The sequence below is a fragment of the Poecilia reticulata genome, chromosome 20 (assembly GCF_904066995.2).
Source record: "Poecilia reticulata chromosome 20, P_reticulata-male-v2, whole genome shotgun sequence".
NCBI lineage: Eukaryota > Metazoa > Chordata > Actinopteri > Cyprinodontiformes > Poeciliidae > Poecilia > Poecilia reticulata.
In genome coordinates, this window is record NC_088849.1 from 9,558,512 (window position 1) to 9,627,999 (window position 69,488).

General features: G+C 39.9%; 1 protein-coding gene and 3 long non-coding RNA genes across 5 annotated transcripts; 1 reads left to right on the forward strand and 3 right to left on the reverse strand.

Moving 5' to 3' along the window:
- Positions 1–33,517: 33,517 nt before the first annotated feature.
- LOC145549492 (B-cell receptor CD22-like) lies at positions 33,518–40,175 on the reverse strand. The gene is made up of 7 exons (XM_081602012.1): positions 40,172–40,175; positions 39,740–40,042; positions 39,417–39,665; positions 37,365–37,667; positions 37,033–37,290; positions 33,992–34,095; positions 33,518–33,772 (listed from the first exon to the last, which is right to left on the reverse strand). Exons 1-7 carry the CDS (start codon positions 40,173–40,175, stop codon positions 33,518–33,520), a joined length of 1,476 nt encoding a protein of 491 aa, XP_081458138.1.
- Positions 40,176–41,564: 1,389 nt separating this feature from the next.
- LOC145549334 (uncharacterized) lies at positions 41,565–51,701 on the reverse strand. The gene is made up of 5 exons (XR_014085263.1): positions 51,624–51,701; positions 49,651–49,741; positions 49,074–49,454; positions 43,819–44,160; positions 41,565–41,838 (listed from the first exon to the last, which is right to left on the reverse strand). It is a non-coding gene; the product is annotated as an uncharacterized LOC145549334 (long non-coding RNA).
- Positions 51,702–53,175: 1,474 nt separating this feature from the next.
- On the reverse strand, positions 53,176–57,162 carry LOC103461200 (uncharacterized). 2 transcript variants are annotated; one of them, XR_014085262.1, is made up of 6 exons: positions 57,148–57,162; positions 56,340–57,073; positions 54,152–54,453; positions 53,821–54,077; positions 53,373–53,460; positions 53,176–53,252 (listed from the first exon to the last, which is right to left on the reverse strand). It is a non-coding gene; the product is annotated as an uncharacterized LOC103461200 (long non-coding RNA). The 2 variants fall into 2 exon arrangements; XR_014085261.1 differs by having other exon boundaries at positions 53,176–53,255.
- An 8,346-nt stretch (positions 57,163–65,508) lies between these two features.
- Positions 65,509–66,979, forward strand: LOC145549335 (uncharacterized). The gene is made up of 2 exons (XR_014085264.1): positions 65,509–66,445; positions 66,516–66,979. It is a non-coding gene; the product is annotated as an uncharacterized LOC145549335 (long non-coding RNA).
- The last annotated feature ends 2,509 nt before the right edge of the window (positions 66,980–69,488 follow it).

A 69,488-nucleotide genomic window follows, 5' to 3' on the forward strand; every position in this document is an offset into this window, starting at 1 on the left:
AAAAACAGGCATTACCATTGATGTCAAGACAGATGATTTTTGATCTCTCACTACCAAGCTCATTTGTGGCCTCACAGTAAAACACTCCCGGCTCAATAGCACTGAAGCTGTAAACCTGCCCTGAAGAGACGTTAAAGGATCCACGTTTGCTGTTCTTGAACCAGGTGAATCTGGGTGGAGGTTTGGCTCTGCTGGAGCAGCTCAGCTCCACCCAGCTACCTGTTGACACCAAACCTGATGGACTGATGGATGTTGATGTTTTTCTAGGAGCATCTGAGGAAAATGAGACACATGAACTTTATTGATCAGAAACAGCTGAACCATGACCTGCTGATAGAATCACTTACATGAAACACTGAGAGTCACTTTTGTCTCTAATGTCCTGTCTCCTCCAATTACAGGATATCTGGCAGAACATGTGATGTTGTATCCATCATGTGTGTCTGACAGATTGATGATGTCCTGGATTTTAGTTGTAAAGGTTCCATCTGTGTTTTTCTCTGGTTTTACAACAGAGACTTGTTGGAGATTCCAGGTGAGTTCAGAAGGCTTCACCTCTGGACACAGAGGTGAAGCTGAGCAGGTTACAGTGACAGAGTCATGCTCCTTCAGGTCAGGCGGAACATTAATGCTGGGAGTCAGAGAAGCATCTGAAATTTCACATTAGACACACATTTAACTGATGTTCTATGTGTGTGTCACATATTTATATATGTAAGAAAACATGATTGTTGAGTGTTTAATCCCTCGGGTCTGTCGTGTATCAAGATTCCGATTACACATAGGTGTAAATCCCGTGGCGCGCGAGAGTGGGGGGGGATTGCGGACCCCCCAATCTCGGAAAAGTTTAGAACTGTCCCAGCAAAAGAAATAATGAAAGAAATCCTTGTATTGAAACAATATCAATATAAAAAAGGCAATAGAAACAAAGAACGAAGACAATCTGCCATTCATCTAAGAAAAGCATAAGAATTAATTTTTAGGTCCCCCCCACCATTATTAGAACAATGGTTCAGTCCAAAGTCAAGGAGGAGCAACAGCTGCGCTGCTGAATGACACAAGCTGCGTTAGAGCGGCTGGAGAGAGGAGCTAGCTGTTAGCTGTGGCTCAGCATCACTCACAAAAAACCCTCCAGTAAGTAAATACTGGACTTATAAAGCAAAAGACATGTCACAGATTTTATTTACTTTCACTGCTCAATAGAAAGAAACGAATTAACAATAAAAATTAGTCCACAGTTCGTTATTTTATTACTTATGTTGAATCATGATAAACTGCCACCTTATGCCTTGGAAATCAAAACTAACTAAACTGCTACATTTCTTTCATAGACTTAGCTCCTTTTTCTGTCTAAGTTAGCCAATATTTAAATTATATTTACCTCTCTAACTCTTACTTTAATAAGAATAGTTTGAAACTGGAGCAGCTGAGTTACCAATAGCCGGCAGCTCAGTATGGGAGACGAAAACAGAGGGGCTACTGCAGCCGACAGTAAATAAAAATAAAGTAGGCTATGCCTTTATTTCTTAAAATATCCATCCATCAGATTTGCACAGCCATTAAATGTTGGTCCACATTTTAAAGGATACTGACTGGTTCTCAGACCGCAGAAATTAAGAAAACAGCACATTTCAAATTGGTCTTTTAATGCATGTGGCCTTCCTAAGACACAGCTGTAATCAATCTGTATATATATATATATATATATATATATATATATATATATATATATATATATATATATATATATATATATATATATATATATATATATATATATATATATATAATCCACACACAGGCCAAAAAATTAGCATATTGTGATAAAGTTAATTATTTTCCATAATGTAATGATAAAAATTAAACTGTCTGATATTTTAGATTTTTTCCACACCATCTGAAATATATCAGGTCTTTTATTGTTTTAATACTGTTGATTTTGGCGTACAGCTCATGAAAACCCAAAATACCTGTCTCAAAAAATTAGCATATCATTAGCCCTCTGGTGCATAGCGTCACTACAGTGGACAGCTGTTTAAAAGTAATTGTTTCCTAAATGCAGTGGTTTCTATGGTGGAATTGCATATCAGTCCTTAGAATGCTCTCTACTGCTCCCCTCCATTGAGGTTAATTCAGTGGCAAGTTGTTGTAACTACAAGTTAATGTCATTGGAGTCCAAGATGGCTGGCAGACAGACACACTCGATGACCACTCCTGGAATATCTTCTCAATCCTTCTATTCTAGGAGAATCCTCGAGGTAAAAAAAATATGCTGACATGCAGAAGTATCTAAGTAACAATATTATTAACTTAGTTTGGAACATTTTATTTCACATAAGTAGGAAATTGTGATTAACCATGTGTCCAACACAGTGGACATCATGCATCGCTGACTATATTTTTAACATAAGTCATGTAGTTGATTTACCTTTCATTATAACTGTTTTGTTTGTAATTTAATTCATTTTGTGTATATCTATAAGTTAGTTTTAAAAAATCTGCTTTCTTATGCAGATCAGTTGTAGTTTGTCTTAGTAAAATGATCATTTTCTCATACTTTTAGACCACAAGTGCAGCAAAGAACAAGGAACAATATAGAATAGTCAAGGAAATTCCCTCCGACTCCTCTGATGATGAGCATAGTGACAGCAGTGATGAGGAGTGGCTACCAGAGAACACTAGAAATATAGGAGATACGGATGATGAAGGAGATGCAGACAGTCAGAATGCTGAAAGTCAAGATGATGGGGGCCAGGATGATGAAGGACAGGTTGCAGAGGGAGGTCAGCAAGATGAGGGAACTGAGGAAAATGTCCACATAGTACCAACTCAGAGAAATGTTCACAAGGGCCATGCCCAACCCCGCAAATATGTCCGGAAAGTCCAAGACAATAACTTTGATGGAGACCTGCCACCTTTTCTAGGAGAAAGAAGGGTAAATGTTGATGGAAGAGAACCAATTGATTTCTTTAGGTATTTGTTTCCCTTAGATCTCATTGATGAGATAGTGCATAACACCAACATGTATGCGCTACAGAAAGGGAAAGAAAATCTGGCAGTGACCAGCGAAGAAATGCAAATTTTTCTAGGAATCAACATGGTCATGGGGTACATTCGGTATCCTAGGACACGTATGTACTGGTCTAGTGAGGATGGCCTCCGTCTTGGAATAATTGCAGATGCTATGTCTGTAAACAGATATGAGCAAATTCTGAGTTATCTGCACTTTGTGGATAACTATACCTACCAACCAGCAAACACAGACAGGCTCTTCAAAATAGCACCAGTGCTAAGTACACTTCAGAAAACATTCCTGGCGGCAGCAAACCCTGAAGAATTCCAATCAATTGATGAGCAAATCATTCCATTCAAAGGCCAACTGTCAATCAAGCAATACATACCAAAAAAGCCCAAACCCTGGGGAGTGAAAGTGTGGGTCAGGGCAGGGTCCTCGGGTTATATGTACAGATTTGAAGTGTACCAGGGCTCAGCAATTAGGGGTCAGAGCAATGGTTTGGGAATGGCTGGAGATGTAGTGATGCGCCTTTGTGATGACATAAAGCACAAAAACCACAAGGTGTTTTTTGACAACTTCTTCTGCAGCATTCCACTCCTTGAGGCCTTGAAAGACCTAGGCATCTATGGCACAGGTACATGCAGAGCAAACAGAGTGAAAGGAGCGAGTGAGAAACTTAAGAGTGAAAAACAACTGAGAAAAGAAGGTAGAGGAGCCTGCTCTGTTGTCAGCACAAACAGTAACATCACTGTCACACGTTGGCTTGACAGCTCAGTCATCCACATGGCATCGACCTGTGCAGGTCAGTCCCCTGAAGACACGGCCCAAAGATGGCTGAAGAAAGAACAAACCAAGATCAGTGTGCAAAGACCCTACTCGGTGGCCCTTTATAACCAACACATGGGTGGGGTGGATCTTGTTGACCAGTGTGTGGCAATGTATCCCCACAGACGTAGAAACAAGCGGTGGTACATCAGAGTGTTCTTTCATTTTTTGGATGTGACTGTTGTAAATGCCTGGCGACTCCACCTGATGTCTGGTTTGGAAAAGATGAATCTCCTCATCTTCAAAGCTTCTGTGGCCCGTGCACTGATAAATTCTGGCTCCATTCAGCAAAACAGAAGAGGAAGACCCAGTGGAGCCCCACCTCCAGCAAAGTGCAGAACAGTGACGAAAGTACCCAGTGAAGTCAGGTTCAGCGCAGGAAATCACTGGCCTGAGCTCACCCAAGTCAAAAATGCAAACAGATGCCATGATGCTGCATGCACAAGGAAGACCAAATACATATGCATGCAGTGCCATGTGGCACTGTGCCCTGGATGCTTTGCCAATTTTCATGTAGCCTAGGAGTTAGGAAAATTAGTTAGGAAAGAAGTTAGAAGAGAAGTTCTGGAGATGCAGGTATTTGATGAAGATTGTTCTCTTGGTTTGGAATAAACAGAAGGGCTATAGGATGTTAGAGTGTATGAAAGTATGTTCAAGTGCTTTTCAAAGCCCACAATGGAATAAGGGGTCATGGATATATGATCAAACTCAGATTAAATTAGTCTTCAGTTAAGTTCATACAGTTCTATGTTGAGTGCTGAAGCGCATGCAGTCCACTGCAAGTGGACATTTTTGTAACTTCCCGAAAAAATTTTATTTTTGAAAAAATAGTTCATATTTGTTTTATTAATGCCCTAAGAAGAGTAAAAACAGATTTAAAAAAATCTTGACTCAGGGATTCATAATTCATGCATCAGAAGGTTCTCTGAACGAGCAGTTAACCTCATCATCTGAATCAACAAAGTAACTCTAAACACCTGCAAAAGATTCCTGAGGCTTTTAAAAACTCCCAGCCTGGTTCATTACTCAAAACCGCAATCATGGGTAAGACTGCTGACCTGACTGCTGTCCAGAAGGCCATCATTGACACCTTCAACAAGAGGGTAAGACACAGAAATACATTCCTGAACGAATAGCATGTTTGCAGAGTGCTGTATGAAGTGGGAAGTCTGTGGGAAGGAAGCGTGGCAGAAAACGCTGCACAACGAGAAGAGGTGACCGGACCCTGAGGAAGATTGTGGAGAAGGGCCGATTCCAGACCTTGGGGGACATGTGGAAGCAGTGGACTGAGTCTGGAGTAGAAACATTTAGAGCCACCGTGCACAGGCGTGTGCAGGAAAGGGGCTATAGGTGCTGCATTCCCCAGGTCAAGCCACTTTTGAACCAGAAACGGTGGCAGAAGCGCCTGACCTGGGCTACAGAGAAGCAGCACTGGACTGTTGATCAGTGGTCCAAAGTACTTTTTTCGGATGAAAGCAAATTTTGCATGTCATTCAAAACTCAAGGTGCCAAAGTCTGGAGGAAGACTGGGGAGAAGGAAATGCCAAAATGCCAGAAGTCCAGTGTCAAGAACCCACAGTCAGTGATGATCTGGGGAGCCATGTCAGCTGCTGGTGTTGGTCCACTGTGTTTTATCAAGGGCAGGGTCAATGCAGCAGCTATCAGGAGACTTTGGAGCACTTCATGCTTCCATCTGCTGAAAAGCTTTATGGAGATGAAGATTTCATTTTTCAGCACAACTTGGCACCTGCTCACAGTGCCAAAACCACTGACCATGGTATTACTGTGCTCAATTGGCCTGCCAACTCTCCTGACCTGAACCCCATAGAGAATCTGTGGGATATTGTGAAGAGAAAGTATGAGAAGCAACACCCAACACTCTGGATGAGCTTAAGGCCGCTATCGAAGCATCCTGGGCCTCCATAACACCTCCGCAGTGCCACAGGCTTATTGCCTCCATGCCACGCCGCATTGAAGGCTGCAAAAGGATTCCTGACCAGGTATTGAGTGCATAACTGAACATAAGTATTTGAAGGTTGACTTTTCTGGTATTAAAACACTTTTCTTTCATTGGTCGGATGAAATATGCTAATTTTTTGAGACAGGGTTTTTGGGTTTTCATGAGCTGTACGCCAAAGTCATCAGTATTAAAACAATAAAAGACCTGAAATATTTCAGTTGGTGTGCAATGAATCTAAAATATATGACAGTTTAATTTTTATCATTACGTTATGGAAAATAAAGAACTTTATCACAATATGCTAATTTTTTAGAAGGACCTGTATATATATTTATTATGAGTAGACATGAAATTATGTTTTTAAAAAAACAGGCATTACCATTGATGTCAAGACAGATGATTTTTGATCTCTCACTACCAAGCTCATTTGTGGCCTCACAGTAAAACACTTCCGGCTCAATAGCATTGAAGCTGTAAACCTGCCCTGAAGAGACGTTAAAGGATCCACGTTTGCTGTTCTTGAACCAGGTGAATCTGGGTGGAGGTGTGGCTCTGCTGGAGCAGCTCAGCTCCACCCAGCTACCTGTTGACACCAAACCTGATGGACTGATGGATGCTGAGGTGTTTCTAGGAGCATCTGAGGAAAATGAGACACATGAACTTTATTGATCAGAAACAGCTGAACCATGACCTGCTGATAGGATCACTTACATGAAACACTGAGAGTCACTTTTGTCTCTGCTGTCTTGTCTCCTCCAATCACAGGATATCTGGCAGAACATGTGATGTTGTATCCATCATGTGTGTCTGACAGAGTGATGTTCTTCTGGATTTTAGTTGTAAAGGTTCCATCTGTGTTTTTCTCTGGTTTTAGATCAGAAACTTGTTGGAGATTCCAGGTGAGTTCAGAAGGCTTCACCTCTGGACACAGAGGTGAAGCTGAGCAGGTTACAGTGACAAACTGATGCTCCTTCAGGTCAGGCGGAACATTAATGCTGGGAGTCAGAGAAGCATCTGAAATTTCACATTAGACACATATTAGACACACATTAGACACATTAGACACACATTTAACTGATGTTCTATGTGTGTGTCACATAGAACACATATGTACATATAAATATGTACATATTTATATGTATAAATATGTACATATTTATACATATATAAATATGTAAGAAAACATGATTGTTGAGTGTTTAATCCCTCGGGTCTGTCGCGTATCAAGATTCCGATTACACATAGGTGTAAATCCCGGGGCGCGCGAGAGTGGGGGGGGATTGCGGACCCCCCAATCTCGGAAAAGTTTAGAACTGTCCCAGCAAAAGAGATAATGAAAGAAATCCTTGTATTGAAACAATATCAATATAAAAAAGGCAATAGAAACAAAGAACGAAGACAATCTGCCATTCATCTAAGAAAAGCATAAGAATTAATTTTTAGGTCCCCCCCACCATTATTAGAACAATGGTTCAGTCCAAAGTCAAGGAGGAGCAACAGCTGCGCTGCTGAATGACACAAGCTGCGTTAGAGCGGCTGGAGAGAGGAGCTAGCTGTTAGCTGTGGCTCAGCATCACTCACAAAAAACCCTCCAGTAAGTAAATACTGGACTTATAAAGCAAAAGACATGTCACAGATTTTATTTACTTTCACTGCTCAATAGAAAGAAATGCATTAACAATAAAAATTAGTCCGCAGTTCGTTATTTTATTACTTATGTTGAATCATGATAAACTGCCACCTTATGCCTTGAAAATCAAAACTAACTAAACTGCTACATTTCTTTCATAGACTTAGCTCCTTTTTCTGTCTAAGTTAGCCAATATTTAAATTATATTTACCTCTCTAACTCTTACTTTAATAAGAATAGTTTGAAACTGGAGCAGCTGAGTTACCAATAGCCGGCAGCTCAGTATGGGAGACGAAAACAGAGGGGCTACTGCAGCCGACAGTAAATAAAAATAAAGTAGGCTATGCCTTTATTTCTTAAAATATCCATCCATCAGATTTGCACAGCCATTAAATGTTGGTCCACATTTTAAAGGATACTGATTGGTTCTCAGACCGCAGAATTAAGATAACAGCACATTTCAAATTGGTCTTTTAATGCATGTGGCCTTCCTAAGACACAGCTGTAATCAATCTGTATATATATATATATATATATATATATATATATATATATATATATATATATATATATATATATATATATATAATCCACACACAGGTCAAAAAATTAGCATATTGTGATAAAGTTAATTATTTTCCATAATGTAATGATAAAAATTAAACTGTCTGATATTTTAGATTTATTCCACACCATCTGAAATATATCAGGTCTTTTATTGTTTTAATACTGTTGATTTTGGCGTACAGCTCATGAAAACCCAAAATACCTGTCTCAAAAAATTAGCATATCATTAGCCCTCTGGTGCATAGCGTCACTACAGTGGACAGCTGTTTAAAAGTAATTGTTTCCTAAATGCAGTGGTTTCTATGGTGGAATTGCATATCAGTCCTTAGAATGCTCTCTACTGCTCCCCTCCATTGAGGTTAATTCAGTGGCAAGTTGTTGTAACTACAAGTTAATGTCATTGGAGTCCAAGATGGCTGGCAGACAGCCAACTCATGAAAGAACCAGGTCATCAAAACCAAAAGAATCTGCTAAAATGGACACTAGAAGCAAAAGTAGCATTTGAATCTTTGAAAAGTGAAATGCAGAGTGCACCTGCACTAGCAGTTCCAAACTATGACAAACCATTCTACCTATATGTTGCAAACAAAAAGGACATGTATGTCACAGCAGTGTTGATGCAAGAAACATGTACAGGTCGAAAGAAACAACCAATTGCTTATTACAGCACAAAATTGGACAATGTAGCACAAGGCTGGCCACCATGTTACCAGGGGCTAGCAGCAGTCTACCATGCTTATGAAAAAGCTTCAACAATAACAATGGGTTATCCTGTTACAATATTAACTCACCACAAAATCGCAGAGTTAATAAACCTAGGAAAGTTTGTCGTGACACAAGCAAGAATTTTGCAGTATATGTTACTTCTGACATATCCTGACATAACTATTCAAAGATGTATCACCAATAATCCAGCAAATGTGATTCCTCTGGATTGTGACGGAGAACCACATGAGTGTGTAGCGGAAACAATGAAATACACAAGACTCAGACCAGATTTGGAATCCACTCCTTTGCCTGACGCAGAAATCACATACTTCGTTGACGGGTCATGTTTCAGAGATCACCTAGGAAACCACGCAGGTTTTGCAGTGGTACAACAATTAGGTGAAAATTTTGTAACCGTCAAAGCTGAAAGATGTGATCAACCATGTTCTGCACAACTCGCAGAACTTAAAGCATTAACTGAAGCCTGTAAAATGGCTAGGTCTAAAGTCGCAAATGTGTTCACTGACTCAGCCTATGCCCATGGCGTATGCTTTTTATTTGCCGCAATATGGAAACAAAGAGGGTTCAAAAGAGCAGACGGAACCCCAGTGCAACACGAAGCACAATTGAAAGAGTTGATTGCTGCCATGATGCTTCCTTCGAAGCTGGCGGTGATCAAGTGTCAAGCACACCGAAAAGGCAATGACATCGTTGTAAGAGGTAACAACATGGCAGATGAATCGGCAAAAATGGCGTCCAAGAGCCAAATGGCCTTCTTGGCACCGGTAATAGCCTTAGAACCAGCCGTAACACCAGAAGATGTCATTTTGATGCAACAACAAGCGAGTAGCAGTGAACGTGATCTTTGGGCACGGAGAGGTGCTACAATGAGTGAAAATGGCTTATGGAGGTCACACCATGGCCTACTAATAGCACCTGTAGCATTATTAACATTATTGGTCTCAGAAGCCCATGGCTTAGACCACTGTGCCCGAGGAAAAGTCATGGAAAAATTGAAAAAACAAGGTTTCTGGTCTCCATACATGCAAGACATGGTGGACGAAATTCTAAACCAGTGTGAAATATGTGCCGAAAACAATGCTCGGAAAGGCATAAAACCAAGTATTGGACACATTCCAGTTCCTGATGGACCTTTCAAACACCTAGTGATAGACTATGTGGACATGCTTAAACCAGTTCAAGGTAAAAGATACATGCTGGTGATAATCGATCGGTTCAGTCGATGGGTCGAAGCAGTACCATCAAAAACCTTAGGAGCAGACACAGTTATCAAATTTTTGACAAGAGAAGTAATTCCAAGATTTGGAATCCCATCTGAAATTAGTTCAGACAATGGCTCAGCTTTTGTACAGAATGTTGTTAAAGGCATTTTGCAGAAACTACAGATCAAACAACGTTTTGGCGCAGTCTACCACCCTCAGAGCCAGGGAATGGTGGAGCGCATCAATACCACGTTGAAAGCAAAGCTTCGGAAAATTTGTGCATCAACTAAACTAAACTGGGTAGATGCTTTGCCACTAGCACTAATGAGCTATCGCATGCAAATGCACAGAAGCACGCATTTAACACCGCATGAAATGCTGACTGGCAGGCCTATGCCTGTGCCACAATGGAGGTTACCTTTCAAAGGACCTCCCCTTGAACAGTTGCAAACTGAGTTGAAAGACTATGTTGAACAACTAACTACTATCCATAGAGCTATCTATTTGCAGGAAAAATCCAGAAGTCCAGATTCGACGGTGTGGGAACCACCGGTGAAACCTGGCGATTTGGTGTACATCAAGGTGTACAGACGCAGATGGCATGAAGCCCGTTGGGAAGGACCTTATGAAGTCAAGAGAGCAACCCCAACGGCTGTCCAAGTAGAAGGAAGTACCACTTGGCATCATTTGACTCATTGCACTAAAGTTCATAATAAAAACAAAGCGAAACTTGAGTTTTACAAGGAAGATGTGCAGAAAACTCACATCGATGAGACTGATACTGATAACTATCCAACTGTGGATGTTGACAGAAGTGGTGAACCGAGCAGCAGCAACGGCAGAGACGAACTTTCACGACCTGCAGCCGACACCACAAGACAAACCGACCACAACGAACCAGAGTGATAAAGAATGGACTCAAAGTCAGCCTCCAGGGGGGACAAACAGTGACTCAAAGACGACTGTTCATGACACAAGATCCATCTCCAAAGATAAGTACCACACACCTTATAAAAGTCCAGACAAGTACATACCAGTGTTCTTTCCAGTAAGATTCAACTTAGATGTTTCCAGAAAATTGGTTCGTAAAACTAGACATGTGCACGCACAATGGAAATGGACAGCAAGTTTAACAGATGTCAAATTTCAAACTAATTCAGAAACAGAGTATGAAGCCCATGTTAGCTATGCCAACCGAAAACTGTGTGGAAGAGTTCTTAAAAAACAGAGTGAAAGATACATTACGGATCAATGTTTAATCGTTATGTACATTAGAGACGACGGATTTGAAATAGAAGTGAAAGTGGGACAACAGTGGAGTGAAGATAATGAATTCAAACATGACATGATAATGACGAACTTCGATAGGACTTCAATAACAAGTAAAGGTGATTTAAATCGAGTATAAGACACAAGGAAAGAAGGTATTGTTGAAATTATCGATGACAAAGTTAAAATACATATTTCGACTGATGATGTTGGTGACAGCATGTTAGGAAGAGAACTAATACTCTCAAGGATAGTGTTCGGAAATGATCGTCGTGAGATGTGTAGATGGTTTATGAATGTGGTGAATAATGTCTTAATTAAAGACCAAAAAGATACAAAATGTAACTTACGAGTCACAAAAACATCTTGCGGTTGGACTATTGTAGCAAACGTTTTAGCTTTTCGAATAGATAAATCATATGAAATAAAAATTGTCAATGGTGTAAATGACGAGATTAAAGTTATTTGGAAGTTACCAGGAATAGAAACAGCAGTAAGTAGTTGTCTGACGCTCTTTAGCTACACTAATAAACCTGAAACAACTGTCAAATCCATTACAACTACTACGTCAATTACAACGGTTAAGCCAATTGCCACTGTTAGCATAGTCAAACCTGTTACCAGTGCAGCTCATACAACCATGAAACCTGATGGAGAGATTAAAATTGGTGAGGAAATTCCACCAGTAGCACTCAAGGTTGCTACACCCGAATTTTTTATGACAACAGCAGCGAAAGTTCAGTCTATCTTAACAACAAAAGCCTTGCCCACCCAAAGACCTTCAAAACCCAAACCAATTGGAATATTAGTCACTAAACCAACAACCTTAATTGATGTGACGACACCCGTAATGGCTCTTAAAACACCAGGAGATTCAAACAATAACGCAATTACCACGACTAAGCAAATTGTGACACCTAAGACACGGATACTCACTACCGTGACATCTAAAGCTAATAAAGTAATCGACACACATGACTCCATCGACAGCAGTGATGATTTAGATTTTATTCAAACTACACCGGCGCAGGACCAATTGGCTAATGTGTCAATTTCAAATAAATATGGATGTTCTGAAAAAGAAGGTTGTCGCGAATACCATGGCGGTCTAGATACATTCTATAATGAGAGACAGGACACTAAAGTAACTCCTAGAGCTACTCATGTATTAAAGGACATTAAATGGACCTCCTATCGGCCAAGAGGAGATCCACTCTGGCAAAGAGCAATTCAAAACACATGGTACACGTGGACTTGGTATACTGCAAGGGAATTAACAAAAAATGATTGCCTAGTTTGTACTACGGCTCCTGGAGCACCACCAATTGTTATTCCAGAAAAATACACATCTGCAGAATGTGCACTAAGGCAACGAGAAATATGCAAAACAGGTAAATTTATTCCGGAATCTAATGTAGTTGCGTTCTTTAATCTACCAATGTGTGGTATGAACTGTAGATTATTGTATGGTTCACGTGATTCTCACCATTATTTGGAAAAATGGGCAGGTTACAAATTTGAATCTGTTTGTGCAGAATTTAATATTACCACTACGGAGTCTGGTCCTCCAGTAGATTATGAGGTAGATTATGATGCTGGATATGAATGTTTCGCAAATGGCGGATTTGAAAATAAAGGTGGAACACCGGTAGGTAATACCACAGTTCATTGTAATGTCACTTGGGTTTTCTCTTGGTTCACACATGCTAAGATGACACCCACATTTGTCATAAACCCGATCTGGTATCAAAATCCGACCTATAAAGAACAAAAATGTGTCAATTTAACTAGGACTGTTCCCAAACTATTTTTTCTCGGTGATCAAACATATCCGATAGCAGACAGTTACTGGATGTGTGGCGATGACGTTTTAATGAACACATTGCCCTTAAAATGGGTAGGCCTTTGTGCCCTTGTTCGAATGAAAGTACCAGTAACCCTAGTGTATGAAGGTGTTAAAGACTTGGTAGGAATGCACCGTAATAAAACACGGCTTCGAAGAAGCCTGGGGGATTATGGGTTGAATGAAGGAGTATATTTGAATCTTATAGGTCAACCAAGAGGAATTCCAAATGAATTCAAGGCGCAACATGAAACTCGCGCAGGGTTTGAATCTATCTTACCTTGGATCATAATTAACAAAAATGTTGAATGGATTAACTATGTTTACTACAACCAACAAAGAATGATCAACTTTACAGTTGAAGGATTTATGGCCATAGGAGAACAACTCCATGAAACAAGTAGAATGGCAAAACAAAACAGACAAGCATTAGATTGGATCTTAGCCAAAATGGGAGGAGTTTGCCATATGTTCGCTAATGAATGCTGTACATATATCCCTATGAATACTTCGCCAAAAGGCACATTTAGAGCGGTAATGACTAGGTTGATGAAACTGAAATCGGAATTCAAGGAAAATGCAGGAAAGAACACCTGGTCATGGAAAAGTCTGGAGGAAATTCTAGGTGAATGGGGAGCCTTAGCAGCCAAAATAGGAATAACTCTGGCAATAATACTAATTGTTATCTTTCTGCTTGTGTGTTGTGTGATCCCTATTATGAGGAAGTGGATCTTGGGGACTGTATACAGATGGATGACCAAAGACGGTGAACATCAGAAGGACTAAGCACAAGGCCGCCCGGACCAGTGAACCCATGACCAATTCAAAGGACTGCTGAGCTTAAGGACAGTAGATGCTGAACTATATAGCTCAACGGGATATCAAGGTCTAAAAGTTCGAAGGAAATGAAACAGAACTGGGTTGGAATAAAACAGACTCATGGGGAAGATACTGTTAGCATGCACCATTACACATATTTGGTACACGACTTATATACAAATTATATACAATACAACACGGGTGGCCCACACATAGTTAAACACACTAGGAACACGTGTGAATGAACATGAATTGTAAAACATTATGAGTGAGTGTGAGAGTGCGTGAATGAGCACAAACATCAAGCGACCATCACTTTGATTATTATGATTAGTATTTCAATCACATAATCACTCTGAATATATGTGCACTATGGACACTTCTTCATAATTGTCATCAAGATTATGTATCAATGTTGAAGTATTAGCCATCACCATGAATGTCTGATTTGGTCACTGTGGATCCATGATTGTGTTACATTTGTGCCGTATTAGGGAATATTGGCGGTCGCCCATGGCGAGCGGGGACCATAAGGTAATTTTTCCCTGGAAATAACACAATTCAACAAAAAGGCCAACAGGGTTTTTGACCTTATACAAATGGAAGAACAATCATGGAAGCAATGTCCAATTGAGTTAATCAATGTAATGAAATTGTTATATTAGTTACAGTTACTCAAGAGAACAATGTTTACCCCCGCTATTCATTATTCCATTTTTAGTTGACGTCCTTATATATTTCTAAGGTTATATACAGAGTTATGTTCACAGGTAACCATGTAAACTTAGTATAGCAAATAGCAAAAACAACTGCTAAGGTTAATTAGGATTCCACTTAAAAGCGGAATAGGGGGGATTATGTTGGAGCTGAAATACCATCTATGGAGTTGTTTTTGTTAAAGGATTCTCTGCAGGCTCGAGTTCAAACTGACCCAACTCCTTCCTTCCATTTGTGTACAAAGTGCACAGATGGACTCGGAAGGAATGTGGTCTCGAGGGATAGCATTAACAAATTTGGTCTGTTTGGTGGTTCTGAGAAGGAGCAGATGAGTAGGTCTATTGAAATCATGAGGTCTTATGTCCTTATTTGGACTCGTATTGAAGGTCGCCCAACAAACACTGGAGGAAAGCAGCTGAGAGTCTGTTGGCAAAAACAACACCCTTTCTCCATTGGTTGAAACCTTCCAATGGACACTCATGGAGACGTGAGAGTATAAAAACTGTTGAATTTGAGACTTCGGGGAGATTTTTGTTGGAGAGATTTGTTATGGATTTTACGTGTTGAACTGACGAAACTGATTCCGTGGGTGTAATAAATCTCCGGCTCGTCTATGGCCTAGCAGCAAGAACTACGTCTCTGTGTATTATTTCCTTACTTGTATTTTTGAGAATAGTCACCCTTCAATTCCTCAATAGTGTGCAATGAATCTAAAATATATGACAGTTTAATTTTTATCATTACATTATGGAAAATAAAGAACTTTATCACAATATGCTAATTTTTTAGAAGGACCTGTATATATATTTATTATGAGTAGACATGAAATTATGTTTTTAAAAAAACAGGCATTACCATTGATGTCAAGACAGATGATTTTTGATCTCTCACTACCAAGCTCATTTGTGGCCTCACAGTAAAACACTCCCGGCTCAATAGCATTGAAGCTGTAAACCTGCCCTGAAGAGACGTTAAAGGATCCACGTTTGCTGTTCTTGAACCAGGTGAATCTGGGTGGAGGTTTGGCTCTGCTGGAGCAGCTCAGCTCCACCCAGCTACCTGTTGACACCAAACCTGATGGACTGATGGATGCTGAGGTGTTTCTAGGAGCATCTGAGGAAAATGAGACACATGAACTTTATTGATCAGAAACAGCTGAACCATGACCTGCTGATAGAATCACTTACATGAAACACTGAGAGTCACTTTTGTCTCTAATGTCCTGTCTCCTCCAATTACAGGATATCTGGCAGAACATGTGATGTTGTATCCATCATGTGTGTCTGACAGAGTGATGATGTCCTGGATTTTAGTTGTAAAGGTTCCATCTGTGTTTCTCTCTGGTCTTACAAAAAAGAATTGTTGGAGATTCCAGGTGAGTTCAGAAGGCTTCACCTCTGGACACAGAGGTGAAGCTGAGCAGGTTACAGTGACAGAGTCATGCTCCTTCAGGTCAGGCGGAACATTAATGCTGGGAGTCAGAGAAGCATCTGAAATTTCACATTAGACACACATTAGAAACACATTAGACACATTAGACACACATTTAACTGATGTTCTATGTGTGTGTCACATATTTATATATGTAAGAAAACATGATTGTTGAGTGTTTAATCCCTCGGGTCTGTCGTGTATCAAGATTCCGATTACACATAGGTGTAAATCCCGTGGCGCGCGAGAGTGGGGGGGGATTGCGGACCCCCCAATCTCGGAAAAGTTTAGAACTGTCCCAGCAAAAGAAATAATGAAAGAAATCCTTGTATTGAAACAATATCAATATAAAAAAGGCAATAGAAACAAAGAACGAAGACAATCTGCCATTCATCTAAGAAAAGCATAAGAATTAATTTTTAGGTCCCCCCCACCATTATTAGAACAATGGTTCAGTCCAAAGTCAAGGAGGAGCAACAGCTGCGCCGCTGAATGACAAAAGCTGCGTTAGAGCGGCTGGAGAGAGGAGCTAGCTGTTAGCTGTGGCTCAGCATCACTCACAAAAAACCCTCCAGTAAGTAAATACTGGACTTATAAAGCAAAAGACATGTCACAGATTTTATTTACTTTCACTGCTCAATAGAAAGAAACGAATTAACAATAAAAATTAGTCCACAGTTCGTTATTTTATTACTTATGTTGAATCATGATAAACTGCCACCTTATGCCTTGAAAATCAAAACTAACTAAACTGCTACATTTCTTTCATAGACTTAGCTCCTTTTTCTGTCTAAGTTAGCCAATATTTAAATTATATTTACCTCTCTAACTCTTACTTTAATAAGAATAGTTTGAAACTGGAGCAGCTGAGTTACCAATAGCCGGCAGCTCAGTATGGGAGACGAAAACAGAGGGGCTACTGCAGCCGACAGTAAATAAAAATAAAGTAGGCTATGCCTTTATTTTCTTAAAACAGCCATTAAATGTTGGTCCACATTTTAAAGGATACTGACTGGTTCTCAGACCGCAGAATTAAGATAACAGCACATTTCAAATTGGTCTTTTAATGCATGTGGCCTTCCTAAGACACAGCTGTAATCAATCTGTATATATATATATATATATATATATATATATATATATATATATATATATATATATATATATATATATATATATATATATATATATATATATAATCCACACACAGGTCAAAAAATTAGCATATTGTGATAAAGTTAATTATTTTCCATAATGTAATGATAAAAATTAAACTGTCTGATATTTTAGATTTATTCCACACCATCTAAAATATATCAGGTCTTTTATTGTTTTAATACTGTTGATTTTGGCGTACAGCTCATGAAAACCCAAAATACCTGTCTCAAAAAATTAGCATATCATTAGCCCTCTGGTGCATAGCGTCACTACAGTGGACAGCTGTTTAAAAGTAATTGTTTCCTAAATGCAGTGGTTTCTATGGTGGAATTGCATATCAGTCCTTAGAATGCTCTCTACTGCTCCCCTCCATTGAGGTTAATTCAGTGGCAAGTTGTTGTAACTACAAGTTAATGTCATTGGAGTCCAAGATGGCTGGCAGACAGACACACTCGATGACCACTCCTGGAATATCTTCTCAATCCTTCTATTCTAGGAGAATCCTCGAGGTAAAAAAAATATGCTGACATGCAGAAGTATCTAAGTAACAATATTATTAACTTAGTTTGGAACATTTATTTCACATAAGTAGGAAATTGTGATTAACCATGTGTCCAACACAGTGGACATCATGCATCGCTGACTATATTTTTAACATAAGTCATGTAGTTGATTTACCTTTCATTATAACTGTTTTGTTTGTAATTTAATTCATTTTGTGTATATCTATAAGTTAGTTTTAAAAAATCTGCTTTCTTATGCAGATCAGTTGTAGTTTGTCTTAGTAAAATGATCATTTTCTCATACTTTTAGACCACAAGTGCAGCAAAGAACAAGGAACAATATAGAATAGTCAAGGAAATTCCCTCCGACTCCTCTGATGATGAGCATAGTGACAGCAGTGATGAGGAGTGGCTACCAGAGAACACTAGAAATATAGGAGATACGGATGATGAAGGAGATGCAGACAGTCAGAATGCTGAAAGTCAAGATGATGGGGGCCAGGATGATGAAGGACAGGTTGCAGAGGGAGGTCAGCAAGATGAGGGAACTGAGGAAAATGTCCACATAGTACCAACTCAGAGAAATGTTCACAAGGGCCATGCCCAACCCCGCAAATATGTCTGGAAAGTCCAAGACAATAACTTTGATGGAGACCTGCCACCTTTTCTAGGAGAAAGAAGGGTAAATGTTGATGGAAGAGAACCAATTGATTTCTTTAGGTATTTGTTTCCCTTAGATCTCATTGATGAGATAGTGCATAACACCAACATGTATGCGCTACAGAAAGGGAAAGAAAATCTGGCAGTGACCAGCGAAGAAATGCAAATTTTTCTAGGAATCAACATGGTCATGGGGTACATTCGGTATCCTAGGACACGTATGTACTGGTCTAGTGAGGATGGCCTCCGTCTTGGAATAATTGCAGATGCTATGTCTGTAAACAGATATGAGCAAATTCTGAGTTATCTGCACTTTGTGGATAACTATACCTACCAACCAGCAAACACAGACAGGCTCTTCAAAATAGCACCAGTGCTAAGTACACTTCAGAAAACATTCCTGGCGGCAGCAAACCCTGAAGAATTCCAATCAATTGATGAGCAAATCATTCCATTCAAAGGCCAACTGTCAATCAAGCAATACATACCAAAAAAGCCCAAACCCTGGGGAGTGAAAGTGTGGGTCAGGGCAGGGTCCTCGGGTTATATGTACAGATTTGAAGTGTACCAGGGCTCAGCAATTAGGGGTCAGAGCAATGGTTTGGGAATGGCTGGAGATGTAGTGATGCGCCTTTGTGATGACATAAAGCACAAAAACCACAAGGTGTTTTTTGACAACTTCTTCTGCAGCATTCCACTCCTTGAGGCCTTGAAAGACCTAGGCATCTATGGCACAGGTACATGCAGAGCAAACAGAGTGAAAGGAGCGAGTGAGAAACTTAAGAGTGAAAAACAACTGAGAAAAGAAGGTAGAGGAGCCTGCTCTGTTGTCAGCACAAACAGTAACATCACTGTCACACGTTGGCTTGACAGCTCAGTCATCCACATGGCATCGACCTGTGCAGGTCAGTCCCCTGAAGACACGGCCCAAAGATGGCTGAAGAAAGAACAAACCAAGATCAGTGTGCAAAGACCCTACTCGGTGGCCCTTTATAACCAACACATGGGTGGGGTGGATCTTGTTGACCAGTGTGTGGCAATGTATCCCCACAGACGTAGAAACAAGCGGTGGTACATCAGAGTGTTCTTTCATTTTTTGGATGTGACTGTTGTAAATGCCTGGCGACTCCACCTGATGTCTGGTTTGGAAAAGATGAATCTCCTCATCTTCAAAGCTTCTGTGGCCCGTGCACTGATAAATTCTGGCTCCATTCAGCAAAACAGAAGAGGAAGACCCAGTGGAGCCCCACCTCCAGCAAAGTGCAGAACAGTGACGAAAGTACCCAGTGAAGTCAGGTTCAGCGCAGGAAATCACTGGCCTGAGCTCACCCAAGTCAAAAATGCAAACAGATGCCATGATGCTGCATGCACAAGGAAGACCAAATACATATGCATGCAGTGCCATGTGGCACTGTGCCCTGGATGCTTTGCCAATTTTCATGTAGCCTAGGAGTTAGGAAAATTAGTTAGGAAAGAAGTTAGAAGAGAAGTTCTGGAGATGCAGGTATTTGATGAAGATTGTTCTCTTGGTTTGGAATAAACAGAAGGGCTATAGGATGTTAGAGTGTATGAAAGTATGTTCAAGTGCTTTTCAAAGCCCACAATGGAATAAGGGGTCATGGATATATGATCAAACTCAGATTAAATTAGTCTTCAGTTAAGTTCATACAGTTCTATGTTGAGTGCTGAAGCGCATGCAGTCCACTGCAAGTGGACATTTTTGTAACTTCCCGAAAAAATTTTATTTTTGAAAAAATAGTTCATATTTGTTTTATTAATGCCCTAAGAAGAGTAAAAACAGATTTAAAAAAAATCTTGACTCAGGGATTCATAATTCATGCATCAGAAGGTTCTCTGAACGAGCAGTTAACCTCATCATCTGAATCAACAAAGTAACTCTAAACACCTGCAAAAGATTCCTGAGGCTTTTAAAAACTCCCAGCCTGGTTCATTACTCAAAACCGCAATCATGGGTAAGACTGCTGACCTGACTGCTGTCCAGAAGGCCATCATTGACACCTTCAACAAGAGGGTAAGACACAGAAATACATTCCTGAACGAATAGCATGTTTGCAGAGTGCTGTATGAAGTGGGAAGTCTGTGGGAAGGAAAAAGCGTGGCAGAAAACGCTGCACAACGAGAAGAGGTGACCGGACCCTGAGGAAGATTGTGGAGAAGGGCCGATTCCAGACCTTGGGGGACATGTGGAAGCAGTGGACTGAGTCTGGAGTAGAAACATTTAGAGCCACCGTGCACAGGCGTGTGCAGGAAAGGGGCTATAGGTGCTGCATTCCCCAGGTCAAGCCACTTTCGAACCAGAAACGGTGGCAGAAGCGCCTGACCTGGGCTACAGAGAAGCAGCACTGGACTGTTGATCAGTGGTCCAAAGTACTTTTTTCGGATGAAAGCAAATTTTGCATGTCATTCAAAACTCAAGGTGCCAAAGTCTGGAGGAAGACTGGGGAGAAGGAAATGCCAAAATGCCAGAAGTCCAGTGTCAAGAACCCACAGTCAGTGATGATCTGGGGAGCCATGTCAGCTGCTGGTGTTGGTCCACTGTGTTTTATCAAGGGCAGGGTCAATGCAGCAGCTATCAGGAGACTTTGGAGCACTTCATGCTTCCATCTGCTGAAAAGCTTTATGGAGATGAAGATTTCATTTTTCAGCACAACTTGGCACCTGCTCACAGTGCCAAAACCACTGACCATGGTATTACTGTGCTCAATTGGCCTGCCAACTCTCCTGACCTGAACCCCATAGAGAATCTGTGGGATATTGTGAAGAGAAAGTATGAGAAGCAACACCCAACACTCTGGATGAGCTTAAGGCCGCTATCGAAGCATCCTGGGCCTCCATAACACCTCCGCAGTGCCACAGGCTTATTGCCTCCATGCCACGCCGCATTGAAGGCTGCAAAAGGATTCCTGACCAGGTATTGAGTGCATAACTGAACATAAGTATTTGAAGGTTGACTTTTCTGGTATTAAAACACTTTTCTTTCATTGGTCGGATGAAATATGCTAATTTTTTGAGACAGGGTTTTTGGGTTTTCATGAGCTGTACGCCAAAGTCATCAGTATTAAAACAATAAAAGACCTGAAATATTTCAGTTGGTGTGCAATGAATCTAAAATATATGACAGTTTAATTTTTATCATTACATTATGGAAAATAAAGAACTTTATCACAATATGCTAATTTTTTAGAAGGACCTGTATATATATTTATTATGAGTAGACATGAAATTATGTTTTTAAAAAAACAGGCATTACCATTGATGTCAAGACAGATGATTTTTGATCTCTCACTACCAAGCTCATTTGTGGCCTCACAGTAAAACACTTCCGGCTCAATAGCATTGAAGCTGTAAACCTGCCCTGAAGAGACGTTAAAGGATCCACGTTTGCTGTTCTTGAACCAGGTGAATCTGGGTGGAGGTGTGGCTCTGCTGGAGCAGCTCAGCTCCACCCAGCTACCTGTTGACACCAAACCTGATGGACTGATGGATGCTGAGGTGTTTCTAGGAGCATCTGAGGAAAATGAGACACATGAACTTTATTGATCAGAAACAGCTGAACCATGACCTGCTGATAGAATCACTTACATGAAACACTGAGAGTCACTTTTGTCTCTGCTGTCTTGTCTCCTCCAATCACAGGATATCTGGCAGAACATGTGATGTTGTATCCATCATGTGTGTCTGACAGAGTGATGTTCTTCTGGATTTTAGTTGTAAAGGTTCCATCTGTGTTTTTCTCTGGTTTTAGATCAGAAACTTGTTGGAGATTCCAGGTGAGTTCAGAAGGCTTCACCTCTGGACACAGAGGTGAAGCTGAGCAGGTTACAGTGACAGAGTCATCCTCCTTCAGGTCAGAGGGAACATTAATGCTGGGAGTCAGAGAAGCATCTGAAATTTCACATTAGACACATATTAGACACACATTAGACACATTAGACACACATTTAACTGATGTTCTATGTGTGTGTCACATAGAACACATATGTACATATAAATATGTACATATTTATATGTATAAATATGTACATATTTATACATATATAAATATGTAAGAAAACATGATTGTTGAGTGTTTAATCCCTCGGGTCTGTCGCGTATCAAGATTCCGATTACACATAGGTGTAAATCCCGGGGCGCGCGAGAGTGGGGGGGGATTGCGGACCCCCCAATCTCGGAAAAGTTTAGAACTGTCCCAGCAAAAGAGATAATGAAAGAAATCCTTGTATTGAAACAATATCAATATAAAAAAGGCAATAGAAACAAAGAACGAAGACAATCTGCCATTCATCTAAGAAAAGCATAAGAATTAATTTTTAGGTCCCCCCCACCATTATTAGAACAATGGTTCAGTCCAAAGTCAAGGAGGAGCAACAGCTGCGCTGCTGAATGACACAAGCTGCGTTAGAGCGGCTGGAGAGAGGAGCTAGCTGTTAGCTGTGGCTCAGCATCACTCACAAAAAACCCTCCAGTAAGTAAATACTGGACTTATAAAGCAAAAGACATGTCACAGATTTTATTTACTTTCACTGCTCAATAGAAAGAAATGCATTAACAATAAAAATTAGTCCACAGTTCGTTATTTTATTACTTATGTTGAATCATGATAAACTGCCACCTTATGCCTTGAAAATCAAAACTAACTAAACTGCTACATTTCTTTCATAGACTTAGCTCCTTTTTCTGTCTAAGTTAGCCAATATTTAAATTATATTTACCTCTCTAACTCTTACTTTAATAAGAATAGTTTGAAACTGGAGCAGCTGAGTTACCAATAGCCGGCAGCTCAGTATGGGAGACGAAAACAGAGGGGCTACTGCAGCCGACAGTAAATAAAAATAAAGTAGGCTATGCCTTTATTTCTTAAAATATCCATCCATCAGATTTGCACAGCCATTAAATGTTGGTCCACATTTTAAAGGATACTGACTGGTTCTCAGACCGCAGAATTAAGATAACAGCACATTTCAAATTGGTCTTTTAATGCATGTGGCCTTCCTAAGACACAGCTGTAATCAATCTGTATATATATATATATATATATATATATATATATATATATATATATATATATATATATATATATATATATATATATATATATATAATCCACACACAGGTCAAAAAATTAGCATATTGTGATAAAGTTAATTATTTTCCATAATGTAATGATAAAAATTAAACTGTCTGATATTTTAGATTTATTCCACACCATCTGAAATATATCAGGTCTTTTATTGTTTTAATACTGTTGATTTTGGCGTACAGCTCATGAAAACCCAAAATACCTGTCTCAAAAAATTAGCATATCATTAGCCCTCTGGTGCATAGCGTCACTACAGTGGACAGCTGTTTAAAAGTAATTGTTTCCTAAATGCAGTGGTTTCTATGGTGGAATTGCATATCAGTCCTTAGAATGCTCTCTACTGCTCCCCTCCATTGAGGTTAATTCAGTGGCAAGTTGTTGTAACTACAAGTTAATGTCATTGGAGTCCAAGATGGCTGGCAGACAGCCAACTCATGAAAGAACCAGGTCATCAAAACCAAAAGAATCTGCTAAAATGGACACTAGAAGCAAAAGTAGCATTTGAATCTTTGAAAAGTGAAATGCAGAGTGCACCTGCACTAGTAGTTCCAAACTATGACAAACCATTCTACCTATATGTTGCAAACAAAAAGGACATGTATGTCACAGCAGTGTTGATGCAAGAAACATGTACAGGTCGAAAGAAACAACCAATTGCTTATTACAGCACAAAATTGGACAATGTAGCACAAGGCTGGCCACCATGTTACCAGGGGCTAGCAGCAGTCTACCATGCTTATGAAAAAGCTTCAACAATAACAATGGGTTATCCTGTTACAATATTAACTCACCACAAAATCGCAGAGTTAATAAACCTAGGAAAGTTTGTCGTGACACAAGCAAGAATTTTGCAGTATATGTTACTTCTGACATATCCTGACATAACTATTCAAAGATGTATCACCAATAATCCAGCAAATGTGATTCCTCTGGATTGTGACGGAGAACCACATGAGTGTGTAGCGGAAACAATGAAATACACAAGACTCAGACCAGATTTGGAATCCACTCCTTTGCCTGACGCAGAAATCACATACTTCGTTGACGGGTCATGTTTCAGAGATCACCTAGGAAACCACGCAGGTTTTGCAGTGGTACAACAATTAGGTGAAAATTTTGTAACCGTCAAAGCTGAAAGATGTGATCAACCATGTTCTGCACAATTCGCAGAACTTAAAGCATTAACTGAAGCCTGTAAAATGGCTAGGTCTAAAGTCGCAAATGTGTTCACTGACTCAGCCTATGCCCATGGCGTATGCTTTTTATTTGCCGCAATATGGAAACAAAGAGGGTTCAAAAGAGCAGACGGAACCCCAGTGCAACACGAAGCACAATTGAAAGAGTTGATTGCTGCCATGATGCTTCCTTCGAAGCTGGCGGTGATCAAGTGTCAAGCACACCGAAAAGGCAATGACATCGTTGTAAGAGGTAACAACATGGCAGATGAATCGGCAAAAATGGCGTCCAAGAGCCAAATGGCCTTCTTGGCACCGGTAATAGCCTTAGAACCAGCCGTAACACCAGAAGATGTCATTTTGATGCAACAACAAGCGAGTAGCAGTGAACGTGATCTTTGGGCACGGAGAGGTGCTACAATGAGTGAAAATGGCTTATGGAGGTCACACCATGGCCTACTAATAGCACCTGTAGCATTATTAACATTATTGGTCTCAGAAGCCCATGGCTTAGACCACTGTGCCCGAGGAAAAGTCATGGAAAAATTGAAAAAACAAGGTTTCTGGTCTCCATACATGCAAGACATGGTGGACGAAATTCTAAACCAGTGTGAAATATGTGCCGAAAACAATGCTCGGAAAGGCATAAAACCAAGTATTGGACACATTCCAGTTCCTGATGGACCTTTCAAACACCTAGTGATAGACTATGTGGACATGCTTAAACCAGTTCAAGGTAAAAGATACATGCTGGTGATAATCGATCGGTTCAGTCGATGGGTCGAAGCAGTACCATCAAAAACCTTAGGAGCAGACACAGTTATCAAATTTTTGACAAGAGAAGTAATTCCAAGATTTGGAATCCCATCTGAAATTAGTTCAGACAATGGCTCAGCTTTTGTACAGAATGTTGTTAAAGGCATTTTGCAGAAACTACAGATCAAACAACGTTTTGGCGCAGTCTACCACCCTCAGAGCCAGGGAATGGTGGAGCGCATCAATACCACGTTGAAAGCAAAGCTTCGGAAAATTTGTGCATCAACTAAACTAAACTGGGTAGATGCTTTGCCACTAGCACTAATGAGCTATCGCATGCAAATGCACAGAAGCACGCATTTAACACCGCATGAAATGCTGACTGGCAGGCCTATGCCTGTGCCACAATGGAGGTTACCTTTCAAAGGACCTCCCCTTGAACAGTTGCAAACTGAGTTGAAAGACTATGTTGAACAACTAACTACTATCCATAGAGCTATCTATTTGCAGGAAAAATCCAGAAGTCCAGATTCGACGGTGTGGGAACCACCGGTGAAACCTGGCGATTTGGTGTACATCAAGGTGTACAGACGCAGATGGCATGAAGCCCGTTGGGAAGGACCTTATGAAGTCAAGAGAGCAACCCCAACGGCTGTCCAAGTAGAAGGAAGTACCACTTGGCATCATTTGACTCATTGCACTAAAGTTCATAATAAAAACAAAGCGAAACTTGAGTTTTACAAGGAAGATGTGCAGAAAACTCACATCGATGAGACTGATACTGATAACTATCCAACTGTGGATGTTGACAGAAGTGGTGAACCGAGCAGCAGCAACGGCAGAGACGAACTTTCACGACCTGCAGCCGACACCACAAGACAAACCGACCACAATGAACCAGAGTGATAAAGAATGGACTCAAAGTCAGCCTCCAGGGGGGACAAACGGTGACTCAAAGACGACTGTTCATGACACAAGATCCATCTCCAAAGATAAGTACCACACACCTTATAAAAGTCCAGACAAGTACATACCAGTGTTCTTTCCAGTAAGATTCAACTTAGATGTTTCCAGAAAATTGGTTCGTAAAACTAGACATGTGCACGCACAATGGAAATGGACAGCAAGTTTAACAGATGTCAAATTTCAAACTAATTCAGAAACAGAGTATGAAGCCCATGTTAGCTATGCCAACCGAAAACTGTGTGGAAGAGTTCTTAAAAAACAGAGTGAAAGATACATTACGGATCAATGTTTAATCGTTATGTACATTAGAGACGACGGATTTGAAATAGAAGTGAAAGTGGGACAACAGTGGAGTGAAGATAATGAATTCAAACATGACATGATAATGACGAACTTCGATAGGACTTCAATAACAAGTAAAGGTGATTTAAATTGAGTATTAGACACAAGGAAAGAAGGTATTGTTGAAATTATCGATGACAAAGTTAAAATACATATTTCGACTGATGATGTTGGTGACAGCATGTTAGGAAGAGAACTAATACTCTCAAGGATAGTGTTCGGAAATGATCGTCGTGAGATGTGTAGATGGTTTATGAATGTGGTGAATAATGTCTTAATTAAAGACCAAAAAGATACAAAATGTAACTTACGAGTCACAAAAACATCTTGCGGTTGGACTATTGTAGCAAACGTTTTAGCTTTTCGAATAGATAAATCATATGAAATAAAAATTGTCAATGGTGTAAATGACGAGATTAAAGTTATTTGGAAGTTACCAGGAATAGAAACAGCAGTAAGTAGTTGTCTGACGCTCTTTAGCTACACTAATAAACCTGAAACAACTGTCAAATCCATTACAACTACTACGTCAATTACAACGGTTAAGCCAATTGCCACTGTTAGCATAGTCAAACCTGTTACCAGTGCAGCTCATACAACCATGAAACCTGATGGAGAGATTAAAATTGGTGAGGAAATTCCACCAGTAGCACTCAAGGTTGCTACACCCGATTTTTTATGACAACAGCAGCGAAAGTTCAGTCTATCTTACCAACAAAAGCCTTGCCCACCCAAAGACCTTCAAAACCCAAACCAATTGGAATATTAGTCACTAAACCAACAACCTTAATTGATGTGACGACACCCGTAATGGCTCTTAAAACACCAGGAGATTCAAACAATAACGCAATTACCACGACTAAGCAAATTGTGACACCTAAGACACGGATACTCACTACCGTGACATCTAAAGCTAATAAAGTAATCGACACACATGACTCCATCGACAGCAGTGATGATTTAGATTTTATTCAAACTACACCGGCGCAGGACCAATTGGCTAATGTGTCAATTTCAAATAAATATGGATGTTCTGAAAAGGAAGGTTGTCGCGAATACCATGGCGGTCTAGATACATTCTATAATGAGAGACAGGACACTAAAGTAACTCCTAGAGCTACTCATGTATTAAAGGACATTAAATGGACCTCCTATCGGCCAAGAGGAGATCCACTCTGGCAAAGAGCAATTCAAAACACATGGTACACGTGGACTTGGTATACTGCAAGGGAATTAACAAAAAATGATTGCCTAGTTTGTACTACGGCTCCTGGAGCACCACCAATTGTTATTCCAGAAAAATACACATCTGCAGAATGTGCACTAAGGCAACGACAAATATGCAAAACAGGTAAATTTATTCCGGAATCTAATGTAGTTGCGTTCTTTAATCTACCAATGTGTGGTATGAACTGTAGATTATTGTATGGTTCACGTGATTCTCACCATTATTTGGAAAAATGGGCAGGTTACAAATTTGAATCTGTTTGTGCAGAATTTAATATTACCACTACGGAGTCTGGTCCTCCAGTAGATTATGAGGTAGATTATGATGCTGGATATGAATGTTTCGCAAATGGCGGATTTGAAAATAAAGGTGGAACACCGGTAGGTAATACCACAGTTCATTGTAATGTCACTTGGGTTTTCTCTTGGTTCACACATGCTAAGATGACACCCACATTTGTCATAAACCCGATCTGGTATCAAAATCCGACCTATAAAGAACAAAAATGTGTCAATTTAACTAGGACTGTTCCCAAACTATTTTTTCTCGGTGATCAAACATATCCGATAGCAGACAGTTACTGGATGTGTGGCGATGACGTTTTAATGAACACATTGCCCTTAAAATGGGTAGGCCTTTGTGCCCTTGTTCGAATGAAAGTACCAGTAACCCTAGTGTATGAAGGTGTTAAAGACTTGGTAGGAATGCACCGTAATAAAACACGGCTTCGAAGAAGCCTGGGGGATTATGGGTTGAATGAAGGAGTATATTTGAATCTTATAGGTCAACCAAGAGGAATTCCAAATGAATTCAAGGCGCAACATGAAACTCGCGCAGGGTTTGAATCTATCTTACCTTGGATCACAATTAACAAAAATGTTGAATGGATTAACTATGTTTACTACAACCAACAAAGAATGATCAACTTTACAGTTGAAGGATTTATGGCCATAGGAGAACAACTCCATGAAACAAGTAGAATGGCAAAACAAAACAGACAAGCATTAGATTGGATCTTAGCCAAAATGGGAGGAGTTTGCCATATGTTCGCTAATGAATGCTGTACATATATCCCTATGAATACTTCGCCAAAAGGCACATTTAGAGCGGTAATGACTAGGTTGATGAAACTGAAATCGGAATTCAAGGAAAATGCAGGAAAGAACACCTGGTCATGGAAAAGTCTGGAGGAAATTCTAGGTGAATGGGGAGCCTTAGCAGCCAAAATAGGAATAACTCTGGCAATAATACTAATTGTTATCTTTCTGCTTGTGTGTTGTGTGATCCCTATTATGAGGAAGTGGATCTTGGGGACTGTATACAGATGGATGACCAAAGACGGTGAACATCAGAAGGACTAAGCACAAGGCCGCCCGGACCAGTGAACCCATGACCAATTCAAAGGACTGCTGAGCTTAAGGACAGTAGATGCTGACCTATATAGCTCAACGGGATATCAAGGTCTAAGAGTTCGAAGGAGATGAAACAGAACTGGGTTGGAATAAAACAGACTCATCGGGAAGATACAGTTAGCATGCACCATTACACATATTTGGTACACGACTTATATACAAATTATACAATACAACACGGGTGGCCCACACATAGTTAAACACACTAGGAACACGTGTGAATGAACATGAATTGTAAAACATTATGAGTGAGTGTGAGAGTGCGTGAATGAGCACAAACATCAAGCGACCATCACTTTGATTATTATGATTAGTATTTCAATCACATAATCACTCTGAATATATGTGCACTATGGACACTTCTTCATAATTGTCATCAAGATTATGTATCAATGTTGAAGTATTAGCCATCACCATGAATGTCTGATTTGGTCACTGTGGATCCATGATTGTGTTACATTTGTGCCGTATTAGGGAATATTGGCGGTCGCCCATGGCGAGCGGGGACCATAAGGTAATTTTTCCCTGGAAATAACACAATTCAACAAAAAGGCCAACAGGGTTTTTGACCTTATACAAATGGAAGAACAATCATGGAAGCAATGTCCAATTGAGTTAATCAATGTAATGAAATTGTTATATTAGTTACAGTTACTCAAGAGAACAATGTTTACCCCCGCTATTCATTATTCCATTTTTAGTTGACGTCCTTATATATTTCTAAGGTTATATACAGAGTTATGTTCACAGGTAACCATGTAAACTTAGTATAGCAAATAGCAAAAACAACTGCTAAGGTTAATTAGGATTCCACTTAAAAGCGGAATAGGGGGGATTATGTTGGAGCTGAAATACCATCTATGGAGTTGTTTTTGTTAAAGGATTCTCTGCAGGCTCGAGTTCAAACTGACCCAACTCCTTCCTTCCATTTGTGTACAAAGTGCACAGATGGACTCGGAAGGAATGTGGTCTCGAGGGATAGCATTAACAAATTTGGTCTGTTTGGTGGTTCTGAGAAGGAGCAGATGAGTAGGTCTATTGAAATCATGAGGTCTTATGTCCTTATTTGGACTCGTATTGAAGGTCGCCCAACAAACACTGGAGGAAAGCAGCTGAGAGTCTGATGGCAAAAACAACACCCTTTCTCCATTGGTTGAAACCTTCCAATGGACACTCATGGAGACGTGAGAGTATAAAAACTGTTGAATTTGAGACTTCGGGGAGATTTTTGTTGGAGAGATTTGTTATGGATTTTACGTGTTGAACTGACGAAACTGATTCCGTGGGTGTAATAAATCTCCGGCTCGTCTATGGCCTAGCAGCAAGAACTACGTCTCTGTGTATTATTTCCTTACTTGTATTTTTGAGAATAGTCACCCTTCAATTCCTCAATAGTGTGCAATGAATCTAAAATATATGACAGTTTAATTTTTATCATTACATTATGGAAAATAAAGAACTTTATCACAATATGCTAATTTTTTAGAAGGACCTGTATATATATTTATTATGAGTAGACATGAAATTATGTTTTTAAAAAAACAGGCATTACCATTGATGTCAAGACAGATGATTTTTGATCTCTCACTACCAAGCTCATTTGTGGCCTCACAGTAAAACACTCCCGGCTCAGTAGCATTGAAGCTGTAAACCTGCCCTGAAGAGACGTTAAAGGATCCATGTGTGCTGTTCTTGAACCAGGTGAATCTGGGTGGAGGTGTGGCTCTGCTGGAGCAGCTCAGCTCCACCCAGCTACCTGTTGACACCAAACCTGATGGACTGATGGATGCTGAGGTGTTTCTAGGAGCATCTGAGGAAAATGAGACACATGAACTTTATTGATCAGAAACAGCTGAACCATGAACCATGACCTGCTGATAGGATCACTTACATGAAACACTGAGAGTCACTTTTGTCTCTGCTGTCTTGTCTCCTCCAATCACAGGATATCTGGCAGAACATGTGATGTTGTATCCATCATGTGTGTCTGACAGAGTGAATCTCATCTGGATTTTAGTTGTAAAGGTTCCATCTGTGTTTTTCTCTGGTTTTACAACAGAGACTTGTTGGTGATTCCAGGTGAGTTCAGAAGGCTTCACCTCTGGACACAGAGGTGAAGCTGAGCAGGTTACAGTGACAGAGTGATGCTCCTTCAGGTCAGAGGGAACATTAATGCTGGGAGTCAGAGAAGCATCTGAAATTTCACATTAGACACACATTTAACTGATGTTCTATGTGTGTGTCACATATTTATATATGTAAGAAAACATGATTGTTGAGTGTTTAATCCCTCGGGTCTGTCGCGTATCAAGATTCCGATTACACATAGGTGTAAATCCCGTGGCGCGCGAGAGTGGGGGGGGATTGCGGACCCCCCAATCTCGGAAAAGTTTAGAACTGTCCCAGCAAAAGAAATAATGAAAGAAATCCTTGTATTGAAACAATATCAATATAAAAAAGGCAATAGAAACAAAGAACGAAGACAATCTGCCATTCATCTAAGAAAAGCATAAGAATTAATTTTTAGGTCCCCCCCACCATTATTAGAACAATGGTTCAGTCCAAAGTCAAGGAGGAGCAACAGCTGCGCCGCTGAATGACAAAAGCTGCGTTAGAGCGGCTGGAGAGAGGAGCTAGCTGTTAGCTGTGGCTCAGCATCACTCACAAAAAACCCTCCAGTAAGTAAATACTGGACTTATAAAGCAAAAGACATGTCACAGATTTTATTTACTTTCACTGCTCAATAGAAAGAAACGAATTAACAATAAAAATTAGTCCACAGTTCGTTATTTTATTACTTATGTTGAATCATGATAAACTGCCACCTTATGCCTTGAAAATCAAAACTAACTAAACTGCTACATTTCTTTCATAGACTTAGCTCCTTTTTCTGTCTAAGTTAGCCAATATTTAAATTATATTTACCTCTCTAACTCTTACTTTAATAAGAATAGTTTGAAACTGGAGCAGCTGAGTTACCAATAGCCGGCAGCTCAGTATGGGAGACGAAAACAGAGGGGCTACTGCAGCCGACAGTAAATAAAAATAAAGTAGGCTATGCCTTTATTTCTTAAAATATCCATCCATCAGATTTGCACAGCCTTTAAATGTTGGTCCACATTTTAAAGGATACTGACTGGTTCTCAGACCGCAGAATTAAGATAACAGCACATTTCAAATTGGTCTTTTAATGCATGTGGCCTTCCTAAGACACAGCTGTAATCAATCTGTATATATATATATATATATATATATATATATATATATATATATATATATATATATATATATATATATATATATATATATATATATATATATATATATATATAATCCACACACAGGTCAAAAAATTAGCATATTGTGATAAAGTTAATTATTTTCCATAATGTAATGATAAAAATTAAACTGTCTGATATTTTAGATTTATTCCACACCATCTAAAATATATCAGGTCTTTTATTGTTTTAATACTGTTGATTTTGGCGTACAGCTCATGAAAACCCAAAATACCTGTCTCAAAAAATTAGCATATCATTAGCCCTCTGGTGCATAGCGTCACTACAGTGGACAGCTGTTTAAAAGTAATTGTTTCCTAAATGCAGTGGTTTCTATGGTGGAATTGCATATCAGTCCTTAGAATGCTCTCTACTGCTCCCCTCCATTGAGGTTAATTCAGTGGCAAGTTGTTGTAACTACAAGTTAATGTCATTGGAGTCCTAGATGGCTGGCAGACAGACACACTCGATGACCACTCCTGGAATATCTTCTCAATCCTTCTATTCTAGGAGAATCCTCGAGGTAAAAAAAATATGCTGACATGCAGAAGTATCTAAGTAACAATATTATTAACTTAGTTTGGAACATTTTATTTCACATAAGTAGGAAATTGTGATTAACCATGTGTCCAACACAGTGGACATCATGCATCGCTGACTATATTTTTAACATAAGTCATGTAGTTGATTTACCTTTCATTATAACTGTTTTGTTTGTAATTTAATTCATTTTGTGTATATCTATAAGTTAGTTTTAAAAAATCTGCTTTCTTATGCAGATCAGTTGTAGTTTGTCTTAGTAAAATGATCATTTTCTCATACTTTTAGACCACAAGTGCAGCAAAGAACAAGGAACAATATAGAATAGTCAAGGAAATTCCCTCCGACTCCTCTGATGATGAGCATAGTGACAGCAGTGATGAGGAGTGGCTACCAGAGAACACTAGAAATATAGGAGATACGGATGATGAAGGAGATGCAGACAGTCAGAATGCTGAAAGTCAAGATGATGGGGGCCAGGATGATGAAGGACAGGTTGCAGAGGGAGGTCAGCAAGATGAGGGAACTGAGGAAAATGTCCACATAGTACCAACTCAGAGAAATGTTCACAAGGGCCATGCCCAACCCCGCAAATATGTCCGGAAAGTCCAAGACAATAACTTTGATGGAGACCTGCCACCTTTTCTAGGAGAAAGAAGGGTAAATGTTGATGGAAGAGAACCAATTGATTTCTTTAGGTATTTGTTTCCCTTAGATCTCATTGATGAGATAGTGCATAACACCAACATGTATGCGCTACAGAAAGGGAAAGAAAATCTGGCAGTGACCAGCGAAGAAATGCAAATTTTTCTAGGAATCAACATGGTCATGGGGTACATTCGGTATCCTAGGACACGTATGTACTGGTCTAGTGAGGATGGCCTCCGTCTTGGAATAATTGCAGATGCTATGTCTGTAAACAGATATGAGCAAATTCTGAGTTATCTGCACTTTGTGGATAACTATACCTACCAACCAGCAAACACAGACAGGCTCTTCAAAATAGCACCAGTGCTAAGTACACTTCAGAAAACATTCCTGGCGGCAGCAAACCCTGAAGAATTCCAATCAATTGATGAGCAAATCATTCCATTCAAAGGCCAACTGTCAATCAAGCAATACATACCAAAAAAGCCCAAACCCTGGGGAGTGAAAGTGTGGGTCAGGGCAGGGTCCTCGGGTTATATGTACAGATTTGAAGTGTACCAGGGCTCAGCAATTAGGGGTCAGAGCAATGGTTTGGGAATGGCTGGAGATGTAGTGATGCGCCTTTGTGATGACAAAGCACAAAAACCACAAGGTGTTTTTTGACAACTTCTTCTGCAGCATTCCACTCCTTGAGGCCTTGAAAGACCTAGGCATCTATGGCACAGGTACATGCAGAGCAAACAGAGTGAAAGGAGCGAGTGAGAAACTTAAGAGTGAAAAACAACTGAGAAAAGAAGGTAGAGGAGCCTGCTCTGTTGTCAGCACAAACAGTAACATCACTGTCACACGTTGGCTTGACAGCTCAGTCATCCACATGGCATCGACCTGTGCAGGTCAGTCCCCTGAAGACACGGCCCAAAGATGGCTGAAGAAAGAACAAACCAAGATCAGTGTGCAAAGACCCTACTCGGTGGCCCTTTATAACCAACACATGGGTGGGGTGGATCTTGTTGACCAGTGTGTGGCAATGTATCCCCACAGACGTAGAAACAAGCGGTGGTACATCAGAGTGTTCTTTCATTTTTTGGATGTGACTGTTGTAAATGCCTGGCGACTCCACCTGATGTCTGGTTTGGAAAAGATGAATCTCCTCATCTTCAAAGCTTCTGTGGCCCGTGCACTGATAAATTCTGGCTCCATTCAGCAAAACAGAAGAGGAAGACCCAGTGGAGCCCCACCTCCAGCAAAGTGCAGAACAGTGACGAAAGTACCCAGTGAAGTCAGGTTCAGCGCAGGAAATCACTGGCCTGAGCTCACCCAAGTCAAAAATGCAAACAGATGCCATGATGCTGCATGCACAAGGAAGACCAAATACATATGCATGCAGTGCCATGTGGCACTGTGCCCTGGATGCTTTGCCAATTTTCATGTAGCCTAGGAGTTAGGAAAATTAGTTAGGAAAGAAGTTAGAAGAGAAGTTCTGGAGATGCAGGTATTTGATGAAGATTGTTCTCTTGGTTTGGAATAAACAGAAGGGCTATAGGATGTTAGAGTGTATGAAAGTATGTTCAAGTGCTTTTCAAAGCCCACAATGGAATAAGGGGTCATGGATATATGATCAAACTCAGATTAAATTAGTCTTCAGTTAAGTTCATACAGTTCTATGTTGAGTGCTGAAGCGCATGCAGTCCACTGCAAGTGGACATTTTTGTAACTTCCCGAAAAAATTTTATTTTTGAAAAAATAGTTCATATTTGTTTTATTAATGCCCTAAGAAGAGTAAAAACAGATTTAAAAAAAATCTTGACTCAGGGATTCATAATTCATGCATCAGAAGGTTCTCTGAACGAGCAGTTAACCTCATCATCTGAATCAACAAAGTAACTCTAAACACCTGCAAAAGATTCCTGAGGCTTTTAAAAACTCCCAGCCTGGTTCATTACTCAAAACCGCAATCATGGGTAAGACTGCTGACCTGACTGCTGTCCAGAAGGCCATCATTGACACCTTCAACAAGAGGGTAAGACACAGAAATACATTCCTGAACGAATAGCATGTTTGCAGAGTGCTGTATGAAGTGGGAAGTCTGTGGGAAGGAAGCGTGGCAGAAAACGCTGCACAACGAGAAGAGGTGACCGGACCCTGAGGAAGATTGTGGAGAAGGGCCGATTCCAGACCTTGGGGGACATGTGGAAGCAGTGGACTGAGTCTGGAGTAGAAACATTTAGAGCCACCGTGCACAGGCGTGTGCAGGAAAGGGGCTATAGGTGCTGCATTCCCCAGGTCAAGCCACTTTTGAACCAGAAACGGTGGCAGAAGCGCCTGACCTGGGCTACAGAGAAGCAGCACTGGACTGTTGATCAGTGGTCCAAAGTACTTTTTTCGGATGAAAGCAAATTTTGCATGTCATTCAAAACTCAAGGTGCCAAAGTCTGGAGGAAGACTGGGGAGAAGGAAATGCCAAAATGCCAGAAGTCCAGTGTCAAGAACCCACAGTCAGTGATGATCTGGGGAGCCATGTCAGCTGCTGGTGTTGGTCCACTGTGTTTTATCAAGGGCAGGGTCAATGCAGCAGCTATCAGGAGACTTTGGAGCACTTCATGCTTCCATCTGCTGAAAAGCTTTATGGAGATGAAGATTTCATTTTTCAGCACAACTTGGCACCTGCTCACAGTGCCAAAACCACTGACCATGGTATTACTGTGCTCAATTGGCCTGCCAACTCTCCTGACCTGAACCCCATAGAGAATCTGTGGGATATTGTGAAGAGAAAGTATGAGAAGCAACACCCAACACTCTGGATGAGCTTAAGGCCGCTATCGAAGCATCCTGGGCCTCCATAACACCTCCGCAGTGCCACAGGCTTATTGCCTCCATGCCACGCCGCATTGAAGGCTGCAAAAGGATTCCTGACCAGGTATTGAGTGCATAACTGAACATAAGTATTTGAAGGTTGACTTTTCTGGTATTAAAACACCTTTCTTTCATTGGTCGGATGAAATATGCTAATTTCTTGAGACAGGGCTTTTGGGTTTTCATGAGCTGTACGCCAAAATCATCAGTATTAAAACAATAAAAGACCTGAAATATTTCGGTTGGTGTGCAATGAATCTAAAATATATGACAGTTTAATTTTTATCATTACATTATGGAAAATAAAGAACTTTATCACAATATGCTAATTTTTTAGAAGGACCTGTATATATATTTATTATGAGTAGACATGAAATTATGTTTTTAAAAAAAACATGCATTACCATTGATGTCAAGACAGATGATTTTTGATCTCTCACTACCAAGCTCATTTGTGGCCTCACAGTAAAACACTCCCGGCTCAGTAGCATTGAAGCTGTAAACCTGCCCTGAAGAGACGTTAAAGGATCCACGTTTGCTGTTCTTGAACCAGGTGAATCTGGGTGGAGGTTTGGCTCTGCTGGAGCAGCTCAGCTCCACCCAGCTACCTGTTGACACCAAACCTGATGGACTGATGGATGCTGATGTTTTTCTAGGAGCATCTGAGGAAAATGAGACACATGAACTTTATTGATCAGAAACAGCTGAACCATGACCTGCTGATAGAATCACTTACATGAAACACTGAGAGTCACTTTTGTCTCTAATGTCCTTTCTCCTCCAATTACAGGATATCTGGCAGAACATGTGATGTTGTATCCATCATGTGTGTCTGACAGAGTGATGATGTCCTGGATTTTAGTTGTAAAGGTTCCATCTGTGTTTCTCTCTGGTCTTACAAAAAAGAATTGTTGGAGATTCCAGGTGAGTTCAGAAGGCTTCACCTCTGGACACATAGGTGAAGCTGAGCAGGTTACAGTGACAGAGTCATGCTCCTTCAGGTCAGGCGGAACATTAATGCTGGGAGTCAGAGAAGCATCTGAAATTTCACATTAGACACACATTTAACTGATGTTCTATGTGTGTGTCACATAATTATATATGTAAGAAAACATGATTGTTGAGTGTTTAATCCCTCGGGTCTGTCGCGTATCAAGATTCCGATTACACATAGGTGTAAATCCCGTGGCGCGCGAGAGTGGGGGGGGATTGCGGACCCCCCAATCTCGGAAAAGTTTAGAACTGTCCCAGCAAAAGAAATAATGAAAGAAATCCTTGTATTGAAACAATATCAATATAAAAAAGGCAATAGAAACAAAGAACGAAGACAATCTGCCATTCATCTAAGAAAAGCATAAGAATTAATTTTTAGGTCCCCCCCACCATTATTAGAACAATGGTTCAGTCCAAAGTCAAGGAGGAGCAACAGCTGCGCCGCTGAATGACACAAGCTGCGTTAGAGCGGCTGGAGAGAGGAGCTAGCTGTTAGCTGTGGCTCAGCATCACTCACAAAAAACCCTCCAGTAAGTAAATACTGGACTTATAAAGCAAAAGACATGTCACAGATTTTATTTACTTTCACTGCTCAATAGAAAGAAACGCATTAACAATAAAAATTAGGCCACAGTTAGTTATTTTATTACTTATGTTGAATCATGATAAACTGCCACCTTATGCCTTGGAAATCAAAACTAACTAAACTGCTACATTTCTTTCATAGACTTAGCTCCTTTTTCTGTCTAAGTTAGCCATAATTTAAATTATATTTACCTCTCTAACTCTTACTTTAATAAGAAGAGTTTGAAACTGGAGCAGCTGAGTTACCAATAGCCGGCAGCTCAGTATGGCAGACGAAAACAGAGGGGCTACTGCAGCCGACAGTAAATAAAAATAAAGTAGGCTATGCCTTTATTTCTTAAAATATCCATCCATCAGATTTGCACAGCCATTAAATGTTGGTCCACATTTTAAAGGATACTGACTGGTTCTCAGACCGCAGAATTAAGATAACAGCACATTTCAAATTGGTCTTTTAATGCATGTGGCCTTCCTAAGACACAGCTGTTAGCATATTGTGATAAAGTTAATTATTTTCCATAATGTAATGATAAAAATTAAACTGTCTGATATTATAGATTTATTCCACACCATCTGAAATATATCAGGTCTTTTACTGTTTTAATACTGATGATTTTGGCGTACAGCTCATGAAAACCCAAAATACCTGTCTCAAAAAATTTGCATATCATGAAAAGGTTCTCTGAACGAGCAGTTAACCTCATCATCTGAATCACTCTGCAAACATGCTATTCGTTCAGAAATGTATTTCTGTGTCTTACCCTCTTGTTGAAGGTGTCAATGATGGCCTTCTGGACAGCAGTCAGGTCAGCAGTCTTACCCATGATTGCGGTTTTGAGTAATGAACCAGGCTGGGAGTTTTTAAAAGCCTCAGGAATCTTTTGCAGGTGTTTAGAGTTACTTTGTTGATTCAGATGATGAGGTTAACTGCTCGTTCAGAGAACCTTTTCATGATATGCTAATTTTTTGAGACAGGGCTTTTGGGTTTTCATGAGCTGTACGCCAAAATCATCAGTATTAAAACAATAAAAGACCTGAAATATTTCAGTTGGTGTGCAATGAATCTAAAATATATGACAGTTTAATTTTTATCATTACATTATGGAAAATAAAGAACTTTATCACAATATGCTAATTTTTTAGAAGGACCTGTATATATATTTATTATGAGTAGACATGAAATTATGTTTTTAAAAAAAACATGCATTACCATTGATGTCAAGACAGATGATGCTTGATGCTCGTCTACCAAGCTCATTTGAGACCTGACAGTTAAACACTCCCGGCTCAGTAGCATTGAAGCCGTAAACCTGCGCTGAAGAGACGTAACCTATGTTCTTCTTGAACCAGGCGAATATGGGTGGAGGTTTGGCTCTGGTGGAGCATCTCAGCTCCACCCAGCTACCTGCTGGCACCAAACCTGATGGACTGATGGATGCTGAGGTGTCTTTTGGAGCATCTGAGGGAAATGAGATACATGAACTTTATTGATCAGAAACAGCTGAACCATGACCTGCTGATAGAATCACTTACATGAAACACTGAGAGTCACTTTTGTCTCTGCTGTCTTGTTTCCTCCAATCACAGGATATCTGGCAGAACATGTGATGTTGTATCCATCATGTGTGTCTGACAGAGTGATGCTCTTCTGGATTTTAGTTGTAAAGGTTCCATCTGTGTTTTTCTCTGTTTTTACAACACAGTCTTGTTGGAGATTCCAGGTGAGTTCAGAAGGCTTCACCTCTGGACACAGAGGTGAAGCTGAGCAGGTTACAGTGACAGAGTCATGCTCCTTCAGGTCAGAGGGAACATTAATGCTGGGAGTCAGAGAAGCATCTGAAATTTCACATTAGACACACATTTAACTGATGTTCTATGTGTGTGTCACATATTTATATATGTAAGAAAACATGATTGTTGAGTGTTTAATCCCTCGGGTCTGTCGCGTATCAAGATTCCGATTACACATAGGTGTAAATCCCGTGGCGCGCGAGAGTGGGGGGGGATTGCGGACCCCCCAATCTCGGAAAAGTTTAGAACTGTCCCAGCAAAAGAAATAATGAAAGAAATCCTTGTATTGAAACAATATCAATATAAAAAAGGCAATAGAAACAAAGAACGAAGACAATCTGCCATTCATCTAAGAAAAGCATAAGAATTAATTTTTAGGTCCCCCCCACCATTATTAGAACAATGGTTCAGTCCAAAGTCAAGGAGGAGCAACAGCTGCGCCGCTGAATGACACAAGCTGCGTTAGAGCGGCTGGAGAGAGGAGCTAGCTGTTAGCTGTGGCTCAGCATCACTCACAAAAAACCCTCCAGTAAGTAAATACTGGACTTATAAAGCAAAAGACATGTCACAGATTTTATTTACTTTCACTGCTCAATAGAAAGAAACGCATTAACAATAAAAATTAGTCCACAGTTCGTTATTTTATTAATTATGTTGAATCATGATAAACTGCCACCTTATGCCTTGGAAATCAAAACTAACTAAACTGCTACATTTCTTTCATAGACTTAGCTCCTTTTTCTGTCTAAGTTAGCCAATATTTAAATTATATTTACCTCTCTAACTCTTACTTTAATAAGAAGAGTTTGAAACTGGAGCAGCTGAGTTACCAATAGCCGGCAGCTCAGTATGGGAGACGAAAACAGAGGGGCTACTGCAGCCGACAGTAAATAAAAATAAAGTAGGCTATGCCTTTATTTCTTACAATATTCATCCATCAGATTTGCACAGCCATTAAATGTTGGTCCACATTTTAAAGGATACTGACTGGTTCTCAGACCGCAGAATTAAGATAACAGCACATTTCAAATTGGTCTTTTAATGCATGTGGCCTTCCTAAGACACAGCTGTAATCAATCTGTATATATATATATATATATATATATATATATATATATATATATATATATATATATATATATATATATATATATAATCTACACACACAGGTCAAGAAATTAGCATATTGTGATAAAGTTAATTACAAGGATTTCTTTCATTATGGCTGCAAAAGGATTCCTGACCAGGTATTGAGTGCATAACTGAACATAAGTATTTAAAAGTTGACTTTTCTGGTATTAAAACACTTTTCTTTCATTGGTCGGTTGAAATATGCTAATTTTTTGAGACAGGGCTTTTGGGTTTTCATGAGCTGTACGCCAAAGTCATCAGTATTAAAACAATAAAAGACCTGAAATATTTCAGTTGGTGTGCAATGAATCTAAAATATATGACAGTTTAATTTTTATCATTACATTATGGAAAATAAAGAACTTTATCACAATATGCTAATTTTTTAGAAGGACCTGTATATATATTTATTATGAGTAGACATGAAATTATGTTTTTAAAAAAACATGCATTACCATTGATGTCAAGACAGATGATTTTTGATCTCTCACTACCAAGCTCATTTGTGGCCTCACAGTAATACTCTCCTTGCTCAGTAGTACTGAAAACCTGCTGCTCAGATACTTTAGTTTCTTTTCCACGTCCGCCGTACTTGTACCAGGTGAATCTGGGTGGAGGTTTGGCTCTGCTGGAGCAGTTCAGCTCCATCCTGCTACCTGTTGACACCAAACCTGATGGACTGATGGATACTGAGGTGTCTTTAGGAGCATCTGAGGAAAATGAGACGCACATATTTACTTTATAAGGGTAGGTTACTAAGACATTTACTTGAAAGAACATTCAAAGAGCTTTTAATCAACATCAGTATCATGTAGGTTTGACATTAAGGCTGTAGCAGTGCTTTAAAATCTGAAATATTTTATAACATGTCTTTCCTTCACTTTACATTAAAACTTGTGAAGAGTTGTTAAATTACCATGAAACATTCAAAACAAGCCTAAATAGATGTCATTAAATTGACCCATAGTATTTATTTTAATAACTCAAAGTTTTGTTTTCTACTTTAACAGAGAATATTTTGCATGGAAAAAAAAGGCATTGAAATTGCACAATTTTGCAAAGATCACCGTTCAATCCTAAATTCATTTGTGTAAATTAGTTCCTTGGAAAGACTTAGCATTTCAGAGAGAACTTCCAAAGACGAGCCGGCTCTTTCGACTCCCAAACGTCTCTTAATTTATCATCATCTGCAGCCCCACATAGTAATATAACTTGGCAAACAGGAATGTTTTATATGACAAATTATTTTACATTTTATGTTCCCGGTATAAGACGCCTTACACTTCTTTAATTTTATATATTTGTTCTGTCATGAAAACAGACATTCTAACTTCTGCATAATAATTTAATCAAACTTTCAATAAAAATAAAAAATAAAAATATGGTAAACAAATTTATCAAACAGACCCATTACAATAATGTACTATTACATAAAATTTTAATCTTCAGCCAGATGCTGCTTTGCTTATAGATATCAGCTATATTTATGGGATTTTGCAACACACTCTCATCCTCACCGCTGTCTATTGACTGAGGGGATTGACTCTCCTGTCTGCCCTGCTCTGTTCCGCTTCTCCTGTTTCGGAGATTTGCGCAATGTGAACATCTTTTTTTTTAACCCCCTAAGGTGCAGGGCGGTCGGGAACCGTATCGATGGGGAAAAGGCAGACTGACATAAACCTTTTAAAACAATGGAAACAATTTCTGAATTCTGTTTATTGAAATTTAAAAGTGTTGTGTTGTTTTATGACCCCCCCCCCGTTTCATACCGGACCACTTACAGCACCGGTGTTAACGCTATAAAATGAACGCTCTCTATCGTGGTATCACCCATGGAGGGATTTCTTTATTTAAATGGGTTCATTTTTCAGAGGGATACACAGTGAGGGTATCTGATTTTAGCTACTAGTAGCAGGAGAACGGAGCTGCGCCAAGAAGCTAACAGAAGCTAACAAACACTGAATAGAAGAGCTACCATCGATACAGTTGCAGACATAAGACAGTTTTACCAAGTTGATCAAAGTCTAAACTGGCATTGTTGTGCATTTAAAGTGTAAAGTTTACCTTCGACCAAACACCCCCCAAAGGCATCCCAGCGACCCCCTTTTGTAAGCGCCGTATTCTGAACGCCCACTGTGGGGCGGTACCGCCCACGTTGAGAACCGCTACCATAGAAAATATATGGAATCACCGTCATCCAACACTGCAAAACACAGTTGGGGTTGCAGAAATTCCACCGTAAAAACAATTACAGGTAAAATCTGTTTTTTTTTTTTTTTTGTTTTAATGTAAAATCTACATTTTCTTTTACAGTGTACCTCTCCTGTGGAGTACTACTGAATAATCGGCTGTCTTTGTAGCCTTCCTTTATAATTAAGAAGTTCTCTCAGTAAGGAGTCGGCTCTAATCGTACACCTAAAAGAGTCGACTCCAAGAGCCGGAATGCTCGCAACCGACCCATCACTAATAGATGAGAATACAGATAACAATCATGGCATTTGTAAGTAGTTTCTGACAAAGATGATCTCCCCATTCATACTGTAGGCCTGCCGTCTATGATTATGTAAGATGCACACCCAGCTAGATGTTGGTTGTGTTGCTTAGGTTTAAATGTCACAGTCTGTTTTATTGTGAGTTGATCAAGTAAATGTAAAAATCATGAAAAATGATGTGCTGATAGGATCACTTACATGAAACACTGAGAGTCTTTACTGCAACTGTTTGTCTGAATCCTCCTCCTGTCATTTCAAATGTGGCAGTACAGGTGATTTTGAGTCCATCATGCTTGTCTGACAGAATGAGCTTTTCTGCTATATTAAATTTATGTATTCCCCTAAAATATTTGGGGTATTCTTCTAAGACGTTTTTGAGATTCCAGGTGAGTTTTGGTGATCGTTTTATACATGTAGCATTAACGTTGCATGAAATATAAACACCGACATTCTCCTTCAAGTCATTTTCGTCATAGAAAATTTTTTTAGCACTATAACCAAATTTATCAGTAAAAGTAAAGAAGGGAATCCAAGGAGAATCTGTGGATTCAAACAAGACATGTTATAACGTGAAAAAAAAAAAAAACACACAATACAGTCTTGATTACTGCAAAGCAAACTTGTCATTTTATCTTATAACTTGTAGTGAGGAAAGATACTTTGGTGCTGGACATCAGCTGTCAATCTTAATGACTGTCAGCCTTCAGTGTAACCGCGGATTTGCAGTGAACACATTTTACAAGGTAAGAAGACTAACGTTCATATTCTTTATAAGTAAGTATGATTATAAAGATATCAAATATTGCACTATGGAGAAAGTGCGCTTGGCTTAGGACCAAATCTATGTGGTTGAGGAGAAGCCTCTTTATGTGCTATTGACTTCAATACTAATTGTGTCATTATGCTTAGGGCTTTTTTTAGGTTTTGTAAACCCAAACTACTTTGTTGCTGGTAGAGCTGATAATATTGCAGTAAATACGTCATTCTTTACCTCAGTTTCGATTCAGTTCATGCATCATATTTGTCTGCTTACAGCATTTGTCAACAGTCTTTTGGTGCATATTTATATCTGATTTATGATTTGTTTATATCTACTATTTTATTTTGCTGACCTTTTCTAAGGAGACTGCACATGCAACATTGGTTTCTGATTAATTCTGGTTACATTTGTAAATTCATCATTTTACAACATAACAACAGCTCAAATACACTCGCCGGCCACTTTATTAGGTACACTTGTTCAACTGCTCATTAATACAAAACTCCAATCAGCCAATCACATGGCAGCAACTCAATGCATTTAGACATGTACACATTGCCAAGGCGATCTGCTGCAGTTCAAAGCGAGTATCAGAATGGGGAAGAAAAGTGATTTAAGTGACTTAGAACGTGGCATGGTTGTTGGTGCCAGACGGGCTGGACTGAGTGTTTCAGAAACTGCTGATCTACCAGGATTTTTATGCACAACCATTTCTAGGGTTTACAGAGAATGGTCTGAAAAAGAGAAAATATCCAGTGAGCGGCAGTTCTGTGGGGGCAAATGCCTTGTTGATGCCAGAGGAGAATGGCCAGACTGGTTTGAACTGATAGAATGGCAACAGCAACTCAAATAACCCCTTGTTACAACTGAGGTATGCAGGAGAGCTTCTCTGAACGCACATCAAACCTTGAGGCGGTTGGGCTACAGCAGCAGAAAATCACACCATGTCCCACTCCCGACAGGTCCATCCATCCATTTTCTTCCGCTTATCCAGGATCGGGTCGCGGGGGCAGCAGTTTCAGAAGGGAGGCCCAGACTTCCCTCTCCCCAGCCACTTCTTCCAGCTCCTCCGGGGGAACCCCGAGAGACTATGTCTCTCGGCGTTTCCAGGTCAGCCAAGAGACATAGTCCCTCCAGCGTGTCCTGGGTCTTCCCCGAGGCGTCTTCCCGGTGGGACGTGCCTGGAACACCTCACCAGGGAGACGTCAACTGGCTCCTCTCGACATGGGGGAGCAGCGGCTCTACTCTGAGTCCCTCCCGGATGACCGAGCTTCTCACCCTATCTCTAAGGGAGAGCCTACCACCCTGTGGAGGAAACCCATTTTGGCCGCTTGTATCCGGGATCTTGTTCTTTCGGTCATGACCCAAAGCTCATGACCATAGATGAGGGTGGGAACGTAGATTGACCGGTAAATCGAGAGCTTCGCTTTTTGACTCAGCTCCCTCTTCATCACGACGGACCGGGTGGATGAAATCCGCCCGGAGTTCCTTAAGGCTCTGGATGTTGTAGGGTTGTGTTGGCTCATGCGGCTGCAATATCGCATGGACATCGGGGACAGCTCCCCTGGATTGGCAGACTGGGGTGGTGGTCCCCCTGTTCAAAAAGGGGGACCGGAGGGTGTGCTCCAATTACAGGGGGGTCACACTCTTAAGCCTCCCTGGTAAGGTCTATTCAGGGGTCCTGGAGAGGAGGGTCCATCGTAAAGTCAAACCTCGGATTCAGGAAGAGCAGTGTGGTTTTCGTCCTGGTCGTGGAACACTGGACCAGCTCTACACCCTCAGCAGGGCCCTGGAGGATGCATGGGAGTTTGCCCAAACAGTCTACATGTGTTTTGTGGACTTGGAGAAGGCGGTCGACCGTGTCCCCAGGAGGACTTTGTGAGGGGTTCTGTGGGAGTATGGGGTACAGGCCCTTTGATACGGGCTGTCAAGTCCCTGTATGACCGGTGTCAGAGACCTGTCCGCATTGTCGGCAGTAAGTCGGGTTCGTTTCCGGTGAGAGTTTGACTCCGCCAAGGCTGCCCTTTGTCACCGATTCTGTTCATTACTTTCATGGACAGAATTTCTAGGCACAGCCAAGGTGTTGAGGGGATCCGTTTTGGTGGCCTTAGGATCACATCTCTACTTATTGCGGATGATGTGGTCTTGTTGGCTTCATCAGATCGTGATCTGCAGCTCTCACTGGAGTGGTACACGGCCGAGTGTGAAGCGTCCGGGATGAGACTCAGTGCTTCCAAATCCGAGGCCATGGTCTTGAGCCGGAAAAGGGTAGAGTTCCTTTTCCAGGTCAGGGGGGGTCGTCCTGCCTCAAGTGAAGGAGCTTAAGTATCTGGGAATCTTGTTCACGAATGAGGGAAGAGGGGAGCAGTAGATCGACAGGCGGATTTGGGCAGCGTCTGCCATGAAGCGGGCGCTGTACCGGACCGTCGTAGTGAAGAGAGAGCTGAGCCAAAGAGCGAAGCTCTCGATTTACCGGTCGATCTATGTTCCCACCATCATCTACGGTCATGAGCTTTGGGTCATGACCGAAAGAACGAGATCACAGACACAAGCGGCCGAAATGGGTTTCCTCCACTGGGTGCTAAGGGAGAGATTAACTATCTCTCCCTTAGAGATAGTTAATCAGTTAATCAGTTAATAAATAGCTTTTTTTCCCCATTTCATATTGTTTCTGAACTGTTCGTGCTTTGTTAGAGCAGTGGTGCAATACGTCGATCGTGGAAGGTTTTGAGTCGATCTCGGCATTAGGTGACAAATTGAACGCCGCCAGGCAGATGAACATCATGACCTGTTTGTTCTGAAGATCTTGCAGCTTCCACTTCGTCTTCCTAACACGTCTTCCTCATTTAAGCACACTTGTTGCCATGGCAACTGCCACGAGTCGAGCGGAGATTACGTTAAAAACATAACATTCAGTCCGTTATGATATTAGGTTTTCAGGCTTGATATTTACTTTTTGCGATTATTAATAAGCGCTCCACTGAACACAGCGGTGGTTGATTAGTTGATTTTAAGCTCCTGCTCTGCTAGTTAATGTTTTGTGAATTTTTGTTGTTGTTCTTTAATAAAGTTACGAACATTTTGATAAGGAGTCAAAGGAGGACCTGCTGATCTCAGCGTCCTGCAGGGCCGTGCAGAGACCACTAAAGGGGTAGGTGCTCAAAAATAAAAAAAGGGCACATCTAACCGCGCTCCAGGACAGAATATTAACAAAGCCACACAGCTTTCAGAGTTGAATAAACAATGATAAATTACATAATTGTGAGTTATAAAATCAAAGCTAAGGAAAATCTTTATATAGAGCATACAACTATGTAAGATATTTTATTAGTAATTTCTTTCTGCAGGTCTATTTTGTTATAGAAAAGTATTGCAATATTCAAACCCAGTGTAGTGTAAAGTGCTGAAGCAGAAATTATACGTTCAACGATTTCCATCATCTGACAAGTAGCAAGTCCACTGCACTTTATTCACCAAAAACATATTTTTTTAAATTCAAAAAACTGTTCTATAATCTTGAACGTTTGCCACATTGAGCTCTACTTTGCCACCTTATCGCACTGCGCGAGAAGCAATTGCGTCATGCATCACGGGCAAAAGGTCAAAGGTAACAAGGTGACTGGAGGGCTTATTATCTTGTACCAAAACAACCCCAAAAAAACCCCAAATAATTTTAGTACATGTCATTATGTATCAGAAGAGGGTTTAGGAAATAATAATACCAAAAAAGATAAATAAAAAAATTTACCAAAAGGACACTCGTGGGGCAAGGTGCAAAAGGGGCAGGTGCTCAAGCACCACCAGCCCCCCCTTCACCTGCCTGGCGGCGTTCAATTTGTCACCTAATGCCGAGATCGACTCAAAACCTTCCACCATCGACGTATTGCACCACTGCTCTAACAAAGCACGAACAGTTCAGAAACAATATGAAATGGGGAAAAAAAGCTATTTATTAACTGACATAGTCGTGTTTTAGATTGTTCTTGAAAAACTAATCAGTCACGGCTAATTAGTGTGTGCACTCACGGCTGCACAGTGATTTCACTGATTCTTTACAGCAGACAGCAGCTCCTTTTCTTGCAGGTACTGCGTACCCCGCTAAATCTTTTAAGGGTACACAGTACCCGCCTGTACCCGCCTACTTTCACCCCTGGATCCATCTTTCCTTGTATCAACAGTTCAGGCAGCTGCTGGTGGTGTAATGGTGTAGAGGAGATTTTCCTGGCACACTTTGTGCCCATTAGTACCAACTGAGCATTGTGTCAAATTATGCCACAGCCTACTTGAGTAATGTTGCTGACCATGACCACAGTGTACACTTCTTCTGATGGCTACTTCCAGCAGGATAACGTTCATAAAGTGCGAGTCATGTCACACTGGTTTCTTGAACATGACAATGAGTTCACTGAACTCGAATGGCCTCCACAGTCACCAGACCTCAGTCCAATAGATCATCTTTGGGATGTGGTGGAACAGGAGATTCACATCATAGAGGTGCAGCTGACAAATCTGCAGCGACTTCGCAATACTATATTGTCAACATGGACCACACTCTCTGGGGAATGTTTCTAGTACCTTGTTGAATCTATGCTACAGGCAGTTCTGAAGGCAAAAGGCTTCCCAAACCAGTACTAGAAGGCGTACCTAATAAAGTGGCTGGTGAGTGTATATTACATAGCAATAAGAAACTTACCTATAACTGTTATCTTTACAGGATAGTCACAAAATGTTGTTCTTGTGTTGTGGTGCTCTACTCTGAAGAAGTATGTGCCTTCATAGTCTGGTGTTACATCAGGAATAGTAGTGATGCAGCTGGAATAGTCAATGTTTTGCATGCTCATTTGATAGGTGTTAATTGACCCACTGCTGTTAAAAATCACGTAACCTGATCGCACATCATGAATGGGCTTATGTTTCATCCAGATTCCGTAAATTTTGGAATTCGAATGGTATACTTTTTTAGATAATTCTATGTGACAAGGGATTTGCGCACAAAATCCATTCAGAACTTCTAACTCTGGGTCTAAGTGGATTATTATTGTATCTTCTCCCCTATAGCAACCTTCGAAAGCACCTGTAAAACAGATAAAATATGAAAATAACATGGAGAAAAATCATCCTGTGACATCAACCATGTAACATGATGCTGAACTCCGATTCATCTGGATGGTACGTGTGGAGCCTTTGAACCATGTTGGAATCAAATATTTCAGACTAGAAGTGATTTATGTGACGTCTCCAAATAAAAGGGAGTGAACAAACAAACTCACCTGTAGGAAAGAAGACAATCAGTAAAATGCTGACTATCAGGATGTTATTAGACAGGTGGCAGAGCTTCTTCATCTCCCTGACTGGAACAACCTAATGAGATTAATATTTTTAAAACAGTATCTTGATAAAAATCAGAGCTTACATGATTAACTATGGCTGCAATTATAAAGGTTCGCATGAGCTTATTTTTTACATTTGTGGATGCTGCACAGCCATTATTTGTAGCATTTCTATAACCAATACATCAATACAATCCTTAAATCCAGGTCTTTCACAATTTATATGTTATGAATCCATAACAACTAAATAAAATGCTAAAAACTGCAAAGAAAAATCCCCAAAACGTAATTCGGTTCATAATTTTTTTCCAATATATTGCAAATATAACAATTTCCTAATCTTATTTACCAAATTTGTCAATAAGCTGCACAGAGGTCTTCTGAACCATAGAACGTCTATTTTGATTTTTTGCAGAAGTTAGTTTTTCACATACTGCCAAGTTTATAACATCTATCCAAAGCCAGAATAGAAATGTGCGTGTCATATAGACTTTGTATATTGTTGCGGACATTTTACGACAATGTATGCTATTTGTGTCCTGTTCGTACCGTTACTGTTTCTCAATAAAGATCTATAAAAAAACAACAAAAAAAAACGTGTACAGCACACGTGGCTTCGTTTTACGCCACTTTCTCATAGGTGGTGCAGGAACTTTGTATACGTGGCACAATGTGTATGGTACAGCATTTTGTACCCTTAAATAAAGTCCGACGGGAAATGAAGTCCTGTGAAAATATCTCACGATATCTTATGCTGTCGACGTGAGAATGGGAGATCCAAACCAGGAAGTGATTGCGCAGATCTAAAAACCATATAGATGGAAATAGCGAATGGATATCCATCTATATGGATGTGTTTGGTTCCTCCGTTTACTATAAATCTGTGAAGTCGTAATGCGGCCATGTAGCGCTTCTGGGAATATGTGGATTGTCGGAAAAGTAAGTAAAATTCTTACGGTTTTGTATGCAAAAAAAATAAATAAATAAAAATTGCTCTACTTTACGTGGTTCGAATTCTTCCGGCATTTGAAAAATATTTACATGCAAGTCAGATCGCCGGCCGCCCGTAAAGGCAGAAATGAAAAATTTTGAAAAATATTTTGTTTATTTCATATCATTAAAAATTATTCTGAAATGCAATTAAAGTCAGAAAACATACATAAACATAAATCAAATCAACACAGACCTACCAAAAAAGAGCTGCAGCTAAATCAGAACCAGTTTAAATTGAAAAACTGAATGTATTTTAGTTGATCAACAGCAGATCAGACCACCACCTTCTGTGTTTCAAAGTAAATGTGATGGATATGTAACCTTTCTCTGTTCGTCTTAGGTCCATTAGGTTGACTTCACAACACACAGTCAAGCTGGCTGTTTATCATATAAAGAGTAAAAGTTGGTGGTTTGCATCAGGCCAGCAGTTTGTGCCACAAAGTTACAGACAGTAAAAAGGGACGCTGTGATTGTATTGTGGTATTTAAAATCAATTTACATAAAACACCTACATAGCAAACCTTTTCTTTATTATAAATGTCAATATGCAATTTTACTAGATGGAGAATGCACACATTTTAATATTTAAAAACTAAGACACAACTGACAACTGAAATACTTTGTATCAAAAATTGAAGCATACTTAACAAGAGAAAAGGTCAAGCTGATGGTTAACATCAGTCCAGACCCTATACATTAAATAAAAATACAATAAATAACCCCAAACAAACTAGCAGTTGACATCAGTTGACATCAGTTGACAGTTGTAAAGTTAAAGATAGCTCAAATGTGCAATTTTAATTATGAAAACAGCAAAAATATATACAAACCATGGCAAAACATTAAACACTGTATTTCATTAAATTTGTCTAAAAATATACCACTTGTAAAGAAAGCACAGAGCTGATCTTAATACATACCAGAGTTAAAGATGGCAAAAGGGGACTAGTCTACTGTTACTGGTTGCTATGGTAACTACCAACTGTCAGTAGTACATAACAGAAGATGGCAATAAATGTCAGGAGAAAATGACTTTATATAAATAAAAATTTATTTGAAGAACACAAGCTAATTTAGTCAAATTTCACAGTTATAATTTTGAAATTGAATCAACATTAGCATCATGTTGTTTAACGGATGATTTAGATCAAATAACTCCATGTGATGTGCTGAAAGGCACATTTAATATTCAAAAATGTGTAGATAAGAATGGACAGAAGAACCTGGGTAGCCTGTAGGTATTGACTTACACATGTTTAACACTGCTGAGGTGTTTCTAGGAGCATCTGAGGAAAATGAGACACATGAACTTTATTGATCAGAAACAGCTGAACCATGACCTGCTGATAGGATCACTTACATGAAACACTGAGAGTCACTTCTGTCTCTGCTGTCTTGTCTCCTCCAATCACAGGATATCTGGCAGAACATGTGATGTTGTATCCATCATGTGTGTCTGACAGAGTGATGTTCTCCTGGATTTTAGTTGTAAAGGTTCCATCTGTGTTTTCCTGTGTTTGTCTGAGAGAGTCTTGTTGGAGATTCCAGGTGAGTTTAGGAGGTGAGTTTGGACAGGGAGTGAAAGCTGAGCAGGTTACAGTGACAGACTGATGCTCCTTCAGGTCAGAGGGAACATTAATGCTGGGAGTCAGTCGTCTGGATGAAAAAACACAACAAAAAAACATGAACTCTGTATGCGCTCGGTTTTTACCTTAGAATGGGCAACTCTCTGTTATTCGTCTGTCAATTTGATACAGTAGGGGCTTTCACACTTCCCATGTCTGTGTCCTCTGTCACTTTTATAAGCAGTTAAAACGGTAATCCGTTGTTAACATAGAAAACATACGCTTGCTACCCCCCAAACCCCAGAGACGACGATACGTGAAGAGTAAGACTCGCTACATTTACCTCGCTATGTGTGCGAGGTGAAGGAGCGCAAGGCGCGCTGAAATGTATGGGAAACCATAATCGGCGCGCCGCCCCCACCAGACGGGGTTTTGACGCGTCCCTCTGGTGCTGCGCCCCTATGCGTTGCATGAGCTGCATACACACTTTTTGCGCCACTAATTTTGACAAAACGTAATGTTTATTGCTTGTTTCACAACTGGTGACTGCATGATGTTTTTATAACACTTTGAACTCCCTTGCTGCTGAAATTTGTGATACAAATATACTTGAACTTGAACAATGAGACTCAGAAATCTGGCTACAGCTACAAAACAAATCTCATCTAAAATATATAAAACAAATACTATGCAAAGGTTTTGGACTTTTAAACAAAGTAAAAAATATTACAGAATTCTCAAAACTCCAGAGTTTATTTGTTGTTCCATATTTGACTTATTGTATCAAGGTGATGAAATGTGATTTGTTGAGTGAATAAACTTATAGATTGATAATTAAATATATTTTAGGTTTTTACAGAGAGACAGAAACTATTTCATACACTAATCAGTGGCTGACAGGGTTGGATCGGGTTGCAGAATTTTATTTTTAGTGTTGCACACAAGCACAACTCAAGAGCTTGACTAGATTAGAAGAGTCTGAAACTGCTGAAAGAAAAAACAAAAACAGGAGAGATTGAAAGTAAACATCAAACACCAAAATCTAACAGACACAAGAAGCTTTGCAGCTGAATTGTACCAACTCGGAAGACAAACGTGTCTTACTTGTCAATGATGTAGATTACAATGCCAACAACTACCATTCCCACGCCCCCTACTACTGCAAAAACCCAGGCTCCAACTCGAGTTGTACCTTTAACAAGAGAACATGCTCAGTTTTCCCTGAATGGAAAATATATTGGCTTTAAATACTGCAATCTTACATTCATTAGTAGTTTTTGAAGAAGAGTAAAGCTTAACTGATGTCCATGTAATGTTTGAATTTTATAAAGCACAATTTGAACTTATGCAATAGTTCTTCATTAATACAATGAAATTACATGATGAAATGTACCCAGAATAACAGAGTTCTTAAGATACTGACGAGATGGCAAAGCCTTAAAACAATAATTTAAGTTTCTTTCCAAAATTAACCTTTTATTCTGCTTAAAAATGTTATCTCAAAATCTTTAAGGATTTTAAAAAAGAAAACAAAAGAAGAAGCACAACTTACCTTTTGTTCTGAGATTGATCGGTAATGATTTCTGTTTACCCAGATTATTTTCAGCTACACAGAAATACTGTTCACCCTTTTTGAATTTAACCTTGTGATAGATTCCTGTAGCTGCTTTAGTGAGATTTCTGCGCCTTTCTTGAACCAGGTGAATCTGGGTGGAGGATTGGCTTTACTGGAGCAGTTCATCTCCACCCAGCTACCTTCTAACACCTCACCTGATGGACTGATGGATGTTGATGTTTTTCTAGGAGCATCTGAGGAAAATGAAACACATGAACTTTATTGATCAGAAACAGATGAACCATGACCTGCTGACAGGATCACTTACATGAAACACTGAGAGTCACTTCTGTCACATATAGTTCCCTCAATTCATCTACAAAATTACTGGCGATACATCTGATTTTGTATCCATCATGTGCGTCTGACAGAGTGATGATCTCCTGGATTTTAGTTGTAAAGGACCATTGGCGTTGCTCTCTATTTGTCTGAGAGAGTCTTGTTGGAGATTCCAGGTGAGTTCAAGAGGTGAGTGTGGACAGAAAGTCAAAGCTGAACAGCTTACAGCTACAGACTGATGCTCCTTCAGATGACCAGCAGGGATATTAATTCTGGGAGTTAAAACAGGATCTGAAATTTCATATTAGACACACATTTAATTAATGTCCCATGTGTGTCACAGATTTATGCATTTGAAAAAACATGACTTGTGTGTTTAACGAGTTCATTGGACTGAACTAAAATATAAATGCAAGACTTTTGTTTTTGCTCCCATTTTTTATGAGCTACACTCAAAGACATAAAACATTTTCAATATAAACATTTCCCTCAAATATTGCTCACTAATCTGTCTAGATCTGTGATGGATTTCATTGGAATACATAATCTCTCCAGCCTTGCAGGTGTGGCGTATCAAGATCCCGATTACACAGAACGATGACTACACAGGAGTGCCACTGGCAGGCCACAAAAAACACCACTCTGAAATGTCCTGGTTTATCACTCACTCTTTTAACACCCCAGTTTGTGCATGGCCAGCATACTCACCAAACATGTCACCCATTGAACATGGTTGAGATGCTCTGGATCAGCGCATACAACAGCATGTTCCATTTCCTGAAAATATCCATCGACTTTGAACAGCCACTGAATGTTGGTCCACTTTTTAAAGGAATGGACTATCACTCCACAACCAACAAGCTGATCAACTCTATGTGAAGGAGAGTTGATCAGCTCTCCTTCATCTGGTTGGACTGGTTTTCAGACCCACCAATTAAGCAAATAAGGCCTAAGGCACACCGGTGCAGTAATCATTCTGTCTAACTAGTATATTGATATGCTGGAGAGATGGGATGGATAAAGTTTTTGAAAGTTTTGGGATTTTTTTGTGTGCTTCTCTGGAATGTTTCTTTCGTAAGTTGGACTCTAGTTTTTGTTCATTACATATTCCATCCATCCATTTTCTTCCGCTTATCCGGGGTCAGGTCGCGGGGGCAGCAGCTTCAGAAGGGAGGCCCAGACTTCCCTCTCCCCAGCCACTCCTTCCAGCTCCTCCGGGGGAATCCCAAGGCGTTCCCAGGCCAGCCGAGAGACGTAATCCCTCCAGCGTGTCCTGGGTCTTCCCCGAGGCCTCCTCCCGGTGGGACGTGCCCGGAACACCTCACCAGGGAGGCGTCCAGGAGGCATCCTTACCAGATGCCCGAGCCACCTCAACTGGCTCCTCTCGACGTGGAGGAGCAGCGGCTCTACTCTGAGTCCCTCCCGGATGACCGAGCTTCTCACCCCATCTCTAAGGGAGAGCCCAGCCACCCTGCGGAGGAAACCCATTTCGGCCGCTTGTACCCGTGATCTCGTTCTTTCGGTCATGACCCAAAGCTCATGACCATAGATGAGGGTGGGAACGTAGATCGACCGGTAAATCGAGAGCTTCGCTTTTTGGCTCAGCTCTCTCTTCACCACGACGGACCGGTACAGCGCCCGCTTCACAGTAGACGCTGCCCCAATCCGCCTGTCGATCTCCCGTTCCCTTCTTCCCTCATTCGTGAACAAGATCCCCAGATACTTAAACTCCTCCACTTGAGGCAGGATGACCCCCCTGACCCGGAGAAGGCACTCTACCCTTTTCCGGCTCAAGACCATGGCCTCGGATTTGGAGGCCATATTACATATTCACAACTATAATTTTGTCTGCTACAATTGGGTCCACCTCAACAACACATCATGACAAAAACATTGATATTATTGTTTCTCAATGTAAATGAACTTTTCTTTGAAATTACAACAAAAAAGTTTTTAGACCTCAAATAATGAGGTTATTTTGACCATTTCTCATTGTTTTGCAAATAAAGGTACAAGCTTGCATGGTTTTTCAGAGACATGTCAGTAGTTCATAAAATAAAACAATGTTCATTTTACATATCTATATAAAGAAAATGAGAGCAACTAACAACTGGTCTCTAAATTCTCTCTCACTGTGTATATATAGAAATGATCTTATTCAAAAAGATGAGCATTACCAGTGATCTCAATACAGATGGTTGAGTTCTCACTACCAAGCTCATTTGTGGCCTGACAGTAATAGTATCCTTCAGTAGGAGTAGCACTGAAGCCGTAAACTTGCTTCTCAGATACTTTAATGGGTCCATGGTTGCTGTTCTTGAACCAGGTGAATCTGTGTGGAGGTTTGGCTCTGCTGGAGCAGCTCAGCTCCACCCAGCTACCTGCTGACACCAAAGCTGATGGACTGATGGATGCTGAGGTGTCTTTTGGAGCATCTGAGGGAAATGAGATACATGAACTTTATTGATCAGAAACAGCTGAACCATGACCTGCTGACAGGATAACTTACATGAAACACTGAGAGTCACTTCTGTCTCTACTGTCTTGTTTCCTCCAATCACATGATATCTGGCAGAACATGTGATGTTGTATCCATCATGTGTGTCTGACAGAGTGATGATTTCCTGGATTTTAGTTGTAAAGGTTCCATCTGTGTTTTTCTCCGTTTTCCCAAAAGAGTCTTGTTGGAGATTCCAGGTGAGTTTTTGCACAAATATCTGATGGCACCAAAGAAGATCGAGGCTCTCAATCTTAGACTTGTCCTGATTGTCATGGTGGATTTAAGGTTTCGAACCCACATGCAGGAACACACACGAAGAGATAAGTAAGTGCAATAATTTATTTACAATATGTACAAGTAGATAGATTGCCACAGGAAGGAAGGTTGGGTCCAGGAAACTCTCTGGGGCGACTGCAGGCAAAATGGAGATGGTGAGTATAAAGACGGTGGGAAATGACTAGACTACAGGATATAGTCGTGCTTACCAAAGGTAGCAGGTAAAGTCCAGCGGAGGGGAGTGGGTGCCAAGAGAGGGAGTAGTGGAGAGGGCATAAGTAGACAGACGGTGGTTATGGCGTTGGAGGGCGGACAGGTGGATCTGAGGAGGCTCGGAGGAACAGCGGAGGGCTTCCAACTAGAGAGGAGTCACAAGAAGGGGTAATCCCAGGCTAATTGGCTTTGGGGGAAGGCTTCCCCGGAGAACCTGGTAGACGTCCTGGAAAAGAGTAACAAGAGACTGGTCAAAAGGCTACTAGGAGAACACCTTGAAAAAACGTTTCTGAGGAAACTACTCAGCGGGCTGATGTACCACTAAAAGCAACACTCTGGCAGAGAAGTGTTGGAAGCCCACTGTTCTTATACTCCTCCTGGGAGATGATGATGCCAATCAGGTGTGTCCTGTAGAGCCTGTCAGCACACCCTCCTGCCAAGATCCAACCCACTGGCGCCCTCTTCAGGATGGTTGGTGGTGATGGAAAGGAAAACAATCTAACCCCACAACCTGGTACCCAACACTGATAAGGTCGCTCACCTCATCAGGACATCTTTCAGTTAAATCTGGAGTAGCTTCTGTCGTTGTGAGCTTCTGTCGGAGCTGATAAGAATAATTCCTCCTTTTAGTTTGCCCTTTCAGCTTTTTCTGAGCATTTTGCACAAATATCTGTTCTTATCTCTCCACTTCTTCATAACTCTTTGGTTGAACATTTGAGATTTCCCAAGAACAGACTGCTTTACTGCAATTTCTTAGATGATACTTTGGTATTTTTCAACAAGTTTATACGTTCTAAAAAATGTGCCAAATTTTGAAATATGGAATAATAGTGCAAAAACAGGCTGTCCTCTGTCTAAAATACTTTAAAATACTTTTAGCATTTTATAGACCATTCAACAGCATAGCTTCAAAAGACATTAAAGACCAACTGTTGTTGCATCAACTGGAGTTTGACACCCCTGTCTTAGATGATACTTTGGTATTTTTCAACACGTTTGTACTTGTTGAAGGCAATGACAATGGAGGAAGCCATTCTAAAAAATGTGCCAAATTTTGAAATATAGAATAACAGGGCAAAAACAGACTGTCCTCTTGTCAATTTTCCCCAGCGTGAACCAGGAAAACAGATTTTTGGCCTAAACGTCATGGATTTCACAATAAAAATCTTTGAAATGTTGTTTTTATAGACACATCTGACCAAAAGATGTGCTCAGTAACGTTTTGGCTGTCTGTGGTTAGGTGTGTTTGTTGACTTTTACCTCTGCTCTCTATTGCAGATACAATAAACCAAAAAAATCAAAGTACTGCAAACAATGAGAGGGATAAAAAAGGATTTTAAGTTGTTGAATAAAATGTCGCCATAATTCAACCTATGGTGTAGATTCTTCTCACAACATAGCAATGGTGGCTAAAGTTTAGTAATTAGTAACATATTTGGTCAAAGTATGTCAGAAAAATACTTTTTTCATCTATTTCCAACATTTATTTACCGGAGCCCAGCTGAGCCAACTATCACTGATACATGTGCCAAATTGGACGTCTGCAATCTGTTAGTTATATTTTGTTAAATAAATGTGACTTTTTTTATTGATTAGGTTTTAAATTTTTTTATTAACTCAGGAGCCGTTCAAAATTCAGCTTAATGAATTAATGTTCTCCTAAGATAACTGAAAAAATTATTTGCACTTGTAAATAATTTTTACTTATGGACCAACTAGTAGTTTGACACACATGCTTGCCTCGTGTCCATGAAAGACACCAGCTTTAAGAGTGCGTGGTTAATTTATTCCCCTGCTTCAAAGAACCTGATATAAATGAATGATTGGCTAGCAGGCTTATGCAGAACTTGAGGGAGCAACTTAATAATCACAGCCCTGAAACAACTGAAACATCGCAATTAACGGTAAATAACGTTCAACTATGAACACTGTCCAACGGCGCAACAAGTAACTAAGCAGAATGAGCACTGTGACTGTTTTCATCCTCCCTCCCACTGCGATGTTTGCCACCATGACAGGAGACGAAATCAATCAATGAGCAATGAGCATGCTCTGTGTTCATAGTTTAACTTTTACTTATTCAGCGATTAAATGAATGTCTATTATATATATATATATATATATATAGCTACCGCAGTGTACACAAGAACAAAGAACGGTGTTATGCCCAGAAAAGCCCGCCTGCCCAAATTTGCATCCCCTGTCGCGGGAGCGCGCATCGCTCTAAACTCTCGCATATTGACGAGGAAACGGATAAAAATATGACAGAAGAGAAAATTTTAAAGATAATTGTAACATTATCACGTTTCTCAACCGTGTAATCCCTAATACGGTGGGTTTTATTTCGGAAATTATTTGAAATAAATACGGTTTTTACACTTTTATTGACACAATGAGTCGAACTTTTTTTCAGTCCGTGTCTGTTGTAAACGTTCTCCCCAAATGGTTTGAAATTCTCTGCTTTGTCTTTTGATATCATAATAGCTCAAAAGCATTACAACAGAGAACCATTATGTAGAACATTTTATATCATGCTTCACTTCTTGTCTGTTAATGTAGGAGGAAATGCAACTTAATTTATGAGCCTGAAAATATTTGCATCCGTCTTGTTGATATGAAACTTATAGCATTAGCTCAGAGAACAAGTGTCATTACGTAGAAGAGATTAAATCATTTCAGCTCTTTATTTCCCCCAATTAGCACAGGGATGCATGTTTTGGCAATATAGATTTTGAGCCTGCCACAATATGCATCCCTTCTCTATTCCCCTCAAATATTATCCTATCGATATAAAACATATACCAGCAGTTATTGGAACTACTCAGATTATGTAGAAAAAGTTATTTCACTATTAACTCTTGAATTCTTTAAATTAGCACAGGGATGCGTTTTTGGGCAAAATTTCCAGCCTGCCAAAATATGCATCCCTTATCTATTCCCCTCAAATATTATCTTATTGATTTAAAACTTATACCAGCAGTTCTTGGAGCTACTCTCATTATGTAGAAATAGTTATTTTACTTTTAACTCTTTATTTCTCAAAGTTAGCACAGGGATGCATTGTTGGGCAATATGGATTTCCAGCCTGCCAAAATATGCATCCCATATCTATTCCCCTCAAATATTATCCAATTGATTTAAAACTTATACCAGCAGTTCTTGGAGCTACTCTCATTATGTAGAAAAAGTTATTTCACTCTTAACTCTCTAATTCTTCAAATTAGCACAGGGATGCGTTTTTGGGCAAATTTTCAGCCTGCCAAAATATGCATCCCATATCTATTCCCCTCAAATATTATCCAATTGATTTAAAACTTATAACAGCAGTTCTTGGAGCTACTCTCATTATGTAGAAAAAGTTATTTCACTCTTAACTCTCTAATTATTAAAATTAGCACAGGGATGCATTTTTGGGCAATATGGATGGCCTGCCAAAATATGCATCCCCTCTCTATTCCCCTCAAATGTTATCCTATTGATTTAAAACTTATAACAGCAGTTCTTGGAGCTACTCTCATTATGTAGAAAAAGTTATTTCACTCTTAACTCTCTAATTATTAAAATTAGCACAGGGATGCATTTTTGGGCAATATGGATGGCCTGCCAAAATATGCATCCCCTCTCTATTCCCCTCAAATGTTATCCTATTGATTTAAAACTTATAACAGCAGTTCATGGAGCTACTCTCATTATGTAGAAAAAGTTATTTCATTCTTAACTCTTTAATTCTTCAAATTAGCACAGGGATGCGTTTTTGGGCAATATGGATTTCCAGCCTGCCAAAATACGCATCCCCTGTCTATTCTCCTTAAATATTATTATAGTGATTTAAAACTTATACCATCAGTTCTTGGAGCTACTCTCATTATGTAGAAAAAGGTATTTCACTATTAACTCTCTAATTATTAAAATTAGCACAGGGATGCATTTTTGGGCAATATGGATTTCCAGCCTGCCAAAATATGCACCCCTCTCTATTCCCCTCAAATATTATCCAATTGATTTAAAACTTATAACTGCATTTCTTGGAGCTACTCTCATTATGTAGAAATAGTTATTTTACTTTTAACTCTTTATTTCTCAAAGTTAGCACAGGGAGGCATTTTTGGGCAATATGGATCCCAGTGCTAATTTGAAGAATTGAAGAGTTAAGAGTGAAATAACTTTTTCTACATAATGAGGGTAGCTCCAAGAACCGCTGTTATAAGTTTTAAATCAATTGGATAATATTTGAGGGGAATAGAGAGGGGTGCATATTTTTGGCAGGCTGGAAATCCATATTGCCCAAAAACGCATCCCTGTGCTAATTTGAAGAATTAGAGAGTTAAGAGTGAAATAACTTTTTCTACATAATGAGAGTAGCTCCAAGAACTGATGGTATAAGTTTTAAATCACTATAATAATATTTGAGGGGAATAGATAAGGGATGCATATTTTGGCAGGCTGGAAATTTTGCCCAAAAACGCATCCCTGTGCTAATTTAAAGAATTCAAGAGTTAATAGTGAAATAACTTTTTCTACATAATCTGAGTAGTTCCAAGAACTGCTGGTATAAGTTTTAAATCAATAGGATAATATTTGAGGGGAATAGATAAGGGATGCATATTTTGGCAGGCTGAAAATTTGCCCAAAAACACATCCCTGTGCTAATTTGAAGAATTAGAGAGTTAAGAGTGAAGTAACTTTTTCTACATAATGAGAGTAGCTCCAAGAACTGCTGGTATAAGTTTTAAATCAATTGGATAATATTTGAGGGGAATAGATATGGGATGCATATTTTGGCAGGCTGGAAATCCATATTGCCCAACAATGCATCCCTGTGCTAACTTTGAGAAATAAAGAGTTAAAAGTAAAATAACTATTTCTACATAATGAGAGTAGCTCCAAGAACTGCTGGTATAAGTTTTAAATCAATAAGATAATATTTGAGGGGAATAGATAAGGGATGCATATTTTGGCAGGCTGGAAATTTTGCCCAAAAACGCATCCCTGTGCTAATTTAAAGAATTCAAGAGTTAATAGTGAAATAACTTTTTCTACATAATCTGAGTAGTTCCAATAACTGCTGGTATATGTTTTATATCGATAGGATAATATTTGAGGGGAATAGAGAAGGGATGCATATTGTGGCAGGCTCAAAATCTATATTGCCAAAACATGCATCCCTGTGCTAATTGGGGGAAATAAAGAGCTGAAATGATTTAATCTCTTCTACGTAATGACACTTGTTCTCTGAGCTAATGCTATAAGTTGCATATCAACAAGACGGATGCAAATATTTTCAGGCTCATAAATTAAGTTGCATTTCCTCCTACATTAACAGACTAGAAGTGAAGCATGATATAAAATGTTCTACATAATGGGTCTCTGTTGCAATGCTTTTGAGCTATTATGATATCAAAAGACAAAGCAGAGAATTTCAAACCATTTGCGGAGAACGTTTACAACAGACACGGACTGAAAAAAAGTTCGACTCATTGTGTCAATAAAAGTGTAAAAACCGTATTTATTTCAAATAATTTGCGAAATAAAACCCACCGTATTAGGGATTACATGGTTAGGAAACGTGATAATGTTACAAATATCTTTAAAATTTCCTCTTCGGTCTTATTTTTATCCGTTTCCTCGTCAATATGCGAGAGTTTAGAGCGATGCGCGCTCCCGCGACAGGGGATGCAAATTTGGGCAGGCGGGCTTTTCTGGGCATAACAACGGCTCTCAGTGAGGCTTCAGTCCTTTAGGACTTAGTAAAGATCCGTCCAGAAGAATCGGATCGTTCCTGAATGTCATATCACTATATTGCAGACTTTGGTCACAGCGTTGTCCCATATATGCGACACCTCAGTCAACACCTCCACACAATAATTCAGCGCATGAGTGACAACTTTTTTTCATCAGATGCTACATGTGTCTCAGTACAGCGGTCTTTGACCTGCGTGAAGCTGACACCCCACCCACGTCAAAAAATCCAGCAAATAGTCTGAATGGTTAGTGCTCCGTTTGTGCAGGTTTGTGCCGTTAAAATTTTCGTTTGTGCAGTTTTGGTTTCTGAGATATTAAACATTATTTTTTAGGTCATCTAGAGTTCACCATCCCCCCATATCTCTCCAAAACAAACCAAAGTGGGCTAGTTCGTTAGTGCTCCGTTTGTGCAGGTTTGTGCCGTTAAAATTTTCGTTTGTGCAGCTTTCATCTTTGAGATATTAAAAGTTATAATTTTGGCCGATGACGTCATCATCCCCCCATATCGCTCCAAAACAAACCAAAGTGGGCTAATTCGTTAGTGCTCTGTTTGTGCAGGTTTGTGCCGTTAAAATTTTCGTTTGTGCAGCTTTCGTCTTTGAGATATTAAAAGTTATAATTTTGGCCGATGACGTCATCATCCCCCCATATGCTCCAAAACAAACCAAAGTGGGCTAGTTCGTTAGTGCTCCGTTTGTGCAGGTTTGTGCCGTTAAAATTTTCGTTTGTGCAGTTTTGGTTTCTGAGATATTAAACATTATAATTTTGGCCGATGACGTCACCGTCACCCTATCATGTTCCAAATCAAACCTAAGTGTGGGCTACTTCTTTTAATTCTTCAGATTCTCAGCTGTTGTACAATGTGTACATTTTGTTTTGAACTCTAATAAAGACTTAGAACAAGAAAAAATGTGTCTCATTTCAAGAAATGTTTTAAGATAACAATGTTTTTTCACGAACGTAGCGCACAATAATTGAATCCTGCTAATAAAGGACATGCAGCCTGACCCTAACGTAATGTGTATAACCTGTTCAACTGTGCTTTGATTTCGGAGGTGGTCTGAAGAATTATATTCACATTGTTGATGTACTGTCTGCTGATTATGCAGCAAACGTGTAAAAAAATTACATGAGCCTATAACGGCCAATTTGCTAGTTGAGCATTAATTTACTTACCTTGTTCAAAAATCAAAATCGGGGTTGAAAAAATTCCAAAAATGACTTATTCAAAACGATTTGAGACCGCTAGAATATTAACGAGAGGTTGAAATTACACTTGCTCTGCAAAACAAGATCGGAGGGGGGGGGGGGGGGGGGGGGCGGGGCAGGAGGAGGCTCACAACAGTGTGGGTGGAGCCAATCCCAGTTGTGTGAGAACTATGTCAAAGTTCGCAAAACATGTCTCCTTGAAGCCCATACACATTTAATGTAAGAAATTGGATGAAATGAAAGTCGTTGCATTGAAAATATATTTACTAAATATTAAGTACATTACTTGGATGAACTTTGAAATAATGACACATTTCCGTTTTACTCGGCAAAAACTTTGCTCAAGCAACAAGCAAATTGGCCTTTATAGGCTCATGTAATTTTTTTACACGTTTGCTGCATAATCAGCAGACAGTACATCAACAATGTGAATATAATTCTTCAGACCACCTCCGAAATCAAAGCACAGGTGAACAGGTTATACACATTACGTTAGGGTCAGGCTGCATGTCCTTTATTAGGATTCAATTACTGTGGAGAGAACGCTACGTTCGTGAAAAAACATTGCTATCTTAAAACATTTCTTGAAATGAGACACATTTTTTCTTGTTCTAAGTCTTTATTGAAGTTCAAAACAAAATGTACACATTGTACAACAGCTGAGAATCTGAAGAATTAAAAGAAGTAGCCCACACTTAGATTTGATTTGGAACATGATAGGGTGACGGTGACGTCATCGGCCAAAATTATAATGTTTAATATCTCAGAAACCAAAACTGCACAAACGAAAATTTTAACGGCACAAACCTGCACAAACGGAGCACTAACGAACTAGCCCACTTTGGTTTGTTTTGGAGCATATGGGGGGATGGTGACGTCATCGGCCAAAATTATAACTTTTAATATCTCAAAGATGAAAGCTGCACAAACGAAAATTTTAACGGCACAAACCTGCACAAACGGAGCACTAACGAATTAGCCCACTTTGGTTTGTTTTGGAGCGATATGGGGGGATGGTGACGTCATCGGCCAAAATTATAACTTTTAATATCTCAAAGATGAAAACTGCACAAACGAAAATTTTAACGGCACAAACCTGCACAAACGGAGCACTAACGAATTAGCCCACTTTGGTTTGTTTTGGAGCGATATGGGGGGATGGTGAACTCTAGATGACCTAAAAAATAATGTTTAATATCTCAGAAACCAAAACTGCACAAACGAAAATTTTAACGGCACAAACCTGCACAAACGGAGCACTAACGAACTAGCCCACTTTGGTTTGTTTTGGAGAGATATGGGGGGATGGTGAACTCTAGATGACCTAAAAAATAATGTTTAATATCTCAGAAACCAAAACTGCACAAACGAAAATTTTAACGGCACAAACCTGCACAAACGGAGCACTAACCATTCAGACTATTTGCTGGATTTTTTGACGTGGGTGGGGTGTCAGCTTCACGCAGGTCTAGCATTGCTAGCACAGATCTTACCTTTCTTTAAGCTTTCCTTCCAAGTGACGCTAAAAGTTGGACGAAGTCCCCACCGTCTGTGAAAGCGAAGCGCTGCTGATTTTACATGTCGCAATATCAATTTATGCAGCGCTATTATATTATAGACAAACATCTCCTCCCGCTCAGAGGAAACCACTGCGCATGTCTGGAGCTCCGAGTGCGAGTAAAGGTGGAGGTGATGGGTGACAACAGACACTAAGTCACGTTATTGCTCAGATTTTACGGCGCCACCTTAAGTCCCTGAACTTCACATTTTAACGGAAGAAAAGAGCAACGCGACTTGGATGTAATGAGTAACGCGACAGTTTTGTAGAAATGTAGTGAAGTAGAAAGTACAGATACTTACTGTAAAATGTAGTGGAGTAAAAGTAGAAAGTCCCCATTATTCAATCTACTTAAGTAAAGTACAGATACACGAAAACTGTACTTAAGTACATGTGGTGGGACGGTGTTTCACCCTCCCCCACGCTTTGCGTCGGGTGTGGCGAGAGGCGCGCCACTGATTGGTGGGCGGGGCAGATGCCTTTAAAGCTGGGTAAGTCGCTGCGAGGTGTGTGTGTGCCCTTGTTTCCTCCACTGTCTGCACAATTGGCGGCTACATGTTGGCGGTGTTTGATGAGCTCGTCTGATGTTGTAAGTGCCATTTTTCTGCTATCCGGGCTGGGATCGTGGTTGGTTTTGTTGGGTGCTACACCTGTCGTGCGTTTCCGCAGTGCGGCTCTGCTGGCGTTGCCGGCCGCGGCTGGAGGTTGTGGTGGTGTGTGGCTTCTGCCTAGTCTTCGCCTGCTGATCTGCTCCCTCCTGGTGTAGGCTGTGTCTCCATCCCTGGGTAAGCTACCTGCCATTTAGTTCTGGATTATTTTATTTTGTACTTGGCATTAATGGGTTTTCTGTTTCAGGCAACTGAGTGTTGGGAGCTGCAGTGCTTTGGACGCTCTGCTGCTTTGTCTTATCACTGTTTGTTCTGGCCGCTCTCCGCTGAGCCTGTTGTGGATTGGGCAGGCTGGTGGGCGGGGCATTACTCCTCTGGCCCCCATAGAAGGGCACTTGGAGAGACGATGACAACTTGTTCCATCATTTGAAGTATTTTCTTTTACCGTTTGTTGAAGTATTCATTTTTTTCTGTTGAGTGCTGTGTTTCTTTTGTGTTGCATGTTCTTTTGTTTTCTTGCTTTATTTTGTTGCATTTGCATGGTTTGCTTGTTTTCTTGGAACAACCTCATCTTGTCTGTCCCTTCTTGTGTGTTCCCTTTTTCTTTGGTTCCGGCGACCAAGTAGTGAGCCCGATGCCTTGGATTTTAAAAGAAGTGTTTTAAAAAGAACTTTTAGATAATTGTTTAATAAAGTATTGTACACTGTTAAATCTGTGTTCTGGTGTGTCTTGTTACTTTTTTTTAGAGATATCTCCACCTGCTGGTCACATACAGTAACTTCCCACCACTGCAATTCAGTGATTGTTGTTTCTTAATGTCAGTGTTTCTGCTACTGGAGTGAGATAGTGAGAAAACAAGGAATAGGGTTAGAAGAGGATTTAGAAATACAAAGATGATAGCTGTATTTACTGGGAGAAAGACTATGACTAGTTATCAGGACAGAATGAGACCCGTAAAACTGTTGGGTCTGTACAGTTATCTGCAGTCATCTGCTCCAACAATTTATTGCCCTTTAGGAAATGTTTGTACAAAAGGAGCAGGAACATCACAACATCAGATGTATTTTTCATCCGTTTAGCCGTGATTTAAAACTATTTTTAATTTTTGATACCATACGACAGAAAGCAAAGTTGTGCATGAATGTAAAAGTTAATTATTTTCTTCACTGATAGAAAAGTGAAATGTGTTTATTATGAGTAGGATTAACTGAGCTGAAGGAAAACAAAGGATAAATAAATATTCATTGATACAAAACCGAATCAGCAAATATGAACTTATGGAACTATTGAAACCTTCAAGAATCTTATGTTGTGTAAGATATTTAAGAAAATAATACTGAAACCGCACTCATGAATTTCTTTGACTGTTATATCTGAAATACGTTACTTTATGTTGAACACCAGATATCTCACTTAGTTCCACGACTGCAGTGGATTTTATAGTCAGTGTTTAAAGCAGCACTGACTCTGAAGCGATGGAGGAAATTTACGTCAACATGGAACCCGTTAGACGAACTGCATCTAATCACACAGGTAAGAAAAACGTTACAGATAAATCTAGCATCTGCTGCATTACATTTTGCTAAGGTTCAGATTTTTCTTAAGGTTCAAGCAGCTCCAAAGAGATGCTCTGCCTCTGTGTGGCTTTGGGAATCCTGAATGTTTTACTTTTGGCAGAACACATCGCCATCAGTGTACGCAGTGAGTCTCGTTCTAGTCATCTTTTAAGGATGAGTAAATTTTACGTTTCTGTAATAAAAAATATCATTGGCTCTTCTGAAATCAAACTGACCAAATAGCAACGGTTTGAAAAGCATAAAGCTCGGTGACTCAAAGTGTTTCAGAGGTGAATCATTACACTGTTACATGAGTTCGATTTATTTTCAGCAATGGATGCATTTTCAGCAATTTATGTCTTTAATATCTCCTCTTTTCACACTATCTACCCAACGATTTTTTGTTTAGTGTTACCTCAGTTTAAATTCTACAACCATAACCAAAATCATGAAACTATTTTATAAGTCTTAAGTGAAAATACGGTGCGACTTCTATTTTTGCAAACATGCTTGTTGATTTTTTTTTTCCAGCTCATGACATGACAGTAGATTTTTCTGACATTAGTAACTGTTACGGCCCCCTTTTTTGAGGAGGAGGGAAGTAACCCGACAACCACAAAAACTTGACAGAGTCCAGGTGAATGTTTTAAAAAGGAGGGATTTATTGATAAAAATCCCAGAAGGCTTGTACAAACTGTGGGGGAGAAAGGGACGGTTAGGTGGTGCCAAATCAAAGAAAATAATAAAACAAAACAGGGCCTAACTACCGTCTATGCTAAAGAAATAGAAAACAAAAACCCTGCCTACCTAATCTAACAAAAGTTTCCACCAAAACTTTACATGGGTGGCACCCACCTACTTACCTAATGTTTCTAACAGAAAAACACCTACGTGATGACATGTACAGGGTACCCCAAACTTACCTCGCCCTCTAACTCCCACCACAAACCTTCACACCAAGAGCAACAAGACATGCGTCAGGTAAAGTCAGTTCCAGCGAGAGATCTCCGGCTTCATGTTGGTTCCACAGGGTTCCCCTGAAAATATAGATCAAATCAGACATTACAGGGCACAAGTCAAGTCAATAACAAGTCAATGACATGATACAATCTGCATTTTTAACTCAGATAACTTAACTTTTTTTTTTTTTACTGACTTAATACATTTTAATTGCTGCACTGTTAAGTAGAATGGAAATTACTTTTTTGTAAATTGTCTCGAGATTACCTATTGTAAATTAGTGTTACATAAATCAACTGAATTGTTTTAAGAAAGGTTACAATTTGCCCAACAGACTGGACCGTTGGTATGGACATACCATAGCCTGGTGTCTGAGCAGGTATAGGTCACCCCTTGCGATAATAAGAAGCTGTTGTCAGAAACCGTGATGTTAAGTTTGACTTGCGAAGCATTTTTCTAAGACACTAGTCATAATATCCTGTTCAACAAAATTCTCAGTAAACAGAGTATAAAAAGTCAAAAAACAGGGTATATATATATAGACATTCATTTAATCGCTGAATAAGTAAAAGTTGAACTATGAACACAGAGCATGCTCATTGCTCATTGATTGATTTCGTCTCCTGTCATGGTGGCAAACATCGCAGTGGGAGGGAGGATGAAAACAGTCACAGTGCTCATTCTGCTTAGTTACTTGTTGCGCC

Bases quoted from the DNA above. Each gene is read 5' to 3' on its own strand.
- LOC145549492 (XM_081602012.1), bottom strand. The intron at 39,666-39,739 runs GTAAGTGATTCT...CATTTCCCTCAG, and splicing joins AGTGACTCTCAGTGTTTCAT to ATGCTCCAAAAGACACCTCA. The intron at 37,291-37,364 runs GTAAGTGATTCT...CATTTTCCTCAG, and splicing joins AGTGACTCTCAGTGTTTCAT to ATGCTCCTAGAAAAACATCA.